The sequence below is a fragment of the Pseudophryne corroboree genome, chromosome 2, assembly GCF_028390025.1.
Source record: "Pseudophryne corroboree isolate aPseCor3 chromosome 2, aPseCor3.hap2, whole genome shotgun sequence".
NCBI lineage: Eukaryota > Metazoa > Chordata > Amphibia > Anura > Myobatrachidae > Pseudophryne > Pseudophryne corroboree.
Genome location: NC_086445.1, coordinates 547540080 through 547612168, shown reverse-complemented (window position 1 = coordinate 547612168; position 72089 = coordinate 547540080). Strand labels below are relative to the sequence as shown.

The window sequence follows — 72089 nt, the reverse complement described above, 5'->3', positions numbered from 1 at the left end:
GAAACCAGAACACCCGTAGGAAGCCCACACAAGCACGGGGAGTATATACAAACTCCGCACAGTGAGGGCCATGGTGGGAATCGAACCCATGACCTCAGTGCTGAGGCAGCAATGCTAACCATTACACTATTATCTCTCTCCACTTTATCTATCTCTAAGCTTTGATAAATCTCCCCTTCTGTGTCACTGGTGGAGTTTTGACTCTCAGCCAAATTACGTTTTACTTCCCATATTTCCAAAATTGAAAAACTGAAAATATAAAATTCAAACTGAATTGTTCTAATGCAAGGGGTTCACCAGACAATTCTTATCTTTCAAGCCTCTTTGCCAATCTTTAGAGAAACAGAACTGACATCTTCAAAAAACAAACCAATTTTCAATATCTCATTGCTTTTCTTCCAGATCCTTCAGTTTCCAATGGTAATTCTCAAGTCTCCATCTGTCTGCTCTAATAATATGTAAATAATAGGTCACCGGCTCTTGAAAATGAGACGGCCTCTAATGACCTGACTAGAAGATAAATGAGAGGCAAATAAGATAGGTGCTTTGTGATCTAATTCCGCCACTGTTATTACAATTATGAAGAAACTGCTTTGGGCCTCAAAGTCAAATCATATGGTGGTGGGAAAGTTATTGTTTTAGGATCCACTGAAGGAAAATAAGACGCTATCATCATCCGCAAGATATTTTAATAAGTCCGGCAGGATTTGAGGGGACAATAGGTCTGTCAATTTAAACACACTTAATATCCATGCATACTGCAAAGATACAGTCATGAAAATAGGAAAATGTGAGCACTCTTATACAAATGGAAAGGCAAGAGGCAGCTCACAGAAATATAATATGCTGTATTAAACATAAAAGCGAATGCATGTAAGGCAATTGAAAATAATTACTATGAAGTGATCCGGCTGCACCAAAGAGCTAGCAATTTCATTAATTGTATGTTTGTTCATCAGTAGTGTTACTTCTTTGGTGTAACTGGAGATTTGTGTAAAAGTGCCTTGTTGCCAAGTGAAGAAAAGTAAAGTTATAATCTTATCAAATTCATAATAATACAAGTATTAACAATCATTTTAGAATATACATTTTTTGGAAAGTGCCATTACATTATTATTATTATTATTATTATTATTATTATTATTATTATTATTATTATGTGATTAGGAGTATCCTTCCAAAGTGACATCTGCTTGCACATGCGTCGATGGACATTGGCGCATGCTCATTAGCAGAGCGGGGGGACTGAAGCAGGAAATAAAGGGATTGCATATGCAATCACTTTACTTCTTACTGATTGCCAGGATGGGCTCCTAAAGACCCTGTCCCGGTGACTAGGGAATGATACATTCCAGCAATCAAAGATTCTTAATTGCAGTGATATGGAATCTTTGATTTTAGAGGGCTAGCCACAATTAATAAATATGCACCTAAAAAAGCTCAAAGCACATTATAAAGATTAGTAACAAAAAATGACTTTTGTTAAAGATATTCAATACAATGTATAAAACATTATTATAAAGAAAAAACAATGTAAAATAAGAAAAGTTAAAATGCATTAACTAAAAATCAGCAAATAGCAAATATAAACTCTTGTCAAGACATTATGATAACTAAAAAAAAAACTTAATTCAATGAAGTGATTTCGAATGGAAATCCTAGATGAACTCTGATATTTGAAGTCACTCAAAAACACCAGAAAAAATACATCTGTAATGTGCATACACTTAAAAAACAAGTACAACAAAAAGAATCAGTACTACTTCCTGACATTTGGATGAGAGGGATCAGAACCACCTAAGGCAATTGCATGAAAAAGAGGTAGTGGCCACGTGCCACGATCCACTGCATGTCATTTTGGGAGGAATGGCATAGCATCACGCCACATGTCACATGGGGGCTGCTTCCTGGAGCAAACTGTAGCCTGTAGGTATGATGGCAGGAGAGTGCCCAAAAAGCTGACGGCCAAGGCCCTGCATCATCACTATTCTTCATTATCATTGCCATTGATCATGTGTTTAAAAATTAGATCCCTGATTGTGGGTTAGATACTTTGAGTTTTCTCAATTGGATGAAAGCTTTCAGGCCTTGTCTGAGCACATATTCTCTTCTCAGAAATTTAATAGAGCTCACATTAATTGCGATATTGTCCCTTTACAAAATTGTTCTCGGTGGCAGCTGCTGGATTGTCTGTTTCATCTAATTTTACTAATTCTCCAAAGATCACTGATAAATGACCCACTAAATCCACATCACTGCTGATCCAGCCTGATATAATATATGTGGACCTCAGGGATGTTTCTATTATCGTAACACAAACAAAACTGCATTATCTGTTATTAAGACCCCAACACAAGGCATGCCAATTGTTCATGCTATGCTATTCTATATAGAACCAATGCTTTTTATTTGACAGCATCTTAAACTGGTAATTTGTGAGCAGAAAAGAATGACTTTCCTTATTCTTCTTAACAATAGAGAAACCATAGAAAAACACACTGCCTACCACACATTGTCATTACGTACAATTGTCTATAAATGTGGTGTGAATCATTGTTGTTAAAAGCACAGGAAAAAGGCATTAAGACGCCAAAAACCTACACTGAGTTAAACATATCACGAGAATTCATAGCCGGTTAGAAATAACACCCACTACAGTGTTCCCAGGATCATATTTTAACAAGTACTGATAAATACCACTTTAGCCAACTGTAATGTTACAATGTGTTGTCCCATGGCATACTCTTCTGTTTTCTTCAACACAGGGATTCATTCATGCTTTATTTTATTTATTTGATTTAAGTGAATTGTCAACATTATCTGTGATATAATTGACATAGGGAGATTGAGATACATAGTGAAAACTAAAGGCAGCTGGAAGGACTCTTTAACATTGGCCACAATTTTCACACATCTCAGCAGACTGTGTGAGTCTCTAAGGGGTCTATTTACTAAGCCTTGGATGGAGATAAAGTCGTTGGAGATAAAGTCCCAGCCAATCGGCTCCTAACTGCCATGTCACAGGCTGGGTTTGAACAATGTCAGTTAGGAGCTGATTGGCTGGTGCTTTATCTCCATCCAAGTCTTAGTAAATAGACCCTTGAGTCTGTTAGTCACCAGTGTACAGCATCATGGGAATATGTCAGCATACAGTATCTGGTGGGACTCTTGCATGTGTCTGTATTTAGTAGATGGCACTAATGGCCTCAGCCTTGTCTATGCTGTGAATCTGGGGCAATGTTCCTTAGCAGTCACAATCTCTGTGTCAATGGGTGTCATTCCGAGTTGATCGTAGCTGTGCAAAATTTTGCACAGCTACGATCAACTTTCCTGACATGCGGGGGGGACGCCCAGCACGGGGCTAGCCCGCTCCGCATGTCAGTCCGACCCCCCTCGCAGAAGTGCAAAGGTATCGCACAGCGGCGATGCCATTGCACTTCAGGAGTAACTTTAGCGAGCTGGCCGGGAGCTACTCCTCGCTCCCTGGCCCGCATCGGCTGCGTATGACATCATGCTGCCGATGTGGCCCGCCCCCCGTTCGGTCCGGCCACGCCTGCATTGGCTGCACCGCGCCTACGACACGACGGCCAAACGCCGCGTTTTGCCCCTCCCGCCCATCGATCGCCTCTGCATGTCAATCAGACAGAGGTGATCGCTGTCCTGCCACGGTCGTCGGCCATCCCGCATGCGCTGGCGCACAAAGGAGCCGGCGCATGCGCAGCAGGGACCCGTTCGCTCTGCTGCGTGAAAACGCAGCGAGCGAACGGGTCAGAATGATCCCCTATGTTCCCTCACTTGTTATTATATACTGTATGCCACTTTAGAGAACTGTTGATCCCCTACCTTTATGCAATTTAGTTATTTAGTGAACATGGGACCCCATTTAAAAATAATATATAGAATGAGAATTTAGCATTTGTTTGTTTTATTTTGGTGCTTTTTTCTTGTTTATTATATAAGTTTTGATAATGTTTTGATGATGGTAGTTGTTGTGAAAAGTAAGTTACAGTAGGAACATCTTTTTAGCCTTACATTTTTTAGGAACTTATGGCTCTAATCCTCATCATGGGGGACATAAAACAGAAGAGAATGGCTTTCCTCCTGAAATATGTTGGACTGAGTTGTTTTTTCAGTCTGGAAGACTTAAGGGCCCCATACACTAGAACGATAATGCCCGATTTCATCCAATTTCGGTCATTCGGGCCGATATATCGGGTGAAATCGGACATTTTGGATGTGTTTCTGATCCAATGCACATTCCCGTGAGGGTTGGATCGGCTCCCCTAGAATGCTAGTGCTGCACTCGTGATATGCCGGTTCCCGCAGGCATGGCTGGGATCGCATAAGATATATCGCATACAAAATGTACCAAATCATATGGAATCATATGGAACCACTCCCGGGAAGCTCCCAGGAGAGTTCAAGGGAAATTGCCTCCGACTTCAGCTTCAGACATATCGTTGTAGTGTATGGAGCCCTTTAGAAGGGATTAACTGAAGTGTCATTTTGCAAACTGCAGGTTTTCTTGCTATATGCTGTACAGCTATTATTGGTTGTAAAAATGACTTGTCTGGCTGAATGGCATTCTGTCTGACCTACCATCTTACTACACATAACAAAACCATTGTTAATGCCTTCTAACATCATAGGTCTCAACAGCGGGACAGGGGGCGTGGATGTCGCAAAAAGGAGTCATGGCAACGCACATAGTAGGATTTTGGCCATTTTTTTTTTAAATCCAATTTTAATGCCTCTACATCTACAGTAAGTAGCAGTGCAACACCTCCTGATTGCACCACATATTGTAACAAATGTCCTGATCTCGGGGCAGTCTTCAGGAATCAGGACTGTCCAGACAAGAGCGATGGTAGGAAGATATGCAATATCTGGTTTTACCATGGCCATAAGCTTGGCCTAAAACTGAATACAAGTGCGGCAGTTGGCAGGCGTGGCAGAGTTTTGTGTGCTTGAGATTTTTTTTTATTACAGTTCGTGTTTACTACTCCCTTTAATGTCAAATAAACCCCTTTTTGCGGGAAGAAAAAATCCCTAACCATCCCTTTCCAGCCTTTAACTCTCATTTCAATAATCTCTTCCCACAATACAAATTCTGTGTTGCATGTTGGTGTCATATGCATATACATTCGCTTCATCCTACCCAGCTCATCCTATCATATAACGTAAAATATCCCAGTATGTCACCATCATTTTATCGCCCAAGTCCATTATAATAAATGGTTTTATTCCCCAAAGCTGTGTGTGTTTGTGTGTGTCTGTGCATTCCACAAAAATGTATGGTATATTCAGTATACATTATACACCTAGTTTGAAAAAAAAAAAAAAATCACTTGCTGTACCAGTTTCAAATCCTGATATTATAAGATAATTATAAAATATAATAATATAATTTATCTTTAGTTTTTATGTGCAGAGACTGTTTATTTCTATGCTCTTGTATGACTTCACATGTGATTCATCTCTCTAAATGTAATACCACTTTCCAAGAAAAAAATATGCTTATGACAAATGAATCAGCTTAAGGCTACAAAAGAAATCTTCTACATATTATAAGCATTGGACAGAGATGTATGCATGTATGTATATTTAGATGGAAATTATTTCCTTATGAATCAAGAGATTGTATAGCTATATAAATGCCCAATGTCACAATGTCTTGAAGTAGGTTGACATTATCCAACTATGAGAAGACACAAGGCCAGTAGTTCACATACATTAAGCATTAATACAGCCATAATTAACAAAACAAGAGATTCAAGGAAGATGGTGGCTACATGCAGTGTCAGACTGAGGCATGTAGGGCCCACTGGGGGAATTCAGTGGTAAGGGCCCATGTTTAGGGGTGTGGCCAGTCTCTAGAGGGGGTGTGCCCAGCCACCACATTTGTTTGCCTAACCATTTTGCAAGTGTGGGTCCCTAGATAAATATACCGTATATACTCGAGTATAAGCCGACTTTTTCAGCACTTTTTTTTGTGCTGAAAAAGCCCCTTCGGCTTATACTCGAGTCAGTATTTAGGAGGGACACTGAGGGCACAGCGTGCGGCTCTCCTGTGTCCCTCCTGGGTCTCCGGCGGCAGCGGCGTGTGTGTGTTAAAGGAAGTGCACGAACTGGCACTTCCTTTAACACACACACGCCGCTGCCGCCGGAGACGCAGGAGGGACAAAGGAGAGCTGCGCGCTGTGGCCTCCGTGTCCCTCCTTCAGAAGACAGCACGGGAGCGACGGAGGGTAAGTATCTAGCACTGTGGGGCATATCTGGCAGCATGAGGGCATATCTGGCACATCTGGCACTGTGGGACATATCTGGCAGCATGGGGGCATATCTGGCACTGTGGGGCATATATGGCAGCATGAGGGCACATCTGGCACTGTGAGGCATATCTGGCAGCATGAGGGCATATCTGGCACATCTGGCACTGTGGGGCATATCTGGCAGCATGAGGGCATATCTGGCACATCTGGCACTGTGGGGCATATCTGGCAGCATGGGGGCATATCTGGCACTGTGGGGCATATCTGGCAGCATGAGGGCATATCTGGCACTGTGGGGCATATCTGGAAGCATGAGGGCATATCTGGCATATCTGGAGGCATGAGGGCGTATCTGGCATTGTGAGGCATATCTGGCAGCATGAGGGCATATCTGGCATTGTGGGACATATCTGGCAGCATGAGGGCCTATCTGGCACATCTGGCACTGTGGGGCATATCTGGCAGCATGAGGGCCTATCTGGCACATCTGGCACTGTGGGGCATATCTGGCACTATGAGGGCTGTGTACGGCTAGAGCTGCATTTCCCACCCTAGGCTTATACTCAAGTCAATAAGTTTTCCCAGGTTTTTGTGGTAAAATTAGGTGCCTCGGCTTATATTCGGGTCAACTTATACTCGAGTATATATACGGTATATATATACAGTAAATACTGTAGTGCATGCAAGATAATGTACTAGATTAGTAACAGCACAGTCTGGAACCTGATCCCTAGAGGAGGGGGTGGGGGTGGGGTCCAGGCAGTAGGGCCCACGTGATTTCCCCTGTACCCCTGTGGTCCAGTCCAACCCTGGCTACATGGCACGGAATCCCATCCAATAAATACATAAAGATAGCCTGTACCCATTGCACTCCTGGAGCCTATTTTTCCTTTGTGCTTTTACTCTAAAAGTAATGCTCTGGAAAGTGTTAAAACAGCAAGAGCTTAAAGAAAAATACATTTTAAAATAGGCACTGTATGCTTACGTCATACAAAATCCACGTAGTGCTTCTAAATAAATAAGTGAAAGTGATATAGGGGCATATTTATGATCAGGTTCTAGATCAGATAATTAAAATGTCATATTGCTACTTATTGCAGCAATATGAAATCATAGATCACAGAAATGTGTTAAATATCACCTGCGGGGTTAGAAGCTCCAAAAGGCGTCCGTTCCAGCGGTGTGTAAGAAGGAATGTAATTGCTGATGCAGTCGCATAGCTTATTCTTCGAGGCCCTTTTGGCATGACTGCGTATACGTGGTCTGCCGACTACGCATGTACAGATGGTCACTGCCAAGGGCGGGATCCTGCGGATCCCTTTCTTGGTAATTTCTGCGATATACAGACTACAATGGGCTACAATGGCTAACCCCATGATGGCGTTATATACCAGGAGCGAGCTTGATAAATTCTGCAATAAAGCAGCCCCCATAGAAACCTAAAATTGTGATCTGAGTTCTCTTAGGAGCACATTTATTATTAATTGCAGCCAGGCACCAAAATCAAAGATTCCTTATTGCTGTAATTCGTGGCAATAAGGAATTTTGATTGCTGGAATGTATTTTTCCTGAGTCACCGTGACAGGTGCTCCGATTGGAGCATGTTCCTGTGGTCAGTAAGAAGTGAAGTGATCACATGTGCAATCGCTTTATCTCCTGCTTTGCTCCCTCGCTGTGCTATTGCACCTGCACCGACATCTGTAGATGCATGTGCAAGCCGATGTCACCGGGGAAGGATCCTACTGATCCCGCTCCCCAAGAATAGGCTACAATAGGTAACTGCATCTGAAGATGGTATCAGCTACTGGGGCTAAACTCTAGAATGCAAAGTAGCTTAGTAAATTCAGCAATTCAGCAGCATCCACAGAAACCTGTGGGGTGTACTTTTGTGAAGAAAAATGGGATTGCAGTAGATATCTCCGATATCTCCGATATCTACTGTGGTTCCCCCTAGACACATTCAGGGGATACTTAATATATGCTGATACACCAGTTTTGGGGGGATATCTCGTATATATTAATTGATAAATTGGTAAATGGGTCGCATAGAAACACACAAGTGTGCAGAGGGAGCAAAATAAGCTACATTAATAAAAAGTTAACATGCCTAATTCTTTTAACCAGGGCTGGAATTACTGCAAGGCAGCCTAGGGCCTAGCGGATCCCAGGGGGCCCATGGCCGTCCCCAAGTAATCAGGCCGTCCATGACAAAGTCTGGACACCAAGGTAAGGTTTCAGTAAACATAATAATAATGGGCTCAGCTACGTACCTTTAGTGAATTGTTAAATTTTGCTGGATATGCTCCTTATTATAAGTAGAGAAATATTGTAGGATGAACTATGACCAGTACTGTTAACTTGTTTTTCTAATACAAAAATTAGAAAAACAAGTTAATAGCTGGGTACACATTAGAGGATGTGTACCTAGCATGACATCGGAGTCGATAGGACTTGGCAGGGGTGCCAGCATCGGCAAGTGCATACATGCTTGCACTGGCCAATGCCGTCAGTGATGGAGCGACAGCACGGGGGGAACAGGGAACAGGGACCGTGCTGCATGCAGGTCTGACGTAGGCTGTCACTGACGATGCACAGGAGCTCGCATTGTCAGCGCGTATCATCAGCGACATAGTGCGTACAGACTGGACGATTTTAATGATGTGCCTTTCAAATCCGTCGGAATCAGTCACATCGTAAAAAAAATTTGTCTAATGTGTACCCAGAGTTACTTTTGTGTGTCCACACTAATGGCAGTTGAGGGGCTGACTTATTAGAGCAGGGGCCCATGTGCAGTCCCAATGTGGGTCCACCACTCTGATCAATGCAGATGGCGAGTATACTCTGGCACTGTGTTTTTCTTAAATGGCTATGGGACCTTACATGAAAGGCAATGTGGCACATCAGTAAACTAAAAAATATATATTTTCACAAGGATACGTCTCTTTTAAATTTAGAAGCAGTGTGCTCTGTATTACAAAATGAAGGAATTGCTTTTCCCTATGTTTATATAGGCACTGTGTGGGCAGACCATGGTATCTTTACAAAAATGTTCCACAACAGTCATTTTTATATGGCAATATCTTCCTCTCCTCTATCTTTGCTGCCTTGGCTACTGGTGCAATATTTATTTACTGAAAAATAAAAATAAAGTAAGCTCTATTTGAATCTTGCATACAGTATACAGTATATGTGTCACAATTTGGATGACATTGTAGCTTTTATTATATTACAGAAGCTTTATATACTATTTTGGAAGAACAAAGTACAACAGTACTTTGAAAAGTAATTGAGCTACATAGTCCACTGAGACTGATTTATTTGGGATCAGTCATCTCTCTGCGACCTTATGCCTCCTTTTTGCATATGAAAAAGTAGAATTCTTTCTCCTTTTTGCTACAGAGTTTAATTTCATAAGACTTGGCCAAAAGACAGAGAATTTTTGGTTGAAATATGTATCTATCAAGAGGTAGCTGGAAAAGGACATGGGGTAATTCAGAGTTGATCACAGCAGCATATTTGTTAGCAGTTGGGCAAAACCATGGGGGTCATTCCAAATTGATCGCTCGCTAGCTGCTTTTAGCAGCAGTGCAAACGCTAAGCCGCCGCCCTCTGGGAGTGTATCTTAGCTTAGTAGAAGTGCGACCGAAAGGATCGCAGAACGGCGGCAAAATATTTTCAAGCAGTTTCAGAGTAGCTGCAGACTTACTCCTACCTTGCGATCACTTCAGACTATTTAGTTCCTGTTTTGACGTCACAAACATGCCCTGCGTTCGGCCAGCCACCCCTGCGTTTTTATCTGGCACGCCTGCGTTTTTACACACACTCCCCGAAAATGGTCAGTTACCGCCCAGAAACACCCACTTCCTGTCAATCACTCAATGATCAGCAGTGCGACTGATAAGCGCCGCTAGACCTTGTGTGAAACTGCATCAGCTTTTGTGAAAGTACGTCGCGCGTGTGCAGTGCGCACCATACGCATGCGCAGAAGTGCCGATTTTTAGCCTGATCGCTGCGCTGCGAACAACGGCAGCTAGCGATCAACTCGGAATGACCCCCCATGTGCACTGCAGGTGTGGCAGATATAACATGTGCAGAGAGTTAGATTTGGGTGGGATATATGGGATATATTGTTTCTGTGCAGGGTAAATACTGGCTGCTTTTTTTTTTACACTGCAATTTAGATTTCAGTTTGAACACACCCCACCCAAATCTAACTGTCTCTGCTCATGTTATATCTGCTCCCCCCCACACACACCACCCCCAGCAATCCACACGGTTTTGCCCAACTGCTATCAAATTTGCTGCTGCGATCAACTCTGAATTAGGGTGGTCATTCCGAGTTGTTTGCTCGGTAATTTTCTTCGCATCGCAGCGATTTTCCGCTAAATGCGCATGCGCAATGTTCGCACTGCGACTGCGCCAAGTAAATTTGCTATGCAGTTAGGTATTTTACTCACGGCATTACGAGGTTTTTTCTTCGTTCTGGTGTTCGTAATGTGATTGACAGGAAGTGGGTGTTTCTGGGCGGAAACTGGCCGTTTTATGGGAGTGTTTGAAAAAACGCTACCGTTTCTGGGAAAAACGCGGGAGTGGCTGGAGAAACGGAGGAGTGTCTGGGCGAACGCTGGGTGTGTTTGTGACGTCAAACTAGGAACGACAAGCACTGAACTGATCGCACTGGAAGAGTAAGTCTCGAGCTACTCAGAAACTGCACAGAGAAGTCTTTTCGCAATATTGCGAATCTTTCGTTCGCAATTTTGATAAGCTAAGATTCACTCCCAGTAGGCGGAGGCTTAGCGTGTGCAAATCTGCTAAAAGCAGCTTGCGAGCGAACAACTCGGAATGAGGGCCTAGGCCCATTGTGCTATTCTGGTTGTCATCTAGGGTTTCCAATAGCAAAAACATTTTGTAGTTTCTAGATTACCATGGTTCTATTTTGGTATCCTGGGATTCATTTTAGGATTGGACAAAACCTGTCATTCAGACAAATGTATCACACTTATTTAAATCATGGAATTAACCAATTTGTATGAACACTTTTTGTCTGTTTTCCAGTGTTTGAGAGCAAATGGTCAATTGTCATTTGCGTTCATCCATTACCAGTTTTTCATTCCAACCAGCCAGATCTGGCAGGTCATCTGCCAGATAATTGTATAATGTATGCCCAGCTTTAGTCACACACGGCACAATGGCCCTCATTCCGAGTTGATCGCTCAGTAGCTGCTTTTAGCAGCAGTGCAAACGCTAAGCCGCCACCCTCTGGGAGTGTATCTTAGCTTAGCAGAAGTGCAAACGAAAGGTTAGCAGAATAGTGTTGAAATTTTTTCAAGCAGTTTCAGAGTAGCTGCAGACCTACTCCTTCCTTGCGATCACTTCAAACTATTTAGTTCCTGTATTGACGTCACAAACACGCCCTGCGTTCGTCCAGCCACTCCCCCGTTTCCCCAGGCACGCCTGTGTTTTTACCTGACAAGCCTGCGTTTTTTAGCACACTCCCGGAAAATGGTCAGTTACCTCCCAGAAACGCCCCATTCCTGTCAATCGCTCACCGATCAGCAGAACGACTGAAAAGCGTCGCTCGACCTTGTGTGAAACTGCATAGCCAGGTACACAGAGGGGGTGTGTGGCTTGGGTGGGTTCTTTTACACTTTTCCAGTGGCTGCTATTGTCAGCAGCCGCTAGGGGGGAGTTTCCTGCCGTGCTGACTGATCAGCAATGATCGGCAGCATAGCAACACTGTGGGGAGGTTGCAGGGAGGCAGAGCAACCTTCCGGTCTCTCTGACAGCAGCAGCGGAGGGAAGTTTCCCTGTTTATCTGACTGGTCGCATACTGTGCTACAAGGTGAGATAAAACACTGCCTGGCGTGGTCGCATCTGATGCGACCATGCCAGGCAAGTGGTTAAATACCTAATCAGCTCTTTTGGATTCTAGTATCATCTACAGTATATGCATATGATATCCAAGTTTACCATTCCTCTCCAGATCATTCACCATATGGGTTGACCTACATTACTGAATGTCTGTCTGCCGTTTCATTTTGAATGTTATCTCACCACCTCAAACTAAATCCTTCAAAAACAGAGTTAATAATTGCCACGAGTAGTTGTAATTACTGTCCCAACAACTCTAGCTCGGTTGACAACACAACCATAAACCCTACCCCTCAAGCTCAATACCTAAACCCTGTGAACCATCAGCAGACACGATACAGGCCTGACAGAGGCAGACTGCAGAGCGATTCAGCATGTTATGCGGCTGTAAGTGGAAGTGTGTGGATGGAACCAATGGTGCCACATCGTAAGTGAGATAAGAGTCCAGCTAAGGAGTATGTGTAGCCTTTCTTCCAGAGATAAACCAACATCCAGTTCCTGGGTGAGATCAAGCCATTTATTTACTCAAAGCACCTACCTTTTGAGTGAGAGTCATTGTTACAATAAGGTTTTATTCATATTACAGCACTGCAACATACATTTTAAGGGTCCCAACTGTACACACAAACACCCCAAATAGACCATGAGTTTGCCAACATTCAAGCCAAGAGAACTGAATTATTACACAGTGTCCCAGACATTCCTAGTTAGGTACAGGAGCCTTCATTTACTTAGTTAAGAAAATATCCCCAGTCAGTTACTGGATATTGTGATAGCACTGTTGTCATAATACTGTTTATTAGGTCTGTAGTAGTATAGCAACTGTTCATTAGGTTTATACGTAGAGTTGCATTATTCTTCAGGTCTATAGGAACAACCAAATCATATCCTCATTAGTATTGAGTGAATTATGCTATCCATAACCTTGACAAAGCTGACTATTGAAGATGTATTTGCAATTGTAAATATTTGCTATTGAAATCTGTATTACCTGCTATACATGTCCCTTTGCCATTCTGCCCTTTAAGTAAAATGCCTCACCTTCACACTCCTGCTGGAGTCCTCAGTAATGAATACAAAATCTCTGCTGTACCTGCCTGGTCCGATCTAGAGTCTGTATCTATGGGACATATCCTTGCCTCTCTGCTGTGGTGGAACAGGAGAGAAAAGCATAGTCCTGCTACAAAGGAGAGTCAGAGCAAGAGCCAATCCCTGCTGACACGCTGCAATCCGGTAACATCAGCCTGCTATAATCCATCCAATTATAACAGGACACATTTCTTTTTGGTACCACATATATATGTGCTGAACTATGTAACCACTTTTATGCTCATTTACATTTGGACATACTGTAAGTCAATATTGTGACACACCTCACAGACATAGCAGTGCACGCCCTATTCAGCGTCACATGCATAGGCGTTGCTTTCACAATTTCCCTGAAATGTTTTTTAAAAAGTAGGCAAATATGCTTATCTCAAATTATCTTCTAACTCCACCACTTTGATCTGCACAAGAACTGTGTCCTCACGCATTACTTGCTCCCATTCATGGTTACAGGACTTTTTTCAGACTGCAGCCACTCTGTTATATGCGTTCCTTCACATAAGACTTACGTCTAGTCTCTAAACCTTAAAGCATTCCATGAAAATTTACATCTTCAGCTATGCATATCAAAATCCTGAACCACTTACATAATCTCAATTGGCTACTCTATCCATATATTTCACCTCAACGCAGTTATCATGAACTTTACATATATTCTTTTTTTACACTTACTCAAATTTTTGACACCAGGCCAACATTTCTGGTCAAATAGCGCACCAAGAACCTTTTACCATTGTAATCTAGCTGGACCAGTTTACAACATGTGTGTATATATATATATATATATATATATATATATATATATATCAGATATAAAAGGCGGCACTCAGAGACTTGACTTGTGCAAAACAAACTTTTAGTGCAAAAACTGCTGGTTACCGCATCAACGTTTCGGGGCACGTAGCCCCTTCATCAGGATAACCCCCAAAGTGAACAGTTACCAACATATATAGGTGCACTCAGTAAAAGATTCAAAATTACATCAGTAAAAGATTCAAAATCTTTTACTGATGTAATTTTGAATCTTTTACTGTTTGAATTTTTGCTGTTTTCCATCTGTGTAGAGTTTTGATGTGCTCTATATGGATTATTGTTTTAAAATGTTATTGTTTTATGTTATTGTATACTGTGCAACTATTTGTTTTTGATTAGGGGGTAAATTATATGTTAGCACGTGGGATGTTAACTATGTGATATGTGGGAGGTTTTCCTGCTTAGGAGCGGGCTGCAACAGGGACAACAGGTGTAGCTTTTGGAGATGAGCACTTATAGTAGTAATAACACTTTGGAGGTGGTTGTTTATATATGGATAAACGGGATATTGGTTGGGATAATGTCACGAATGTAGAGATTAATTTTACAGTTGTGTGCAGTATTAACACACGAGGTGTGGTGTATTTTTTAACATATATTTTTTATGTGTGCAGTGTTTTTAGGGTCACAGACCATTTTTACAGCAATGTAGCATTTTGAGATTTTTTTATATTTTAATTGACTGTTTTATAACAACACTGTGGTGTGGAGAGATATAAGCACATTTATACTTTATTTTATTTTATTTATCCACCAGGTAATGTGTAAATATGTACTAGGCACTTTTGTGAGTAATCAAAATATTGAAATGAGTAAAACTTTATTGGCTCTCATTCAAGCACACTGATGTGATACCAGGCAGTCCAGCTCCATGACAGGTTTTGTCTGTTGCACAGGGTTACCGTGGCAACACAGCCGGGACCCGGGACGTCACTTCCAGGGGAAGTAGACAGCCCAGGGGGATGGAGCCGGGCCCGGGACATGTGAGCAGCGGTGACCAGCATGGGGGAGAGTACAGGGGTGAGTGCACCTATATATGTTGGTAACTGTTCACTTTGGGGGTTATCCTGATGAAGGTGCTATGTGCCCCGAAACGTTGATGCTGTAACCTGCAGTTTTTGCACTAAAAGTTAGTTTTGCACAAGTCAACTCTCCGAGTGCCGCCTTTTATATCTGCTATATACATGTAGGTGCAAACATCATTGGAGGGCACCAGAGCCAGTTAACCCTTGGAGGTTTTTCGAGTGCCAGCCACAAAAGGGTATTTATATATATATATACACACACACACATACACACACACACACACATACACACACACACACACACACACACACACACACACACACACTTTCTACTACCCTATAGATTGTAAGCTTTAAAGCAGGGCCTTCACCTTATTGTTTGTCTGTTATTACCCAGTCTCCTTTTATTGCTGTTTAATTCCCAATTGTAAAATATAATGGAATATGCTGATTATATATCTTAAAATATGTTACTAAATCTATATATATAAATGCGAAAGCCCTCACTCAGTGACTGACTGACTCATCACTAATTCTCTTACTTCCTGATATGTTAGGAAACTGAAATGTAACACAGGTATTCTGCAGGTGAGAAATAGGAAAACTAGGTAATTAGGATTTTAATAAACCTCCCCTAAGGGGATGAAAAGTGGGATGACATAATGGCATCATTACCGATGTGTGGCTTGTGTTGCGTGAACAAAAACACCCAAATGGACAATCGGATCAAAATTTGGATTGCACCTCTAGTAATTATGACGTTGATAAATTTAGGTAGGGCCCCGATGATGCCTCCTGGTCTACTGCTTTGCTCTCAAATGAAAGAATTTAGGTCTGAGTGCATACATAGTCCAGCACATGTGTAGAATAGAAACAGCATATTATTAGCATATATTTATTAACATTTATTTATATAGCACCAGCATATTCCATTGCACTGTACAATTGGGAAGGCACAGAAGAGACCTCTGCATTGCTATTTTGAGAGTGAAGGTCTCAGAAACAGTGGGGGCCTTAGAGGTGGGAGTAACCTGGCCGTGGGGCTGCGGCTAGTGAACTTAGTAAACTAGTTCCATCTGTACTTCACATGTCCCACCAGTCTGCTACCCAGCAGATTCATACTGTTTATTGTTGTTGAATATCCTCCTTCTTTACCTTAAATATAACTTGTAATTTGTAACGTTTCTTAAAATGATGAAACTTTGTATCTCATTTTCCTTGGATTTGCTTCCTCCATACTATACATATTAAAGTCCTTTGGTCTCCCCTGATAAGTTTTATGATGTATCTAAACTCCCTTTACTGTAGAAACAAGGTCATAACATTGAAATGAAACATGGCTTCTTTGCTCTGCGCATCTCCATCAACATAATCACACTGCTGGTAACTGCAGCTCGATCCACCGTGTTGTTTTATGTCCAAGCCCTGGGATATTGCTCAATCGTAAGTACCTAATTAGCACAGGAGTGAAAACTGAACAAGCAGCACGGTTTCTCCTTTGAAAAGGGGACGCACCTTGCAAAGAGCGATCAAAAACACGTTTGAGTGCTGTCGTACGCCAAGGTGACATAAATAAGACAGCCATTGTACCTTGTTAATCAGGCCTTGCTAATCTAAACAATGTACTTTTCCGGGCTTCTAATGAGGCAATTTGCTTGTGCATTGAAGAGGCCAAGAATGAAATGCTAAACCTTTGATGTGGTTGTTTGCAAGCTGCATCTTAGAATGCAGGTGTTCAGCTCTACAGATACAGTGTCTTTCATCCTATTGTGAACACGGAAGCATGGATCTTTCCCACCTAAAAAGACTTAATATTGCCTCAGAAAGAGAGGGCTTATTGCATCCACTTGTATGGATCAAATCTGTAATCCCCCTGCTTCAATCTGAGCCTGCAATACACATCTTCATTTACACATATTCATTTAAGGGTATTGTCCCTAAAATTAATATGAGTTCAAAGAGAAACAGAGAATTTAACCCCCTGCCTAACAATCTGACCTACGGTATATAAAGCAGGCTCTCCTGCTAATAGTGCTTTTGTATATACCTTATTTTACTGCCACAAATCTTTATTTCCTCACATTAGCTTAAATATCGACCATATCATGGTCCTCTCATATACACTGGCCCTCTGAAGCTTGTTTACACCTGGATATTGATTTTTTTTCTCACTTTGATCCCGCTGTAACAGGATTTACAGTGTTGCGCTTTATCCTTACACCTTAATCCCACTCTAGTATAGTACAGACTAGCACCATCCCCCCATGCTGGTCTATGTCCATCCAACTTTTCAGACTAGACCCGATCAAGTGCTCAAGTTATCAGTTATTGTTCAGAGGTTCCCTTCCTCCCTTCTCACACTTCAAGAGAATCTCAAAAATACTGACCTCTGTTTTCCACCAGTATCTAAAAATACGGCATTTTTTTCCAACCCACTAGGACTGGAGTCTCTGTGAGACCTCTAACCCCTTGTTGCATCTCTGTCTCCATTATTTCATGTCTGTGGGCCTCATTTCTCTCTTTATCATCAAACCAAAATACCTACTCATGAGAGGATTTGGGATAATATGTATGAGGAGCCTGAAGTAAACAACTGGAGTGGTATATGATTGGCAGTTGCTATATGTCCTCTCTATGTTTGCACCATAGAGAATGCTTATAAAGTATCTGGTCCCAACTATATTACACAAACTGTATCCCTCCTCTTCTTCTCTTTACCACTCACTCTCCCAGATATTTGTTAGCCTGCCAGTAAACTCGTTTGACACATAATGAGCACTGCCTCCTGCCTCCTTGCTGGAATCCCTCCTTCCATGAATGCACATACAAATAAAATCTGGTTTATCTATGAAATGGAGTTTATGACTAGTATACTGTACTCCGGGACAGGTAATTTTCATTCCATAAAACCTGAGAACCCTAGCCTCTCCACCACAGTGTACATTCTCCACTTCTCCACTTCTAGTTTCATATTGTCTTTCCTGTGGATTTCTTCGACCCTACAGTATATAGCGTTCTTGCTGTCAGGCATTCTCAGAGCCGTCTTAACAGCAGTGTAGACCCTGGGCAAAGCAATGCACTGGATCCCCTACGCACCTATTCATGGGAACCAATTAAAAGTCTCTCCACGTGCTCCCATACACCGAATGGCTGTCAGCATACTTATTGGTGGATAGCTCCAGCGATCAATGAATCAGCATGCTGACAGTCATTTACTGTCTGGCTGCATTCTGGGAAGCAGGTAGAGAATGCGGCCTGGCCTCTTTGATTGTGTGACCACCGGTATCTGGTCTATAGATCTACACTAAAAAGGTCTACATTCAGTAGGTTAACCACAAATGGTAGACATGCATTCGGTCAACAGGGTCAAAATGTCGACATATAAAAGGTAGGCAGTTCAAAAGGTTGATAGGGTCAAAAGGTTGACATAACAATGGTCGACACACATATGGTTGAGGTCGACACAAGTCTTTTTATTTATTTTTTCAACTTTTTCATACTTTAGTGATCCACGTGGACTACGATTGGGAATAGTAACTTTGCCCAAAGCATGGGGTTTGTTTGTGGCAAAAAAAGTGACAAAACACCACCCAAAAAAAAATTGGTCTACCTTTTTTGTGTCGACCATTTCCATGTTGGACTTTTGACCTTGTCAACCTTTTCTACTGTCTACCTATTCTATATCAACCTTTTGACCCTGTCGACCTTTTGACCCTGCTGACCTAATGCATGTCTACCATGTGTAGACCTATTGACTGTAGATGTGACCACCACCCCTGCTCAGAGGCCCCTAGGATTGTGGGGCCCTGGGCAGCTGCCCTGTGTACCTATATGTTAAGCTGACCCTGGGTATTCTCCCCTTCTCTTTTTTTCTCCTTCTTTTTTCTCCCCACCTCAATTTTTTCACTTTTTTCCACCCAGTTCTCCATCTGTAATTAATAATCCCCACTGGAGAAATTGTCACCAAAACTTGGGACCCCTCGACTCATCTTATCCCTTCTCCACTACTCTAGGTTCATGCTCTCCAATATACCAGGTACCGCTAGTGAGTGTTGCATGAGTGGTATTCCACCCCTTCCTCTTCATGCCTTTTCTCTTCCCTTTTCACCCTATATAATGAAAAATGTTTAGGCATCCCCTATTGGTGGTTGCTGAGATTCCGCACTGATTTGAAGGTAACAACCTTTTTAAGATCTGCATTATCGCCCCTTTTGTTCAGCAAGCAATATTTTTCAAGTGATTGCTACATTGCTAAAGTTATTCCTGTCTTGTGGTCAGCATTAGCTTTATTGTGTACTTATGTGACATGCCATTCTATACATTATCAAGAAATACAGTGTTTAAAATGGAGGACAATTCATTTTAATATGCATATTTATTGTATGTTAGTTTCTGGTTTCTATAATAAATAATTTTTATTATAATGAGAAGTTGCCTTGACAGTTCATGACTCAAGGAAACAACAATATATTGAATATTATATAACTAATCTCCCTTTCTAACTCCACTGCTCCCTACATTTTCAACCTCGTCTCCCTACATACTCCCTACAGCCTACTCCAGTCGCCAATGACTATCACCTGGCCTCTACCCTGGTCACTGCATCTTATGCACGAATCCAAGATTTTACCCGTGCTGCCCCCCTTCACTGTAACGAGCTCCCTCACTCTATTAGACTCTCCCATCTTGCAAAGCTTTAAATGGGCACTGAAAACTCACCTGTTCATCAAAGCATACCTTTCCGCATAACCTAGTTTCAAGGCCACACTCCCAACCCACTAACTCATGCCTTGGCCATCTATGCCTCGCTTACTTCACCTGTCTGTCTCCCCCCCCCCCCCCTTCCCCCGCCCCTCCAGCCCAGTCCTTTTCCCTCCTGTTCTTACAACCCTCTTCTCTCACACTTGAGTTACAGCTCTCTCCTACGTAGCGAATGTCTATACCTGCATCTCCTCTCGCTCATTACTGTTTCTCTAATGTCCTAGTGGATGCTGGGGACTCCGTCAGGACCATGGGGAATAGCGGGCTCCGCAGGAGACAGGGCACATCTAAAAAGCCTTTTAGGTCACATGGTGTGTACTGGCTCCTCCCCCTATGACCCTCCTCCAAGCCTCAGTTAGGTTTTTGTGCCCGTCCGAGAGGGTGCAATCTAGGTGGCTCTCTTAAAGAGCTAGTTAGAAAAGTTTTTTTTTAGGTTTCTAATCAGTGTCTCCTGCTGGCGACAGGAGCACTGCAACGAGGGACTTAGGGGAGAGACTTGCAACTCACCTGCCTGCAGGAGGATTGAAGTCTTAGGCTACTGGACACTGAGCTCCAGAGGGAGTCGGAACACAGGTCAGCCTGGGGTTCGTCCCGGAGCCGCGCCGCCGATCCCCCTTACAGACGCTGAAGAACGGCAGAACGGAGGTCCGGAAACAGGCGGCAGAAGACTTCAGTCTTCATAGAGGTAGCGCACAGCACTGCAGCTGTGCGCCATTGTTGCTACACGGCTCACGGATCTCGGTCACGGAGGGTGCAGGGCGCTGCTGGGGGCGCCCTGGGCAGCAATATAGAGTACCTTAGAGGCAAATAAATACATCACATATAGCCATTAAGGCTATATGTATGTATTTAACCCAGGCCAGTTTATTAAAAAAACCGGGAGAAAAGCCGCCGAAAAAGGGGCGGAGCTTATTCTCCTCAGCACTCGGCGCCATTTTCCTGCACGGCTCCGCTGGTGAGGAAGGCTCCCACGACTCTCCCCTGCACTGCACTACAGAAACAGGGTAACAAAGAGAGGGGGGGCATAAATTGGCGATATAATTATATATTGAGAGCGCATATATAGAAACAACACCTTCTAGGGTTGTTATATACAGTATAGCGCTTTTGGTGTGTGCTGGCAAACTCTCCCTCTGTCTCCCCAAAGGGCTAGGAGGGTCCTGTCTTCAATAGAGCATTCACTGTGTGGCTGCTGTGTGTGTCGGTACGTGTGTGTCGACATGTATGAGGACGAAGTTGGTGTGGAGGCAGAGCAATTGCCGATGATGGTAATGTCACCCCCTAGGGAGTCGACACCGGAATGGATGGCTTTGGTTATGGAATTACGTGATAATGTCAGCACATTACAAAAGTCAGTTGACGAAATGAGACGCCCGGCAAACCAGTTAGTACCGGTTCAGGCATCTCAGACACCGTCAGGGGCTGTAAAACGTCCCTTACCTCAGTCAGTCGACACGGGTACCGACACAGATGAATCTAGTGTCGACGGTGAGGAAGTAAACGTATTTTCCAATAGGGCCACACGTTATATGATCACGGCAATGAAGGAGGCTTTGCAGCTCTCTGATACTACTGGTACCTCAAAAAGGGGTATTATGTGGGGGGTTAAAAAACTGCCTGTATTTTTCCCAGAATCAGAGGAATTGAATGATGTGTGTGATGAAGCGTGGGTTACCCCCGATAGAAAATTGCCAATTTCAAAGAAGTTATTGGCATTATACCCTTTCCCACCAGAGGTTAGGGCGCGCTGGGAAACACCCCCTAGGGTGGATAAGGCGCTCACACGTTTATCAAAGCAAGTGGCGTTGCCGTCTCCTGATACGGCCGCCCTCAAGGATCCAGCAGATAGGAGGCTGGAAACTACACTGAAGAGTATATACACGCATACTGGTGTTATACTGCGACCGGCAATAGCCTCAGCCTGGATGTGCAGTGCTGGGGTAGTGTGGTTGGATTCTCTGACTGAAAATATTGATACCCTGGATAGGGACAGTATTTTATTGACTCTAGAGCAATTAAAGGATGCTTTTCTTTATATGCGAGATGCTCAGAGAGATGTTTGTACTCTAGCATCAAGAGTAAGCGCAATGTCCATATCTGCCAGAAGAAGTTTATGGACGCGACAGTGGTCAGGTGATGCGGATTCCAAGAGGCATATGGAAGTATTGCCATACAAGGGAGAGGAATTGTTTGGGGTCGGTCTTTCGGACTTGGTGGCCACGGCAACTGCCGGCAAATCCACTTTTTTACCTCAGACTCCTTCCCAACAGAAAAAGACACCGTCTTTTCAGCCGCAGTCCTTTCGCTCCTATAAAAAGCGACCAAAAGGACAGTCTTATCTGCCGCGAGGCAGAGGAAAGGGTAAGAAAGGGCAGCAAGCAGCCCCTACCCAGGAACAGAAGCCCGCCCCGGTTTCTACAAAGCCATCAGCATGACGCTGGGGCTGTACAAGTGGACTTAGGAACGGTGGGGGGTCGGCTCAAAAATTTCAGCAATCAATGGGATCACTCACAAGTAGACCCGTGGGTCCTGCAGATAATATCTCAGGGGTACATGCTGGAGTTCGAAAGGTCTCCTCCTCGCCGGTTCCTAAAGTCTGCTTTACCAACGTCTCCCTCAGAAAGGACGTTGGTTTTGGAAGCCATTCACAAGCTGTATTCTCAGCAGGTGATAGTCAAGGTACCCCTCCTACAACAGGGAAAGGGGTATTATTCCACACTATTTGTGGTACCGAAACCGGACGGTTCGGTAAGACCTATTCTAAATCTGAAATCCTTGAACCTGTATATACAGAAATTCAAGTTCAAGATGGAGTCACTCAGAGCAGTGATAGCAAACCTGGAAGAGGGGGACTTCATGGTGTCCTTGGACATAAAAGATGCTTATCTACATGTCCCAATTTACCCTTCACACCAAGGGTATCTCAGGTTCGTGATACAAGACTGTCATTATCAGTTTCAAACGCTGCCGTTTGGTTTGTCCACGGCTCCTCGGGTCTTTACCAAGGTAATGACCGAAATGATGGTTCTTCTACGAAGAAAAGGCGTATTAATTATCCCGTACTTGGACGATCTCCTAATAAGGGCAAAGTCCAGAGAACAGCTGGAAGCCAGTGTGGCACTATCACAAGTAGTGCTTCGGCAACATGGGTGGATTCTAAATCTTCCAAAATCTCAATTGACTCCGACAACACATCTGTTGTTTTTGGGCATGATTCTGGACACGGTTCAGAAAAAGGTATTTCTCCCAGAGGAGAAGGCAAAGGAGCTATCCGAACTTGTCAGGAACCTCCTAAAACCAGGAACTGTGTCAGTACATCAATGCACGAGAGTCCTGGGAAAAATGGTGGCTTCGTACGAAGCGATTCCTTTCGGCAGATTCCATACAGGACTGGGTCCTGGTGACTACGGATGCCAGCCTACGAGGTTGGGGAGCAGTCACAAAGGGAAGAAACTTCCAGGGTGTGTGGTCAAACCTGGAAAAGTCTCTTCACATAAATATACTGGAGCTAAGAGCGATATACAATGCCCTAAGCCAAGCAAGACCTCTGCTTCAGGATCAGCCGGTGCTGATCCAGTCCGACAACATCACGGCAGTCGCCCACGTCAACCGACAAGGCGGCACGAGAAGCAGAAGTGCAATGACGGAAACTGCACGGATTCTGCGCTGGGCGGAGAATCATGTCGTAGCACTGTCAGCAGTGTTCATCCCGGGAGTGGACAACTGGGAAGCAGACTTCCTCAGCAGACACGACCTTCACCCGGGAGAGTGGGGACTTCATCCAGAAGTTTTCAACATGATGGTGAACCGTTGGGAAAAACCAAAGGTGGACATGATGGCGTCTCGCCTCAACAAAAAGTTGGACAGGTATTGCGCCAGGTCAAGAGACCCACAGGCAATACCTGTGGACGCTCTGGTAACACCATGGGTGTACCAGTCAGTATATGTGTTCCCTCCTCTGCCTCTCATACCAAAGGTACTGAGAATTATACGGAAAAGAGGAGTAAGAACAATACTGGTAGCTCCGGACTGGCCAAGAAGAACTTGGTATCCAGAACTTCAAGAGATGCTCACGGAGGATCCGTGGCCTCTACCTCTAAGAAGGGACCTGCTTCAACAGGGACCTTGTATGTTCCAAGACTTACCGCGACTGCGTTTGACGGCATGGCGGTTGAACGCCGGATTCTAAAAGAAAAGGGCATTCCTGAGGAAGTTATTCCGACTTTAATTAAAGCCAGGAAAGATGTGACCGCACAACATTATCACCGTATTTGGAGAAAATATGTTGCGTGGTGTGAGGCCAAGAAGGCTCCAACGGAAGAATTTCAATTGGGTCGATTCTTACATTTCCTGCAAGCAGGATTGTCTATGGGCCTAAAATTGGGGTCCATTAAAGTTCAAATTTCGGCCTTATCAATTTTCTTCCAGAAAGAATTGGCGTCAGTGCCTGAAGTACAGACTTTTGTAAAAGGTGTACTACATATACAACCCCCAATAGTGCCTCCAGTGGCACCGTGGGATTTGAACGTGGTTCTAAATTTTCTCAAATCTCATTGGTTTGAGCCTTTAAAATCGGTAGATTTAAAATACCTTACATGGAAGGTAACCATGCTATTGGCCCTGGCTTCAGCCAGGAGAGTTTCAGAATTGGCGGCTTTGTCGTACAAAAGCCCATATCTGATTTTCCCTTCGGACAGGACAGAATTGCGGACACGTCCTCAATTTCTCCCTAAGGTGGTTTCGGCTTTTCACTTGAACCAGCCTATTGTGGTGCCTGCGGCGACTAGCGACTTGGAGGACTCCAAGTTACTGGACGTTGTCAGAGCATTGAAAATATATATTTCAAGGACAGCTGGAGTCAGAAAATCTGACTCGTTGTTTATATTGTATGCACCCAACAAGATGGGTGCTCCTGCGTCTAAACAGACGATTGCACGTTGGATATGTAGCACAATCCAACTTGCACATTCTGTGGCAGGCCTGCCACAGCCTAAATCTGTAAAGGCCCACTCCACAAGGAAAGTGGGCTCATCCTGGGCGGCTGCCCGAGGGGTCTCGGCATTACAACTTTGCCGAGCAGCTACGTGGTCAGGGGAGAACACGTTTGTAAAATTTTACAAATTTGATACTCTGGCTAAGGAGGACCGGGAGTTCTCTCATTCGGTGCTGCAGAGTCATCCGCACTCTCCCGCCCGTTTGGGAGCTTTGGTATAATCCCCATGGTCCTGACGGAGTCCCCAGCATCCACTAGGACGTTAGAGAAAATAAGATTTTACTTACCGATAAATCTATTTCTCGTAGTCCGTAGTGGATGCTGGGCGCCCATCCCAAGTGCGGATTGTCTGCAATGTTTGTACATAGTTATTGTTACAAAAATCGGGTTATTACTATTGTTGTGAGCCATCTTTTTAGAGGCTACTTCGTTTTGTTATCATACTGTTAACTGGGTTCAGATCACAAGTTGTACGGTGTGATTGGTGTGGCTGGTATGAGTCTTACCCGGGATTCAAGATCCTTCCTTATTGTGTACGCTCGTCCGGGCACAGTACCTAACTGAGGCTTGGAGGAGGGTCATAGGGGGAGGAGCCAGTACACACCATGTGACCTAAAAGGCTTTTTAGATGTGCCCTGTCTCCTGCGGAGCCCGCTATTCCCCATGGTCCTGACGGAGTCCCCAGCATCCACTACGGACTACGAGAAATAGATTTATCGGTAAGTAAAATCTTATTTTCTCTGCCAGTGTCTGTCCGCCCCTAGTAGTGTGATGACTACTCTTTTCCTTCCTTTCATCTCGGCTGCAGTGTGTACTGAGAATTGTGTTGCTAATTGTTACCTGTGCTGTTTTAGCTTTTCTGTTACTGTAATGTTAGGTTTTGTATACCCTGTATTGTTCTAATGTCTGCCAATGCGCTGCAAAACACTTGTGGTGCCCTATAAATAAAGTGTAATAATAATAACTAATACGCCAGTATAGGGTTTACCTATTAGACTAATGTAGTTTGGGGAAGGGATGGACCAAGGACCTAATTCAGATCTTATCGCAGCAAATTTGTTAACTAATGGGCAAAACCATGTGCACTGCAGGGGGGGGGGGGGGGTGCAGATATAACATGTGCAGAGAGAGGTAGATTTGGGTTCAAACTGAAATCTAAATTGCAGTGTAAAAATAAAGCAGACAGTATTTACCCTGCACAGAAATAATATAACCCACCAAATCTAACTCTCTCTGCACATGTTATATCTGCCCCCCTGCAGTGCACATGGTTTTGCCCATTAGCTAACAAAATTGCTGCTGCAATCAGATCTGAATTACCCTCAAGTTGCCACATGTTTGGGGTACATTTTGCCAAAATGTACCTGCAGAACATGTATTTTATACATTGGATTTTTGCAAGCCCCTCATGTAGCTATATTCAGGTTGATGCATCTATGCAATTACACTGACTCATCTCTCCATTTGTTATCATCAGCATTTACAACAGCCCTAGTCTTGGTGCAAGAGATCCAACCAAATCTGATGGATCCTTGCATTTACTTAGTTTAGAACAAGATAATATTTTAATTCTAGACATTCACAACTCCTGCTGCACAGTGAGGTATAAACTGGTGGCCCTCACTTCAGCTGATATATTTACTGGTAACATCACTTTTCCAACTCTTCTGACTGATGTATATGACACTACTCTCAAAAAAGTTCTGTCATACTGGAGTGCAGGGCGGGATTAAGGCTGGTGGGGGCCCAGGGCAATGGAGGTTGTAGGGCTTCCCAACATTAAAGTTGAGGGCAAAGCTTCCCCTCCCTTGAGCGCAGCCCCCATGCCACACACACACACACACACACACACACACACACACACACACACACACACACACACACACACACACACCCAGGCCAGTAGAGAGCCAGATGCATAAGCAAAGCTTAAATATTAATAGAAATAATGTGTAAGTATTACCTGCCAGCAGGGGCATAGCCAGAAATTTGTGGGCCACATAGTAACATTTTTAAGGGGCCCCCATCCCAATGCTTCTAGAGAGACACTTCTCTGTAGCAGTTGTTAATTTTTTTTGCCCTATATTAGTGCCCAAGTTCCTTTTCTGAACAATAGTAGAGCCTTATTTAATGTTATGCCCCATTGTAGTGCCCTAGTTTCTTTTATGAAGCGTAGTAGTGCTAAAGTTGACCCTATGTCACATTTCAGAGCTGCCAGTACACATTTTGCCGCACAGTACCCCCAATTCACATTATGATATACAGTATAGTGCTCCCTGTTCATATTGTGCCTCATTACAGTGCCCCGGTTCATACTATATAACATTAAAATGCCCTCCAGTTCATTTTATGCACACTACAATGAGCAGGTCCAGGGGCATACCTAGATATATTGCAGGCCCCAAGGAAAAAGTTTGAAAGGACCCCTATGTACCATCCAATGGTGAAAAATATGTATAACACATGTAACTTTGATGGGGAAGGTGGCCCCTCTCAGCTCTGGGCCCCATAGCAGCTGCACTGCCTGCACCTATGGTAGCTATGCCCTTGTCTGCCAGAAACATGAAATGTACAGCATTCATAAAGCAACATAGGGTCTTCTTCACAAGTAAAGCTTTTAAATAATGTATAGTGGAAAATCGTAAAAAAACAAACATTGTTATATACAGTAACTCAGTTCAACATATAAAAAAGTCCAGCAAATGCGATCTACAAAGTTGCAGCCATTTCCCCATCTCCTTTCTTATTATGCATTATTTTCTATAAGCCTAGAATTAAGAAACATAAACCAATGGCATATTTGTTTTATGCTGATTTACAAAAATAAAAACAAGATTTATATTTGACTATGAAACCTGTGGGAAGCAAAGAGGGAGACCAGGCAACATACTGTAGTATGTTAGCAAGCTATAGCTCAACAGCATGCTGGGACTTGTAGTTCAACATCAACAATATTGCTAAATATGTTTAGGCAACTCTATACCGGTTGTGGAACTAAAACTCCTAGCATACTCTGCATTTATTTTTATTTTAAGTGATATTTTCTCATATAAACAAAAACAACAACAATGAAACAAGCAAATGTTTCCCTTGGATTTGATGTCTGGCATTATCCAATGCAGTCAAGATCTATGCTGCTAATATTCTTCACTGTGAGATTTATAATAATTGTTAACAATAAATTTGCAATCTGTGGCACATAATTCGGAGAGGGACTGCTTAACATTTTCTCCAGCAAATGCAAACTCCAATATTGTGATTTTCTCAATTTTGCATGGCTGGTAATTACTGACAGCTCTCACACGCATATATAAGTATTTGCACTTATTTCACACACAGGCAAGTACTGCGTGATGTGACCACACGTGTACCTTATGCAGCCACTTAATTCACCATCACAATACTAGCCCTGGGCTACGGGATACCCATAGCACCAAATTTGAAATAAGCATATGAAGTGGGGAACACATGCACCTGTCTCAGCCTTGCACATGCACAGTATCTATATAGGTCTCATTCAACCACCCCTTCATTAAAAGACTGTTGCCTTAGAACACGGGTGGCCAACCAGTCAGAGACTAATAGCCCAAAAATCGCATTTGCTACGTCAAAGAGCCGACATCGAGCCGAAGACGCGCATACAAAAATGGGGTGTGGCCTTGTGCCTGTTATGCCATGCCCATGGTATAAAATACATTGAAAAAGCCACATCCACATAAAATTAGAGATGAGCGGGTTCGGTTCCCTGAGAACCGAAACCTACCGGACTTCAGTATCCGAGCCCGGCTCGGGTTTTCCCGCCTGACTCAGAAACCAGAACGAGGCAAAATGTCATCATCCCGCTGTCGGATTCTCGAGGGGTTTGGATTCACCAACAAGAGTGACCCCAATTAACTTTGCGGTTAAACGTAGACCGCAAAAGTTCCCATCATTGAGTAGAATGGAGGAGCGCTCGCCTCCATTCTAGCCAGTGTGCTCCTGCTGATTGACAGACTAGGAGCGCACAGCTAATCAGGAGAGCGCCATTACGTGGCATTCCTTGATTGGCTGACAGAAGTCATGGGGGTCCCGGCATTTGAGGAAAGGGGTTCCATGCGTAAACATGGAACCCCTTTTAGTGCGTGGCTCAGGTTTTCGGTTTGTTTTTTAATCAAGTCCCTGGATTACGTCGGAAAAGAAGAGGACAGATCTACACTGGATTGGTTGTAAGTATCATTTTTATTTGACAGGTACCCCGTGGATTCTACTGGACAAGAGGACCGAAGGGCACCGTGGGACAATAGGTAAGTATGGGATTGTGTAAGTGTGCATGTATGTAAAATAAAGCTTTACTGTCATGTGTGCGTGTTGTGGTTTTTTTGGGAGTATTTTTGTTGTTGTAGAACTACAGGTACCAGTGGGCCTGTTATTTCCCCACATGCTGGTACTTGTGGTTCTCCAAGTACCAGCTTGCGTGGGAGGCTTGCTGGGACTTGTAGTTCTTCAACAAAAAACCAATATTCTTATTTTTACACAAAGGCTATCAGCCTCCCATCCACCGCCCAGGGATGGGGGGGACAGCCTCAGGCTTCATCCCTGGCCCTTGGGTGGCTGGAGGGGGGGACCCACCATTTATTTTAGGGGTCCCCACTCCTCCAGGGTACCCCGGCCAGGGGTGACTAGTTGGGGGGGTAATGCCATGGCCGCAGGGACCTATGTAAAAGTGTCCCCCGGCTGTGGCATTATCGCTCTGGCCAGTGGAAACCCAGTGCTGGTTTAAAAAATATGGGGGACCCCTGCATCTTTTGTCCCCCGTATTTTTTGAACCAGGACCAGACGCAGAGCCCAGTGCTGGTTGTATAAATATGGTGGGACCATACGCAATTTTTCCCCTGTATTTTTACAACCAGGACCGGCTCAAAGAGCACGAGGCTGGTTATGCTTAGGAGTGGGGACCCCAGGCAATTTTTTCCTTTGATTTTTCACACTTTCATACTACTCATACTGTACACAATGAAGCCCTGCACAGATCTCAATGATCCGGCCGGGCTTCATTGTGTTATGTCTGGCAGTATTTTACTAATCACTCCCGTAAAACACTGCCCGGCAATACGAATCACATCGACATCGGAAAAAACGGAAATAGAAAACTCGGCAGCTTAGTAAATTACCATAGATGGATTCAAAAAGTTGCAGTAAAATACCACCGATAAAATTTGAGATCAAACTCCCTAAAAATCGGCACAAACACGATTATTAGTAAATATACCCGCTTGTGCTACATTTAATTGATTGGAAAACAAGCAGTTTTTTAGCTTTCCAACAAGCTATATAAGCCATGCTGACTCCAGATGATCCATGAAGAGGATGGCTCAGGTGGTCGGGATGGGGAAGGAGTGCAATACACTACATCATCACAGCACCTCCTCCTTGGATGTTTTGACGGGATTCCCAGCTCTGGGAAACAATTCCTAGCAATTTGCATTATCCCTGCTCCTTGTCACTTCCACTTCACTGAGCATCTGTGTGCTGTTACGATCAATTCAGACAGTATCAGAAAGGCAGAAAAGTGATGGACATTACTGTGCATGACTGGTTGGTGGCTAGTAGTGTACACACAAATAAACTGTTCAGTGGCCATATTATGGGAGTTTCAATGCAAGTGGCTGCATTTACAGATGCACAACCGCAAGCATAAGTGGTAGTAGTAGTAGTAGTAGTAGTAGTAGTAGTAGTAGTAGTAATTATTAAAATTACTATTATTATTACGAACGCATTTCCGGGCTCACTCATGCTCAGAACGGTGACCTGCACGTGTGCACTGTCAAGGAATACCGGAAAATGCATTCACAAACTAAACTTTAAAAAGTTGGGAAGAGGGATCACAGACTGTCTGAAAAGAGGGCGTGACCTCGTGGGAAGGGGGCGTAGCCTGCCCTCTGTCCCTCTCTCCAGGCGAATAGACACCGCTGCTCTGCTAATCAGAGCAGCGGGTGAAAGATGGCTTCCCAACAGCCCCCCCCCCCCCCCCTCCGACCTGCGGGACACTGCGACCCGCGGGTAGGACAGCGTGACAGTCCCGGAAAGACCGAACTCTCCCGTCAAAATTTGGATAGTTGGGAGGTATGCCTATAGGAGCCTTCACTCCATCCAAACTCTCTCCATCAGCTAATAGAAACTCTGTCCTGCAAAAGCCTCCAACTTGCACCAGAGATCTAAGGGTGTTATTCAGTATGCATTGCATCTGAGATGGCATTGCATACTCTCGAATATCAGCCCAGGTTTCACGCACAAGTCCTGCACTGTGCATGTGTGGGAAGCGAGATGTGATCGCATCTCAGTAATGCGAACGCCTCTGCCTGATTGACAGGTAGAGGCATTCACGGGGTGGCAACGCGGCATTGCGAGGGCGTGCCACCGGAAACCTGGGCTTTTTGGGGGCCTCCGCGTGACGTCACACGCCGTACTGTGATAGGGAAAATGGCAGCGGCCCGACCAACTTCATAGCCAGGCTGCGCAGTCAGGGGGGCTTCACTTATTCAGCAATGCAATCTCAATTAAATTGCAATTGCATTGCTTGCTGCCATTAGCATGCTGGGCGGCCTTGCCCTGTGCTGCGAGTGTGAGCAGTTGCAGTTTTGCTAAATTATCAAAACTAGTGGTAAGTATTGTTTTTTTATTTTTGTGTGTGTTTGTAAGCGGCTACTAAGGGGCACAGCGACAGGGGGCACAGCAGCAGAGGGCACAACTACTGGGGGCACAGCGACAGGGGACACAACTTCTGGGGGCAAAGCAACAGGGGGCACAACTACTGGAGCAAATCTACTGGGGGCAAAGCAACAGGGGGCACAGCAATAGAGGGCACAACTACTGGGGACAAAGCAACAGGGGACACAGCGACGGGGCACAACTACTGGGGGCAATCTACTGGGGGCACGGCTACAGGGGGGCACAGCTACAGGGGGCAAATCAACTGGGGGCACAACTACTTGGGGCAAATCTGGGGGCATAACTGTGGCCATGCCCCTCCCCTATGAAGCCACGCCCCTATTTTTGGCACGTGACTAACTGTTTTGCCGCGCGCGCGGGGGGGGGCGCCAGTGGAAACTTTCACACCGGCCCTGACTTTAACATCAAACTAAATACAACTTTTGCAATATTAATACTGTTTTTAATTAACACATGCAATGCTGCAACATTGATTTTATTGCACAATGGCCCTCATTCCGAGTTGTTCGCTCGCTAGCTGCTTTTAGCAACCGTGCAAACGCTAAGCCGCCGTCCTCTGGGAGTGTAGCTTAACTTAGCAGAAGTGCGAACGAAAGGATCGCAGCGCGGCTACCAAAAAAGATTGTGTAGTTTCTGATCAGCTCCAGACCTACTCCTACCTTGCAATCACTTCAGACTATTTAGTTCCTGTTTTGACGTCACGAACACGCCCTGCATTTGGCCCGCCACGCCTGCATTTCCCCAGGCACGCCTGCGTTTGTATCTGGCACGCCTGCGTTTTTACACACACTCCCCGAAAATGGACAGTTACCTCCCAGAAACGCCCACTTCATGTCAATCACTCTGCGGTCAGCAGTGCGACTGAAAAGCGTCGCTAGACCTTGTGTGAAACTACATCAGCTGTTGTGAAAGTACGTCGCACGTGCGCATTGCGCCGCATACGCATGCGCAGAAGTGCCGCTTTTTTTACCTAATCGCTGCGCTGCGAACGAAAACAGCTAGCGAACAACTCGGAATGACCCCCAATATCTTTTATTGTAGCTTTACGATGCATTTTGAAAGAAAACATTTTTGTGGCATTATACTGTATAAACTTGATAGTGCTGGGGTGTATACTGTTGCACACAAATTATTTATATGTCAACTGTACATATATAGTACATTATGCACAACAAAATATTTATCATGTGCTTTCAGGGCATTCCACCCCCTGTATACCACCCGGGGCTATATTCACTTCTTTTTATTTCATATAGCAAAATGTGTCTTGTAACTTACAGTAGCAAAATGTAATCTGCAGTTCTGGGGACAAATTGTTCAGCTTTTCAAAATAAAAAACCAAACCTATATTTACATGTCTGTGAAGAGATCTAGTTTAGTTCTCCACAGACACCACCGATGAGAACTGCAGACTATTAGAACTACTTCTCTAAAATGTTTACAGTTTTGTACCTTTGAATTATGCATCTCTCGTACGGTTGCATTTTTAATGACCTGGATACATATGTGGATAATTTTGAATACTTTCTTTTATTTATATATTTATTTATTTATTTTAAGCAAAGCATTGTCAGCCCATACCTTAATATAATGAAATAAAATCACAACCATATCTTATTATTATACAATTTATTGAGGTAGAACACACAGTATTTAGGGCCCAACTCAGACCTGATCGTTGCTGTGCGTTTTCACACAGTGGGCGATTATCAAACTACTGCGCAAGCATATGTACCACAATGTGCACGCGCGTCGACCAAACAGCTACAGGATGGTGCGAAAATTTCTATCACACCGCTGTTTGCAGGGTGATTGACAGGAAGAGGACATTTGTGGGTGGTAACTGCCCGTTTTCTGGGAGTGTCTGGATAAACGCAGGCGTTCCCAAGTGTTTTCATGGAGGGTGTGTGACGTCCGCTCCGGCCCCGATCAGCCTGATTGCTTCGCACTGGAGGAGTAAGTATTGAGCTACGTACAGACTGCACACACTGCACAGAATGGGAAAAACATTAGATGGTGAGTGTGATGGTTTTGCAGCTGTTCGCTGACTGAGGGGAATATTCACACGGTGTACACATGCAATCGCACACTTGCACGGGGCAAATTTTCACTCTGCCTGGGTGGCAACTGTCTGATCGCAGGACAATGTAATTTTCACCACATCGGTCAGATCTGAATAAGGCCCCTAGACCTAAGTTCCTATCCTACCATATCTTTACATATAGAAGGTAATGGGCATGATTCTGTGCAGATGCAGACTCTGCTCCGTATTTTGCTGCAGTCGTGTCTTATCCTAATGCTGCAGCTGCTAGTGCCAACTTATGGTAGTGCTGACTAGTGCTGTGGCTGCTAGTGCTGCCTTATGCTAGGGCCGCAGTTGCTAGTGCCAATTTATGCTAGTGACGCTGTTGCTAGTGCCGATTCATGCTAGTGCCGACTTATGCTAGTGTCGTGGCTGCTAGTGCTGACTTATGCTAGCGCTTCGTCTTCTAGTGCCAACTTATGCTAGTGCCGCGGCTGCTAGTGCCGATTTATGCTAGTACTGCAGCTGCTAGTGTTGACTTATGCTAGTGCCACAGCTGTTAGTGCTAATTTATGCTAGTGCCATGGCTGCTAGTGCTGACTTATGCTAATGTCGCGGCTGCTAGTGCCAATACATGCTAGTGTCGTGGTGGGCAGTGCTGACTTATGCATGGGCTGTGGCTGCTAGTGCTGACTTTTGCTAGTACTGACTAATGCTAGTGCCGTGGCTGATATTACTAAAGTCTGAGACACCCACTTGCAGCATCTTCTTGAGATGGTGCATTTCCGCCTCGGAGCAGTTTTAGATGCGCCAATGGCTGAACCATCGAATGGCTGAACTGTACCTCCATATGGGAGGTACAGTTTATCTGCCTGAGTATGGCCTCCTGTGTGTGTGGTTCAGCATCTATTGATGCAGCTGCTTCCAGATACACTCCAGCAGCATGCCTGTGTCAGATTAGTCACCCACCGTTACCTCCCAGGTACACCCACTTAATTCCACAAACTCTGCATCCAATTCTGTACTGTGTCTCTACAGTAAGCAATAACAATCAGGATGCATGTGCTATGTGACTTACAAATTTAGACACACAAACAGTGGTTTCATTCCTGAATTCATCTGTATGCATATTTGTCACACTTAGGGGGGTATACAATTAGCCACGATAATGAGGTTTCACAATAAATGATCGCAAATGCGGAACGGGACTCGAGTAACAGTTGCAAACCGCATGGTTACGCTGGGTGGTGAGAGCGGCACTGCAGGGTAGAAGCAGCAGGGTGATACTGGGAAGCAGAGAACTGGGTACGCAAATGTGAGACGTAGCAGCTGGAGACCGGACACCGCCAGGTCTAGTGAAAGGTACGGATGCTGCAGTTGTCTAGTACAGGGACGAACTGCTGAAACAGGTCAGGATCGTGAACACCTCTACCGCAGAGTCCTGAGTAAGTACATTGAGACTGATATTGACACGAACCATGGCCAAATCAGACGTCCAGCCCTAGAATCCAGTTTGTCACACGCTGTGCAGTATACAGATCATAGACAGCAAGGCGCTACATCTTACAAGTCAGACCGTGTTGGAAAATAGCAAAGGATATCTTTAACATATGGATGGCTGTACAGCACAAAGCAAGGCCGCCCCACATGCTGGCTCCTGCCCCCCGCTATCATGCAAGTGCATTCCTATACAGCTATACAAAATGCTGAGTCAATGCCCCGTTCCTGCTCCCTCTAGGTCTTAGACTGCGATCGCAGTTTAGGACCTTGCACATGCGTGCACCAGCGTGTGCGCAAGCGCAGAAGTGCTGAATTTGCCAAATAGCAATTTCAGCACTTTTGCTTCTGAACCTAAATCGGGCCCTGAGTTATTTATGCAAGTGGAAGTGATTTACTTTATCAGAAAAAGACTGAGATTTATCTGGAGACAGAGACTGAGTCTAATTACCCAAGAAATCCTTATTACCAAGTAAGCTACATTTGTCCAGAGACACTGCCATCCTTTTCTAGTTACATCTTCTTTTGAAATAAGACTGAGACACAGTGACATTATTAAAAACCAGGATTACTTGTGTACTGTATCTAAGTACCATTTCCCCCATTGCTATGATGTGGCAACACAAGATTCTAAAGAGCTCCAATGCTATTTACCAGTCAAGATTATCATTCCTTGGTTAGTGAAAGCTAGAAATTTAGTAATTGTTATTTAAAAAGTGTGTTTTTCATTATTCTTCTCATCACCACATTATAGATTGTGACTATAATATGCCAATATCTGTAATTCAATTGATTGTCTTTTGCATTTTTTAATGATCCAGTGTGATGTGAACTGTAGTCAATTGTCCTCTCCTTATCTTCTTTTTATGCCCTATTCTTGTGATTATTTAATATTTTGTACAAAGTAACCAATCAACATCCTCAATCCAGAGTTCATTGTGGCTCAATAAAAAGATATCCTGTTGGGATTGCTGACTCACTCCAGTTTCATATCAATCTCTCCTACCTCTCTGAGCAAGGTACTACAGAACAAGGTACAGCGGAGAAAGATTTCAGGGTAGAGGTCTGTCACAGCCACCCAACACCTGTCATACTATTCTTAACCACTTTGACCTGCTAACCCGGGGGTGTTACATCTTTACCTTAGATTCAGTCATGTCCAAAGATCTGAAACAATTGTGTGCAAGAAGAGAAGATGTTGGGAAGGGGCAAACAGTTTTTCACACCACTGTACATCCTATGGTGAAGCATTTCCATCCTGACAGTAATGGCATATTCCAGTATTTCCCAAATTGACACACACTCATATGGCAGGCAAGGAGCATGTCCTGTTTACTTCATTATGTTATATTCTAGCTGGAAAAGTGCACTTCATAAAATGTCCACATGATGTATCAATAATATACACTTTATACCTCTCATTTTATCTACCTGCATATAAACGTTCAAAGCTGGTTTTCTGTACTTTGTAGAACATATCAGTTGTTTGTTTGAATCAGAATATTTATGACTCATAGCAAGCAGACACCTGCAACAAAATCAGCATCTACTTATTGGATTTCACTTAATTTGCTGATTAAGTAAAATCCAAATTTCCAAGCTACATTTCAGCAGGGTATGTGCACATAAATATATGTTCCCTCCTTTTGACAGATGGGTAATTCTGGCAGGATTACAGACTGCGCACTGTAGAATAAACTGTTGTATTTATTTTTGCTTAAAAATTTAACCCTTAAAAGTAATATTTCCATTCATACAGAGAAGGTACACATTCACAGCAATCCTTTCTGCATTGCCAAATCATCCTGCTCCTCAGGTCTTACCTAGTGTCACACTTTGGCTTCATAAAACGGCAAAAGGAAGAGGTCAGATATACTACTGTATAAACAAAACATACTGGAGATTAAGATGTAAAAGACTCACAGTTTGAATGTTATTATTGAAATTTTCTAGACAGGCAGCATTTGATTACAGAAAATGTATGGAGCCATCCAGGAGCTGGCTGGTAACTTTCTAGGATGGTGCTGAAGACCAAATAAATGGCACAGTGTGACGATGAATGGTCAACTGATGAAAGACCAAGAGTCCTCCAGTCTTTGACATTTCCATTCACACACAAGAAAATATACTATGGGCGGCTCGCAAACTAGGCAGCATCCCAATAATGCACCCTCTCTACCGGCTAAATATCCTTTTAATATCTATTCTGAGAAAACAATGGGGTCTATTCATGAAGCAGTGAAAAGCGTAGAGAAGTGAGCCAGTGGAGAAGTTGCCCATGGCAACCAATCAGCATTGAAGTAACATTTATAATTTGCATACTATACAATTGTATGGAGAAGTTGATTGGGTGCCATGGGCAACTTCCCCTCAGGCTCACTTCTCCAACCTTTTCACTGCTTCATGAATAGACCCCAATGTCTTTTTTGCATGTGGATGTAACATGAGGAACCAGGGCCGGCCCGACGCATACGCGGGTTACGCGGCTGCGTTGAGGGCCAGGCAGTAGAGGGCGCTGCTGCAGACAGTAATTCAATGTGACTCTCTCTCTACTGTGCCACGGCGCCCGCCCTGAACGCCGCTTCTATGCTTCACTGGGAGGGTGACTGGCCTGTACCAAGCAGTGTGAGGATGCTCTGTGACCCACCCCACTCATCTGCCCTGATCGCAGACAGCCGCACCGGAACGGCCTGACCCTAGCACCTCAGTAACACCCTATCACCAATACTTTCTTAAGCTGATCTCTTATCCTCTACCATGGCAGCAGCAGCATGCCTCCTGGACAGTGGAATTTGTTGCTCTAGCCTCCACCCTCCCTGTGCTAGAGACCGGCCAAACTGTCACATGTGCGAAGTGGCTGATGAGTTCCGGAAGAAGCGGCTGTCACGAGCACCCGACATGGCCTCTCAGATACTGGCTATCACACCCCTGTCCTCACCGCGCTTCAGCGTCCTCACCTGGCTGCAGCTCCACCGCCTGGATACCATTCTTGGGGAGAGTGTGACCATACACAGCCGCCTCCATCACCTGGTAAGATAAGATGTGTCTGTGTTAATCAGTGTTTGGTTAGTGGATGGGGTAACTGGCGGCGGCGCTTATACAGGGTGCTCTCGTATGCATCTGTGCCAGAATGGTGCCCCTTCCCCACTGCCAGCCACACACATGGTGTAGAGATCGTGTCTCCTGTGCCCTCAGTAGTGGCAGCACTGTCATTGTGCACCGTCACCTGCAGCTCTGCGCTGGTATAATTGGGATTCTCTTCTTCCATTACATGACACATTGCCATGATCACAATATATATATCTAGACTGCAGAGCTATGTAAAAATGTTTAAAAAAAAGTTTTATTTATATATATTTGAAGGGGCAGGTTCTAAAGTGGAACTAGGTCTGAAGTGTTTCTCTTTCCAACATGTTCATTTTCAGGTTCACACAAACCGAAGCACAGACTGATTTTCTAGGTGCAGATCCAAGGGCCAGACAGCAGGTGCATTTGTTCAAGTACAGGACTCTTTGTAATTTATAAATGAGCCTTATTGAGTCTATAACATCTCCCTTTCACCCCTGTCTCAGTCACCCACTGTCTCCCTGTCACCCCTGCCTCAGTCACCCACTATCTCCCTGTCACCCCTGCCTCAGTCACCCACTATCTCTGTCACCCCTGCTTTAGTCACCCACTCTCTCCCTGTCACCCCTGCCTCAGTCACCCACTCCCTCCCTGTCACCCCTGCCTCAGTCACCCACTATCTCCCTGTCACCCCTGCTTCAGTCACCCACCATCTCCCTGTCACCCCTGCTTCAGTCACCCACTCTCTCCCTGTCACCCCTGTCTCAGTCACCCACTGTCTCCCTGTCACCCCTGCCTCAGTCACCCACTCCCTCCCTGTCACCCCTGCCTCAGTCACCCACTATCTCCCTGTCACCCCTGCCTCAGTCACCCACTATCTCCCTGTCACCCCTGCTTCAGTCACCCACTATCTCCCTGTCACCCCTGCTTCAGTCACCCACTCTCTCCCTGTCACCCCTGCCTCAGTCACCCACTGTCTACCTGTCAGCCCTGCCTCAGTCACCCACTGTCTCCCTGTCACCCCTGCCTCAGTCACCCACTATCTCCCTGTCATCCCTGCCTCAGTCACCCACTATCACCCTGTCACTCCTGCCTCAGTCACCCACTATCTGCCTGTCACCCCTGCCTAAGTCACCCACTATCTCCCTGTCACCCCTGCCTGTCACCCACTATCTCCCTGTCACCCCTGCCTCAGTCACCCAATTTCTCCCTGTCACCCCTGCAGCAGTCGCCCACTATTTCCCTGTCAGCCCTGCCTCATCAGTTACCTACTATCTCCCTGTCACCCATTATCACCCTGTACCATGGGTAGTACAATTGTGCAGCCACACCCCTTTCTTGTAAGATGACACCCCTTTTTGTGGCACGCTTTTAGAAAATGTATCCCATCAAGGGGCGCCAAAATTGATTTTTGCTTACTAAAAAAAATAAGCTTGGGCCGGCCCTGTGAGGAGCACAAGTGTGCCCAATACACAGTTTTCTTTGCAGCTAATCCCATCAGAACATGCTAGATGCTTAGTGGCAAACGCAGGATTTGCATGGGGGGGTTTCCAGAACTGGGTGGAGCCAATCACAGGGGTGGGGACTGAGGTGACCCAGTATATGCTGGGTCCGTAAAACTAGTGTGTGTGTGTGTGTGTGTGTGTGTGTGTGTGTGTGTGTGTGTGTGTGTGTGTGTGTATATATATATATATATATATATATATATATATATATATACATATCTACACATATATATACCGTATATTTACACACACATATATATATATATATATATATATATATATATATAGTGTGTGTGTGTGTGTATATATATATATATATATATATATATATAGCATATTAAACATGCATATATATATATACATATATATACAGTACACGTATATATTAGAGTTGAGCGGGTTCGGTTTCTCTGAATCCGAACCCGCCAGAACTTCAGCTTTTTTTACACGGACTCGAGCGACTCGGATCTTCCCACCTTGCTCGGTTAACCCGAGCGCGCCCGAACGTCATCATGACGCTGTCGGATTCTCGCGAGGCTCGGATTCTATCGCGAGACTCGGATTCTATATAAGGAGCCGCGCGTCGCCGCCATTTTCACACGTGCATTGAGATTGATAGGGAGAGGACGTGGCTGGCGTCCTCTCCGTTTAGAATAGATTAGAGAGACACTTGATTTACTAATTTTGGGGAGCATTAGGAGTACTCAGTACAGTGCAGAGTTTTGCTGATAGTGACCACCAGTTTTATTTATAATCCGTTCTCTGCCTGAAAAAAGCGATACACAGCACACAGTGACTCAGTCACATACCATATCTGTGTGCACTGCTCAGGCTCAGGCCAGTGTGCTGCATCATCTATTATCTATATATAATATTATATATATCTGTCTGACTGCTCAGCTCACACAGCTTATAATTGTGGGGGAGACTGGGGAGCACTACTGCAGTGCCAGTTATAGGTTATAGCAGGAGCCAGGAGTACATAATATATTATATAGTGAGTGACCACCAGACACACAGTGCAGTTTATTTAATATATCCGTTCTCTGCCTGAAAAAAGCGATACACACAGTGACTCAGTCAGTCACATACCATATCTGTGTGCACTGCTCAGGCTCAGGCCAGTGTGCTGCATCATCTATATATATTATATATCTGTCTGACTGCTCAGCTCACACAGCTTATAATTGTGGGGGAGACTGGGGAGCACTACTGCAGTGCCAGTTATAGGTTATAGCAGGAGCCAGGAGTACATAATATTATATTAAAATTAAACAGTGCACACTTTTGCTGCAGGAGTGCCACTGCCAGTGTGACTAGTGACCAGTGACCTGACCACCAGTGTATATATAATATTAGTAGTATACTATCTCTTTATCAACCAGTCTATATTAGCAGCAGACACAGTACAGTGCGGTAGTTCACGGCTGTGGCTACCTCTGTGTCGGCACTCGGCAGCCCGTCCATAATTGTATATACCACCTAACCGTGGTTTTTTTTTCTTTCTTTATACATACATACTAGTTACGAGTATACTATCTCTTTATCAACCAGTCTATATTAGCAGCAGACACAGTACAGTGCGGTAGTTCACGGCTGTGGCTACCTCTGTGTCGGCACTCGGCAGCCCGTCCATAATTGTATATACCACCTAACCGTGGTTTTTTTTTCTTTCTTTATACATACATACTAGTTACGAGTATACTATCTCTTTATCAACCAGTCTATATTAGCAGCAGACACAGTACAGTGCGGTAGTTCACGGCTGTGGCTACCTCTGTGTCGGCACTCGGCAGCCCGTCCATAATTGTATATACCACCTAACCGTGGTTTTTTTTTCTTTCTTTATACATACATACTAGTTACGAGTATACTCTCTCTTTATCAACCAGTCTATATATTAGCAGCAGACACAGTACAGTGCGGTAGTTCACGGCTGTGGCTACCTCTGTGTCGGCACTCGGCAGCCCGTCCATAATTGTATATACCACCTAACCGTGGTTTTTTTTTCTTTCTTTATACATACATACTAGTTACGAGTATACTATCTCTTTATCAACCAGTCTATATATTAGCAGCAGACACAGTACAGTGCGGTAGTTCACGGCTGTGGCTACCTCTGTGTCGGCACTCGGCAGCCCGTCCATAATTGTATATACCACCTAACCGTGGTTTTTTTTTCTTTCTTTATACATACATACTAGTTACGAGTATACTATCTCTTTATCAACCAGTCTATATATTAGCAGCAGACACAGTACAGTGCGGTAGTTCACGGCTGTGGCTACCTCTGTGTCGGCACTCGGCAGCCCGTCCATAATTGTATATACCACCTAACCGTGGTTTTTTTTTCTTTCTTTATACATACATACTAGTTACGAGTATACTATCTCTTTATCAACCAGTCTATATTAGCAGCAGACACAGTACAGTGCGGTAGTTCACGGCTGTGGCTACCTCTGTGTCGGCACTCGGCAGCCCGTCCATAATTGTATATACCACCTAACCGTGGTTTTTTTTTTCTTTCTTTATACATACATACTAGTTACGAGTATACTATCTCTTTATCAACCAGTCTATATATTAGCAGCAGACACAGTACAGTGCGGTAGTTCACGGCTGTGGCTACCTCTGTGTCGGCACTCGGCAGCCCGTCCATAATTGTATATACCACCTAACCGTGGTTTTTTTTTCTTTCTTTATACATACATACTAGTTACGAGTATACTATCTCTTTATCAACCAGTCTATATATTAGCAGCAGACACAGTACAGTGCGGTAGTTCACGGCTGTGGCTACCTCTGTGTCGGCACTCGGCAGCCCGTCCATAATTGTATATACCACCTAACCGTGGTTTTTTTTTCTTTCTTTATACATACATACTAGTTACGAGTATACTATCTCTTTATCAACCAGTCTATATATTAGCAGCAGACACAGTACAGTGCGGTAGTTCACGGCTGTGGCTACCTCTGTGTCGGCACTCGGCAGCCCGTCCATAATTGTATATACCACCTAACCGTGGTTTTTTTTTCTTTCTTTATACATACATACTAGTTACGAGTATACTATCTCTTTATCAACCAGTCTATATATTAGCAGCAGACACAGTACAGTGCGGTAGTTCACGGCTGTGGCTACCTCTGTGTCGGCACTCGGCAGCCCGTCCATAATTGTATATACCACCTAACCGTGGTTTTTTTTTCTTTCTTTATACATACATACTAGTTACGAGTATACTATCTCTTTATCAACCAGTCTATATATTAGCAGCAGACACAGTACAGTGCGGTAGTTCACGGCTGTGGCTACCTCTGTGTCGGCACTCGGCAGCCCGTCCATAATTGTATATACCACCTAACCGTGGTTTTTTTTTTCTTTCTTTATACATACATACTAGTTACGAGTATACTATCTCTTTATCAACCAGTCTATATATTAGCAGCAGACACAGTACAGTACGGTAGTTCACGGCTGTGGCTACCTCTGTGTCGGCACTCGGCAGCCCGTCCATAATTGTATACTAGTATCCAATCCATCCATCTCCATTGTTTACCTGAGGTGCGTTTTAGTTGTGCCTATTAAAATATGGAGAACAAAAATGTTGAGGTTCCAAAATTAGGGAAAGATCAAGATCCACTTCCACCTCGTGCTGAAGCTGCTGCCACTAGTCATGGCCAAGACGATGAAATGCCAGCAACGTCGTCTGCCAAGGCCGATGCCCAATGTCATAGTACAGAGCATGTCAAATCCAAAACACCAAATATCAGTAAAAAAAGGACTCCAAAACCTAAAATAAAATTGTCGGAGGAGAAGCGTAAACTTGCCAATATGCCATTTACCACACGGAGTGGCAAGGAACGGCTGAGGCCCTGGCCTATGTTCATGGCTAGTGGTTCAGCTTCACATGAGGATGGAAGCACTCAGCCTCTCGCTAGAAAAATGAAAAGACTCAAGCTGGCAAAAGCAGCACAGCAAAGAACTGTGCATTCTTCGAAATCCCAAATCCACAAGGAGAGTCCAATTGTGTCGGTTGCGATGCCTGACCTTCCCAACACTGGACGTGAAGAGCATGCGCCTTCCACCATTTGCACGCCCCCTGCAAGTGCTGGAAGGAGCACCCGCAGTCCAGTTCCTGATAGTCAGATTGAAGATGTCAGTGTTGAAGTACACCAGGATGAGGAGGATATGGGTGTTGCTGGCGCTGGGGAGGAAATTGACCAGGAGGATTCTGATGGTGAGGTGGTTTGTTTAAGTCAGGCACCCGGGGAGACACCTGTTGTCCGTGGGAGGAATATGGCCGTTGACATGCCAGGTGAAAATACCAAAAAAATCAGCTCTTCGGTGTGGAGGTATTTTACCAGAAATGCGGACAACAGGTGTCAAGCCGTGTGTTCCCTTTGTCAAGCTGTAATAAGTAGGGGTAAGGACGTTAACCACCTCGGAACATCCTCCCTTATACGTCACCTGCAGCGCATTCATAATAAGTCAGTGACAAGTTCAAAAACTTTGGGTGACAGCGGAAGCAGTCCACTGACCAGTAAATCCCTTCCTCTTGTAACCAAGCTCACGCAAACCACCCCACCAACTCCCTCAGTGTCAATTTCCTCCTTCCCCAGGAATGCCAATAGTCCTGCAGGCCATGTCACTGGCAATTCTGACGAGTCCTCTCCTGCCTGGGATTCCTCCGATGCATCCTTGCGTGTAACGCCTACTGCTGCTGGCGCTGCTGTTGTTTCCGCTGGGAGTCGATGGTCATCCCAGAGGGGAAGTCGTAAGCCCACTTGTACTACTTCCAGTAAGCAATTGACTGTTCAACAGTCCTTTGCGAGGAAGATGAAATATCACAGCAGTCATCCTACTGCAAAGCGGATAACTGAGTCCTTGACAACTATGTTGGTGTTAGACGTGCGTCCGGTATCCGCCGTTAGTTCACAGGGAACTAGACAATTTATTGAGGCAGTGTGCCCCCGTTACCAAATACCATCTAGGTTCCACTTCTCTAGGCAGGCGATACCGAGAATGTACACGGACGTCAGAAAAAGACTCACCAGTGTCCTAAAAAATGCAGTTGTACCCAATGTCCACTTAACCACGGACATGTGGACAAGTGGAGCAGGGCAGGGTCAGGACTATATGACTGTGACAGCCCACTGGGTAGATGTATGGACTCCCGCCGCAAGAACAGCAGCGGCGGCACCAGTAGCAGCATCTCGCAAACGCCAACTCTTTCCTAGGCAGGCTACGCTTTGTATCACCGCTTTCCAGAATACGCACACAGCTGAAAACCTCTTACGGCAACTGAGGAAGATCATCGCGGAATGGCTTACCCCAATTGGACTCTCCTGTGGATTTGTGGCATCGGACAACGCCAGCAATATTGTGTGTGCATTAAATATGGGCAAATTCCAGCACGTCCCATGTTTTGCACATACCTTGAATTTGGTGGTGCAGAATTTTTTAAAAAACGACAGGGGCGTGCAAGAGATGCTGTCGGTGGCCAGAAAAATTGCGGGACACTTTCGGCGTACAGGCACCACGTACAGAAGACTGGAGCACCACCAAAAACTACTGAACCTGCCCTGCCATCATCTGAAGCAAGAAGTGGTAACGAGGTGGAATTCAACCCTCTATATGCTTCAGAGGTTGGAGGAGCAGCAAAAGGCCATTCAAGCCTATACAATTGAGCACGATATAGTAGGTGGAATGCACCTGTCTCAAGTGCAGTGGAGAATGATTTCAACGTTGTGCAAGGTTCTGATGCCCTTTGAACTTGCCACACGTGAAGTCAGTTCAGACACTGCCAGCCTGAGTCAGGTCATTCCCCTCATCAGGCTTTTGCAGAAGAAGCTGGAGGCATTGAAGAAGGAGCTAAAAGGGAGCGATTCCGCTAGGCATGTGGGACTTGTGGATGCAGCCCTTAATTCGCTTAACAAGGATTCACGGGTGGTCAATCTGTTGAAATCAGAGCACTACATTTTGGCCACCGTGCTCGATCCTAGATTTAAAGCCTACCTTGGATCTCTCTTTCCGGCAGACACAGGTCTGCTGGGGTTGAAAGACCTGCTGGTGACAAAATTGTCAAGTCAAGCGGAACGCGACCTGTCAACATCTCCTCCTTCACATTCTCCCGCAACTGGGGGTGCGAGGAAAAGGCTCAGAATTCCGAGCCCACCCGCTGGCGGTGATGCAGGGCAGTCTGGAGCGACTGCTGATGCTGACATCTGGTCCGGACTGAAGGACCTGACAATGATTACGGACATGTCGTCTACTGTCACTGCATATGATTCTCTCAACATTGATAGAATGGTGGAGGATTATATGAGTGACCGCATCCAAGTAGGCACGTCACACAGTCCGTACTTATACTGGCAGGAAAAAGAGGCAATTTGGAGGCCCTTGCACAAACTGGCTTTATTCTACCTAAGTTGCCCTCCCACAAGTGTGTACTCCGAAAGAGTGTTTAGTGCCGCCGCTCACCTTGTCAGCAATCGGCGTACGAGGTTACATCCAGAAAATGTGGAGAAGATGATGTTCATTAAAATGAATTATAATCAATTCCTCCGCGGAGACATTGACCAGCAGCAATTGCCTCCACAAAGTACACAGGGAGCTGAGATGGTGGATTCCAGTGGGGACGAATTGATAATCTGTGAGGAGGGGGATGTACACGGTGATATATCGGAGGGTGAAGATGAGGTGGACATCTTGCCTCTGTAGAGCCAGTTTGTGCAAGGAGAGATTAATTGCTTCTTTTTTGGGGGGGGTCCAAACCAACCCGTCATATCAGTCACAGTCGTGTGGCAGACCCTGTCACTGAAATGATGGGTTGGTTAAAGTGTGCATGTCCTGTTTTGTTTATACAACATAAGGGTGGGTGGGAGGGCCCAAGGACAATTCCATCTTGCACCTCTTTTTTCTTTTCTTTTTCTTTGCATCATGTGCTGATTGGGGAGGGTTTTTTGGAAGGGACATCCTGCGTGACACTGCAGTGCCACTCCTAGATGGGCCCGGTGTTTGTGTCGGCCACTAGGGTCGCTAATCTTACTCACACAGTCAGCTACCTCATTGCGCCTCTTTTTTTCTTTGCGTCATGTGCTGTTTGGGGAGGGTTTTTTGGAAGGGACATCCTGCGTGACACTGCAGTGCCACTCCTAGATGGGCCCGGTGTTTGTGTCGGCCACTAGGGTCGCTAATCTTACTCACACAGCTACCTCATTGCGCCTCTTTTTTTCTTTGCGTCATGTGCTGTTTGGGGAGGGGTTTTTGGAAGGGACATCCTGCGTGACACTGCAGTGCCACTCCTAGATGGGCCCGGTGTTTGTGTCGGCCACTAGGGTCGCTTATCTTACTCACACAGCGACCTCGGTGCAAATTTTAGGACTAAAAATAATATTGTGAGGTGTGAGGTATTCAGAATAGACTGAAAATGAGTGTAAATTATGGTTTTTGAGGTTAATAATACTTTGGGATCAAAATGACCCCCAAATTCTATGATTTAAGCTGTTTTTTAGTGTTTTTTGAAAAAAACACCCGAATCCAAAACACACCCGAATCCGACAAAAAAAATTCGGTGAGGTTTTGCCAAAACGCGTTCGAACCCAAAACACGGCCGCGGAACCGAACCCAAAACCAAAACACAAAACCCGAAAAATTTCAGGCGCTCATCTCTAGTATATATACACACATGTATGTATGTATGTATATATATATATATCACGTGTGTGTGTGTGTGTGTGTGTGTGTGTGTGTGTGTGTGTGTGTGTGTGTGTGTTTATATGTATGTATATACATGTGTATATATGTATGCACATGGATATGTATGTACTATAATTAAAAGAAAGTAAACTTTTATTAAGCACTTACAAGTGCCACCAGGAAGACAGCAGGCTGCAGAGGACGCTAGACAGCCATTAATAATACTCATGCAGCAAAAAAAAATAAAAAATTAGTGGAGGGGGGTTTCTGGGTGCTCAGAAACCCCCTTGGGTGCGCCACTGATGCTGCACCCCTAGAGATGCATTTGTGTAGAAAGGGGCATATGAGAGCACAAAATGCCAATTTCACTGCTGCCCGGTAATTTTGTGCTGTCCTGATGATTCTTACTACAGACAGGTCAGTGCATGAGGTTAAGTGAGGCGTGAGGGTGTTATATACTTGGCATATCTAGGTCCAGATCTATGACTGGCCATATTATACTAGTTGTGTAGTGAAGGGGAAGGAAATAATTTAATCTTGCAATTGCAAATTTAGCAGACAGGCTTCTACAGGAATGAAGGGAAGGCAAGGATACTGATTACACTTAATTCAGTTTATCTGATTGTCTAGCATATATGCTGCCAATGCGGAGACAAACACATCACTGAGAGGTTAATCCTATTCCAGTAGGTGCCAGTTTGTGAAAGTGAGTTTGAATCATGAAATTCACATACATACATTGCGTGAATGAGAGTACCCGAGAAATGTGACATCCAATTAGAAATGAAGACTTTTCTACAATAAAGATACCAGTGAGAATGGTTGAGAATGGTTTTAAAAAGTGGGGAAACCATCCTGGATCTCAAGAAAGTTGCAATTGAGACAGAAAGACTTTGGGCCTAATTCTGAGTTGATCGCAGCAGCAAATTTGTTAGCAGTTGGGCAAAACCATGTGCACTGCAGGTGGGGCAGATTTAACATGTGCAGAGAGAGTTAAATTTTGGTGGGGTGTATTCAAACTGAAATCTAAATTGCAGTGTAAAAATAAAGCAGCCAGTATTTACCCTGCACAGAAACAAAATAACCCACCCAAACCTAACTCTCTCTGCAAATGTTATATCTGCTCCCCCTGCAGTGCACATGGCTTTGCGCAGTTGCTAACAAACTTGCTGCTGCGATCAACTCAGAATTACCCCCTATGTGCCTAATTCAGACCTGATCACTGGGTAGATGTCCTGCGATCAGATAGTCACCGCCTACAGGGGGAGGGTATTTGAGCTGTGAAAGTATGACAATGCATGTGTAGCAGAGCTGCATAAACTGATTTTGTGCAGTCTCTGCGCAGCCCAGGACTTACTCAGCTTCTGCGATCACTTCAGCCTGTGCGGGACTGGATTTGACACCCTTCCTGAAAATGCTTGGACACGCCTGCATTTTTCCAGACACTGCCTGAAAATGGTCAGTTGCTACCCACAAACGCCATCTTCCTGTCAATCTCCTTGTGAACGCCCGTGCGAATGCTTTTTTTGCACCATCCCGTCGCTATGCACCAATGCCCAGTGCAGTCGTCCAACGCGCCTGTGCATTGCGGTGCTTAGGCATACGCAGTTCGGACCTGATCGCAGGCTGTGAGAAAACGCATCCTAGCCAGGGACGTGCAGTCAGGGGAGGCAGGGGAGGCAGTGCCTCCCCTGTCATAATGATTAAAATAATAGAAAGAAGATACTTATGACACATATTCTGTGTCATAAGTATCTGCTTTAGCCATAATATTGTTTTAATCATTATTATCTTTATTAAAAACTGTTTTTAAAGTGTTTTGGAGGCACCTTTCTTGGTGCCTCCCGATGTCAGTGTGACAGGGCCGGAAGCGGGGGGCGGGGCCAGGCGATGGACAGCAAAATCCCATTCAAAAAAGCCCTGTAAGCGGCACCTAGTACAAGTGCCGCTTTGACAGGGGCGTGCTTTCAGCCCATATGAAAGCACGCCCCCGTCACTTTAGTCAGAATCGATTGGGCAAAGGTTGATTCTGGAGGGGGGCACCAAGGAACATGCCCCGCCATCCCCGGCCGCCCGTCCCCCAGCCTATCCCGCAGCCTGCCCCCCTGTATAGTGTCAGACCTGGTAGAGGGGGGTGCGCGATGCCGTCAGTGTTAGCCGGAGCCTACACGCTCACAGTACAAGCACCGCGGCTGGCCACAAAGCACCCGGCAGCAGTTCCCCGCACTGGACACGTGGGACAGGAGCCGGAACTTCTCCCTCGCCACCCACTTCAAGCAGCACGGCCCGTGGGAGCATGAGGTGAGTGCGGGCTCTGCTGCCCCTGTGCCTCCACCCTCCTCAGTCCCCACAGCTTACATGGCCACATACCCCAGCTTCCTGCCCTCACGCCCTCCATTCACAGACATGCTGCCGATCAGGGGGTTCTGGCTGCAGACTCTCGCCTCCCCCAAATATGTTATGTGTAAATGGGGGCTCTACCTGCCGTACTGTGTAAAAAGGGACAATGCCAGCCGTACTGTGTAAAAGGGGGACAATAGCTGCCGTACTGTGTAAAAAGGGACAATAGCTGCCAAACTGTGTAAAAAGGGACAATAGCTGCCGTACTGTGTAAAAGAGGACAATAGCTGCCGTACTGTGTAAAAAGGGACAATAGCTGCCGTACTGTGTAAAAAGGGACAATAGCTGCCGTACTGTGTAAAAGAGGACAATAGCTGCCGTACTGTGTAAAAAGGGACAATGCCTGCCGTACTAAGTAAAAAGGGACAATGCCTGCCGTACTGTGTAAAAAGGGACAATAGCTGCCGTACTGTGTAAAAAGGGACAATGCCTGCCGTACTGTGTAAAAAGGGACAATAGCTGCCGTACTGTGTAAAAAGGGACAATAGCTGCCGTACTGTGTAAAAAGGCTCAATAGCTGCCGTACTGTGTAAAAGCACAATAGCTGCCGTACTGTGTAAAAAGGGACAATAGCTGCCGTACTGTGTAAAAAGGGACAATAGCTGCCGTACTGTGTAAAAGGGGACAATAGCTGCCGTACTGTGTAAAAAGGGACAATAGCTGCCGTACTGTGTAAAAGAGGACAATAGCTGCCGTACTGTGTAAAAAGGGACAATAGCTGCCGTACTGTGTAAAAAGGGATAATAGCTGCCGTACTGTGTAAAAAGGGACAATAGCTGCCGTACTGTGTAAAAAGGGACAATAGCTGCCGTACTGTGTAAAAAGGGACAATGCCTGCCGTACTGTGTAAAAAGGGACAATAGCTGCAGTACTGTGTAAAAAGGGACAATAGCTGCCGTACTGTGTAAAAGGACAATAGCTGCCGTACTGTGTAAAAGAGGACAATAGCTGCCGTACTGTGTAAAAAGGGACAATAGCTGCCGTACTGTGTAAAAAGGGACAATAGCTGCCGTACTGTGTAAAAGGGACAATAGCTGCCGTACTGTGTAAAAAGGGACAATAGCTGCCGTACTGTGTAAAAGGGGACAATAGCTGCCGTACTGTGTAAAAAGGGACAATAGCTGCCGTACTGTGTAAAAAGGGACAATAGCTGCCGTACTGTGTAAAAAGGGACAATGCCTGCCGTACTGTGTAAAAAGGGACAATAGCTGCCGTACTGTGTAAAAAGGGACAATGCCTGCCGTACTGTGTAAAAAGGGACAATAGCTGCCGTACTGTGTAAAAAGGCTCAATAGCTGCCGTACTGTGTAAAAGGACAATAGCTGCCGTACTGTGTAAAAAGGGACAATAGCTGCCGTACTGTGTAAAAAGGGACAATAGCTGCCGTACTGTGTAAAAGGGGACAATAGCTGCCGTACTGTGTAAAAAGGGACAATAGCTGCCGTACTGTGTAAAAGAGGACAATAGCTGCCGTACTGTGTAAAAAGGGACAATAGCTGCCGTACTGTGTAAAAAGGGACAATGCCTGCCGTACTGTGTAAAAAGGGACAATAGCTGCCGTACTGTGTAAAAAGGCTCAATAGCTGCCGTACTGTGTAAAAGGACAATAGCTGCCGTCAGTGGCGGATTTAGGGGGGGGGGGGCACCAAGGCACGTGCCCCCCTGTCATTTTTAGTAGATTTTTGCATTTTATTTTTTTTAAGTGCGCACGGCGGGCGCGGCGCGCACTTCCGTTATGATGAGGCTGCTGCAGCTGCTAATGGTCCAGGATTGGCTCCCTTGAGAAACGTGACATGCAGTCAGTCAGTGCATGTCACGTTTCTGTGCAGAGGAGCCGAGCAGGAGGAGGTCCCAGCTTCAGCCCGCCGCCGCCGCCGCCACTGAGGGACAACACCGTCCGTGACCCAGCCGCCAGTCACACAGCGCTGTGCAGCCGGCCCTGATCACCCCCTTCCTCCTCCCCCACATGGAGAGCCGTGGCACAGGCAACAGTGCCCGATCCGACCACCCGCCCTTTTCAGTTGAGCCTGACAGGGGATGTGGCTGCTATGGGGCATGGACTTTTTACAGGTCCCGCCGCTCCCCTGCAACCAGACACCTGTATTGTCTTCCAATGCTGGTACTTTAGCCCCACCAGCTCTCCCCAGAGCTCAGCTCCATGCTGCAGAGTGCACGCTGCACGGAATCTAGGATTTCCACCCCTGTGCCTGCCCTGCCACCTGCTCAGGACCTAGGTGAGTGCCTTGCCGTAATGTGTAAAAAGGGGACTGGGGGACTCTGTCTGCCGTAATGTGTAAAAAGAGGACTGGGGGACTCTGTCTGCCGTAATGTGTAAAAAGGGGGCGCTGTCTGCCGTAATGTGTAAAAAGGGGGCGCTGTCTGCCGTAATGTGTAAAAAGGGGACGCGGTCTGCCGTAATGTGTAAAAAGGGGATGCTGTCTGCCGTAATGTGCAAAAAGGGGACGCGGTCTGCCGTAATGTGTAAAAAGGGGATGCTATCTGCCATAATGTGCAAAAAGGGGATGCTGTCTGCCGTAATGTGTAAAAAGGGGATGCTGTCTGCCGTAATGTGCAAAAAGGGGACGCGGTCTGCCGTAATGTGTAAAAAGGGGATGCTATCTGCCATAATGTGCAAAAAGGGGATGCTGTCTGCCGTAATGTGTAAAAAGGGGATGCTGTCTGCCGTAATGTGCAAAAAGGGGACGCGGTCTGCCGTAATGTGTAAAAAGGGGACGCTGTCTGCCGTAATGTGTAAAAAGGGGATGCTGTCTGCCGTAATGTGTAAAAAGGGGATGCTGTCTGCTGTAATGTGCAAAAAGGGGACGCGGTCTGCCGTAATGTGTAAAAAGGGGACGCTGTCTGCCGTAATGTGTAAAAAGGGGACGCTGTCTGCCGCAATGTGTTAATAGGGGGACGGTCTGCCGTAATGTGTAAAAGGGCTCTACCTGGTGTAGTGGCGCTACTGTGCGGGCGTAATTTGAATAATGGAGACTACTGTGCACCGTAGTATGAATTGGTATTATTTTGTGGCCACACCCCTGAAGCCATGCCCCTATATATTTTTGGCGCGCCTACGGCGCGCACTGCCCCTGTCTTGCATAGGGAGGAGGGAGGCGCCAATGCCATTTCTTTCACATAGCGCCAAAATGCCTAGTTATGGCACTGGTGGGTACCTATCAGGAGCAGTGGGTACTCGACTGGACTGTACTCCTGGGCACCTGGCTACACAGCAGAAGTGGGTCTGATGTCAGAGGGCTTCCAGTTCAGATGGAGATGCTTAATTCAATGTGTATGTATGTATGTAACTGTATTAATGTGTGTATATATAGCCAGTTGGTGCTTCCCTCCCCTCTGTAGAATAACATATCCCCCCCCCCCCCACTATTGGCCTTCCATATGGAGGAGACACCCTCACTGCTGCCCTACCCTCCATATCCCCCCTTCCCTCCTCCTACTGCCCTTGTTGTGAGGCCACGCGCACGTTCATGGGACCGCACGCTGAAGGCGTGCCCCCCCTGTCATTTTTTCCTGGATCCGCCCCTGGCTGCCGTACTGTGTACAAAGGGACAATAGCTGCCGTACTGTGTAAAAAGGGTCAATAGCTGCCGTACTGTGTAAAAAGGGACAATAGCTGCCGTACTGTGTAAAAAGGGACAATAGCTGCCAAACTGTGTAAAAAGGGACAATAGCTGCCGTACTGTGTAAAAAGGGACAATAGCTGCCGTAATGTGTAAAAAGGGACAATAGCTGCCGTACTGTGTAAAAAGGGACAATAGCTGCCGTACTGTGTAAAAGAGGACAATAGCTGCCGTACTGTGTAAAAAGGGACAATTGCTGCCGTACTGTGTAAAAGGGGACAATAGCTGCCGTACTGTGTAAAAAGGGACAATAGCTGCCGTACTGTGTAAAAAGGGACAATAGCTGCCGTACTGTGTAAAAAGGGACAATAGCTGCCGTACTGTGTAAAAAGGGACAATAGCTGCCGTACTGTGTAAAAAGGGACAATAGCTGCCGTACTGTGTAAAAAGGGACAATAGCTGCCGTACTGTGTAAAAAGGCTCAATAGCTGCCGTACTGTGTAAAAGGACAATAGCTGCCGTACCGTGTAAAAAGGGACAATAGCTGCCGTACTGTGTAAAAAGGGACAATGCCTGCCGTACTGTGTAAAAAGGGAGAATGCCTCACGTACTGTGTAAAAAGGGACAATAGCTGCCGTACTGTGTAAAAAGGGACAATAGCTGCCGTACTGTGTAAAAAGGCTCAATAGCTGCCGTACTGTGTAAAAAGGCTCAATAGCTGCCGTACTGTGTAAAAGGACAATAGCTGCCGTACCGTGTAAAAAGGGACAATAGCTGCCGTACTGTGTAAAAGAGGACAATAGCTGCCGTACTGTGTAAAAGAGGACAATAGCTGCCGTACTGTGTAAAAAGGGACAATAGCTGCCGTACTGTGTAAAAAGGGACAATAGCTGCCGTACTGTGTAAAAAGGGACAATAGCTGCCGTACTGTGTAAAAAGGCTCAATAGCTGCCGTACTGTGTAAAAAGGGACAATAGCTGCCGTACTGTGTAAAAGAGGACAATAGGTGCCGTATTGTGTAAAAGGGGACAATAGCTGCCGTACTGTGTAAAAAGGGACTATAGCTGCCGTACTGTGTAAAAAGGGACAATAGCTGCCGTACTGTGTAAAAAGGGACAATAGCTACCGTACTGTGTAAAAAGGCTCAATAGCTGCCGTACTGTGTAAAAGGACAATAGCTGCCATACCGTGTAAAAAGGGACAATAGCTGCCGTACTGTGTAAAAAGGGACAATAGCTGCCGTACTGTGTAAAAGAGGACAATAGCTGCCGTACTGTGTAAAAAGGACAATAGCTGCCGTACTGTGTAAAAAGGGACAATAGCTGCCGTACTGTGTAAAAAGGGACAATAGCTGCTGTACTGTGTAAAAGGGGACAATAGCTGCCGTACTGTGTAAAAAGGGACAATAGCTGCCGTACTGTGTAAAAGAGGCTCAATAGCTGCCGTACTGTGTAAAAGGACAATAGCTGCCGTACTGTGTAAAAAGGGACAATAGCTGCCGTACTGTGTAAAAGGGGACAATAGCTGCCGTACTGTGTAAAAAGGGACAATAGCTGCCGTACTGTGTAAAAGAGGACAATGCCTGCCGTACTGTGTAAAAAGGGACAATAGCTGCCGTACTGTGTAAAAAGGGACAATAGCTGCCGTACTGTGTAAAAAGGTACAATAGCTGCCGTACTGTGTATAAAGGGACAATAGCTGCCGTACTGTGTAAAAAGGGACAATAGCTGCCGTACTGTGTAAAAGGGGACAATGCCTGCCGTACTGTGTAAAAAGGGACAATGCCTGCCGTACTGTGTAAAAAGGGACAATAGCTGCCGTACTGTGTAAAAGGGGACAATAGCTGCCGTACTGTGTAAAAAGGAACAATAGCTGCCGTACTGTGTAAAAAGACAATAGCTGCCGTACTGTGTAAAAAGACAATAGCTGCCGTACTGTGTAAAAAGGGACAATAGCTGCCGTACTGCGTAAAAGGGGACAATAGCTGCCGTACTGCGTAAAAGGGGACAATAGCTGCCGTACTGTGTAAAAAGGGACAATAGCTGCCGTACTGTGTAAAAGGGGACAATAGCTGCCGTACTGTGTAAAAGGGGACAATAGCTGCCGTACTGTGTAAAAAGGGACAATAGCTGCCGTACTGTGTAAAAGGGGACAATAGCTGCCGTACTGTGTAAAAGGGGACAATAGCTGCCGTACTGTGTAAAAAGGGACAATAGCTGCCGTACTGTGTAAAAAGGGACAATAGCTGCCGTACTGTGTAAAAGGGGACAATGCCTGCCGTACTGTGTAAAAGGGGACAACGCCTGCCGTACTGTGTAAAAGGGGACAATGCCTGCCGTACTGTGTAAAAGGCGACAACGCTTGCCGTACTGTGTAAAAAGGGACAATGCCTGCCGTACTGTGTAAAATTGAGCTCTACCAGGCGTAATGTGTGACAAGGATTCTACCTGGTGTAATGTGTGTGAGTGGCGCTACTGTGCGGCATAATTTGAATAATGGGGACTATTGTACAGCTTAAAATGCATTGGTATTATTTTGTGGCCACACCCCTATCCCCATGAAGTCATGCCCCTATATTTTTGTTGCGCGCACTGGCCCTATTTTAAATATGAGGAGGGGGGGGGGCAATGCTGTTTCTTATACACTTATACAACATGACGGTCTGTCATGTCATATAAGATTTCCTCCAACCTCCCTGCATCCTCCCCGTTGGTAGGATAGTATTAGATATATCTACTATCGTATGCGGGTTTTTTTTGTATACGATGTATCTTTTACTTTCCCATCCATTAACTGCGGGATCCGACATATAACGAGTTCAGCACTCGTGATATGTCGGATCTAGGGGGATCCGATCCAATGCACACGGGAACATGCATCGGATCGGGGGGAAAGCACACAAAAAATGCCCGATTTCACCCAATATATCGGGCCGAATGCCCGAATTGGGCTGAAATCGGTCATTATCGGTCTAGTGTATGGGGCCCTTAAGCGTCACACTGCAGTTCTAGGCCCAGGACCAGGTAAGTAAATAGCCCTATAAGTCGTTCACTGCCTATCCCCATTACCCTTTATTTCTCTCTGTCATACTCTCGTCCACTGCTATTGCTGTTACCCTTTACCTGGCGTCACTCCCTGTCTCCCGCTACTGTCACCCTGTCCCTGGCGTCACTCCCTGTCACCCGCTGCTGTCACCTTTTCCCTAGCTTCACTCTCTGTCACCCGCTGCTGTCACCGTCTCCCTGGCATCACACTCTCCCTGTCACTTTCTCGCTGGTGTCACCCTCTCCTTGTCATCCACTGCTGTCACCGTCTCCCTGGCATCAAACTCTCCTTGTCACCTTCTCGCTGGTGTCACCCTCTCCTTGTCAGTGACTGCTGTCACCCTCTCTGTCGTCACCATCTCCCTGTCACCCTCTCACCCACTGCTGTCAACTACCTGGCGTCACTGTCTCCCTGTCACCCTCTCCCTCTCACCCACTGCTGTCAACTACCTGGTGTCACCGTCTCCCTGTCACCCACTGCTGGCTATTTTGTTGTCCAGTACTTCCATTAAATGAATAGCACTGCACCCACGGCGCTATTAAGTTAATGGAAGCCCTGGACAACAAAATTGCATTCATGTCCTCCTCCCACTCCCTCCCTAGTCCTAAATACTAATATTTATTTTATAAAAATGTACAATGTATTAGCCGCCTGCTCATCACAAGTTTTCTGAGCAGGCAGGCTGCGGGCATTGGCAGCCACGGTATTGGACTGAGATGCAAATTAGTGGCGGGGGGCCTGGGCCATTAGTGGTGGGGGTAGCGGGCATCAGGGATGGAGACGGTAGCGGGCATTGGTTCCACGGTGGTAGGTTTCGTTGGCAGGACTCGGCGGACATTATGGCTGCATTGCCTCACCAGCCACTGACCTCACCGCACGCCACTGATCCTAGCGATCAGGTCTGAATTACCCCCTATATCATAGACCAGTGGTTCCCAAACACAGTCCTCAAGGCATCCTAGCAGTCCAGGTTTCAAGAATATCCATGGCTGGGAACTCTATCTTAGGCTGTTAGTGGCCATACGGAAAATACCGGAGTTTTGTAAAAGATGTCAAATGGCTGCTTTCACCCCCCCCCCCCCCCCCCCCCCCCCCCCAAAGTTAGTGGAAAAATGATAGCTACAGAGCAAGTACTTTTCAACAATTTGCAGTCTTTCCAGTATTTGTGGGTACAAAAAAAAGTGTCTGTAAAGGGCAGGGCCGTAACTTGATGTGTGCGGTTTGTGCCCCTGTGTCCTACACCCACCCCTTTTGTCGTTTATACCTATACAGCATTCGTGGACTTGACTTGAAAGCTCTTTGTTGTTCAGTCACACTGTCCTTTATTACATTTTGGGATACTGATGTGCCCAGGATTCTAACCCGTTGCCTATGACATTGCAGTCAGACACTCTATTCATTGAGCTCTCTGCCCTTGCATAGAAAGCTAGAGAATTCCAAGCTGGAGAGTTTTAACTATATGAAGCTTACCTTTTACTTTGTAAAGGGGTGGTCAGTGTTGCGACTGGGCAGATCTATGTAGTGTGTGTCTGCAATGGATTGGATGTGTGGCTGCACACTGCATGGATCTGCTCAATTATGGTGCGTGGGAAGGGGCATCATAGTATGGTCTCTCTCTGGGATTAATTTTGTCATGCCCCTTCCCCACGAGGCATGTCCCTATTGGAAAAATGAGGGGGGGGGGCGCCAATTTTCTCTCTGCCACAGAGCACCAAAAAGTGTAGTTTCGGCTCTGGTAAAGGGACTTTATGCAATTGTCTGTAGAGTGTTCTTATACAGGTTTGTAAAAAGTTGGAAAAAACACTACTTAGCTTCTCTACAGATTCAAAACCCATCTCCCACCAATACAACACCACACCATACCTGTCTCATATCATTTACTGCATTATTGAAATTTTTAGAGAAAATCACCTGAAAACTGACATGTCTTTAGTGGCTAAATTATGCTATTTAAACCCTTTCAAGTTACTGAGTATTCATTGGTAAGGGTGTACAAAAAGTTCTGCACTGTATCCCGACATTTGTACCTTTGAGATTTTCCCTACCTTTTTACCTATATTTTCATGGGGCTGTGCATTAAAAACAAATGCTAATTTCCTCAGAAAATGCAATACAAGTTTGGAATTGGATTGCAAATGTGATTTGCAGTTCTAGTTCACCGTGAGAACAGCTTGCAGGACTAAACTCACATCTAATGGGATTGACCCTTTAGTTTCAACCAAACCCATGCACCTTCCTCAAATGTATTTTCTGGATTCCTTCTGAAATTACTGACTTTTAATAAACTATTGATTAAAAATGATCTAAATACACTTGGAAGGGCATAAGCGTAGTGCCTGTTTGTGCTGCAGCTCTACCGAAAACTTGCTATGAATCCTTCTAGACTTGTCCTAGTCCCCCCACAATTTTGCTGTCTCAAAGAAATGGTAAGTGTAGCTCAGCAGAATTCGAAATACTAAAATATTAATGCATTATTTATAGCATCCCACATAACTATGCAAAATAAGCAGAAAAATACCATTGCATAAGAAACATTAATGCATATTTGATCATCAAGATTTTACCATCATTTTATTTAGCTTTCCTGTGCTACTGTTACACTAGTTAGAGAATGTTGCTTCTCAGGGGTAAATAAACATCCTCAAACCATGCTACTGAATATCTAAAATCTATTAAAATTGAAGATTACAAGAGAGCGTGTGACCACAGCGGACTCATATTCAACAAATGTAATTGGTAAGGCAGACTTTCTGACGAGATGGGCAAAAGTAAGTCAGAAAGGAGAAATAAAAAAAGCAAGCAAAAAGCACTTCAGTTTTACCAACTGTAGATCTATACAAAAGTGTTAGTACTCATATTAATATGATGGCCTAAGTATGAATCTAGACTAACTATATAAACTGGGAGGGTTCAATATGGGAGAGCGACACACATTATATCCACAGTGATTGTCAACATGAGAATGCCGACACGGGTGTAATGCTACTTTGAGCATTTTAGCCATGCGAGTGTCATAACTTTAAACATAGCGTTTTGCTTTTTTCCCCATTTACACTTTTCACATACCAACATCAATATCAATGATCACAGGTGATCACCAGACGATAGCTGTTAAGGGGGCTACTTAATTTTAAAAAGGGGACTCCCCTCTTTAATATGTAGTTACCCCACATTTACAGTAGATATCTCATTTTTAGCTAGTGTCTGATGATCTCCTGTGATCACCAAACAATACAGTAGCTACTAGTAGCCAAAGAAGTTGAAGGTGGGGGCTCCCCATTTTCAAATATGGGTGCCCGTTGGGTTGCAGCTGTAATTATGAGGGGTGATATATGGAAAAGGTATGTTTTCCATAACATAAGATAACATTGCCCAGTGATCACAAGTGGTCACCAGGCAACACATACTAAGCGGCCCCACCATTTGACAGAGGTGCTAATTTGCTGTAGTGTGGTTAATTTCTGGTGAGCAATGTATTCATCAGACATTATCTTTTATTTGAGAGAGGGGACTCTCTTTTTTCAAACGAGATTACCCCCATCTATCTAGGTGGTGGGGTTGGGCAGTTAGAGGGTCTTAAAGTACCTCCCCTCACCGGTTTCATTATTGTTTTATAAGTGATAATGGTGCATACAGTATATGCGCACCAAGGTCACAACCCAGCTCAATCTGGCAGCGGTCATTAAGACCAGTGGTGCAAATGTAGGATAAACTTGGTGGGTTTTTTCCCTTCGTTGCCCAGGACAAATGAGGCTCATCCTCTGAGGTCTTGCTATATAACTAGAATATGAGCACTTGTCCTCAACAGGGATTGTGTTAAACATGCTGGGGAGCAGTCACTTTTACAAGCTGTCGCTCAGTAAATAAACCCATGTAAAGTGACAGGGAAGTGTATGATGGTATACCAGTGTTGGGGAACTTTGGCACTCCAGCTGTTGTTGAACTACACACCCCAGCATGCCCTGCTACAGTTTTGCTATTTGGCCATGCTAAACCTGTAGCAGGGCATGCTGGGATGTATAGTTCAACAACAACTGGAGTGCCAAGGTTCCCCATTACTGGTTATAGGCTCTTTTGCTGAATCTCGAGTCTGCAACTTGCACAAAGTGATTGGCAACCTGAATCAGAAAGGCTACTACAGAATTTTACATCACCCTTCCCTTTGGTCTACACTAAATTGGTGAAGGGTTCATCCTACAGCAAGATAATAATTTTAAACATACCTCCAGGCTATGTCAGAAGTACCCTTAAGAAAAAGAACAAGATGGTAAGCTTGAAAATATGAAATGGTCAGCCCTGTCTCCAGGCTTAACCCCCAACAAGCTGGTTTGGGACGAACTGGACAATAGTGTGATATCAAAGAAACCTACATGTGCAACACATTTCCCAAAAGTGATGGAAAGATCTTTCCACACAATATTTGATTTTCACTGTAGAAAGAGTGTCACAAGTGTGGGGAAGATGTATCAAGTTTCAGAGAGAGAGATCAAGTGGAGAGAGATCAAGTACCCAGTAATCTGATTCTGTAATTTTATAGACTGCTAGAAAAATGACAGAAGCTTAGATAAATTGTTGGAACATTATCTCTCTCCAAGACTTGATACATCTCCCCCTATATCTGCAAAAAGTGGCTTCTGATGAGTCAAAAATTCTATTTATTACAACATGATATGATTTATTTTGTGTCTCTGATTGCTTATTCTTACCTTTTCATTTAAAGTACACTGACAGGTTAAACTGTGCAAATTTCAATAAATACTGGAAAATGGGGGTATTGTACAACTTTAGTGTATTGCATAAATGTTACAAATACCACTGTGCACACACCGGAAATTAACAAATAAGGAATAATAATGGCACTCAACGGACTTGGAATAATAAATACAAACTCAGCGCTCATCTATATTATATTTATTGTAGTCGCAACCAATGCAACAAAGTGGCCATTTTCATACCAAAAATAATAATTCTTGGCAGTTCCCTTGGCCTGACGTCCTTAATGCACTGCTGCTTTGTCAGTATGAGTGGGGTTAAGATGTCTTACAACTAATGCAATGCGTAGGGATGTTCTTCATTAAGTAAATGCTGTAAAACCAGCTATTCCCTAAAAGATCAGTTATATGGAGATAAATCTTTACTCTGCCTCATTAGCATGAAAACTTTACACACCCTGCAGGAAAAAAAAAATGTTCTGTAAAGATACAATTAAATATTAGGAGTTCCAAAGCTTAATTGGTGCTGGCTTGTTTAATCTTCTGTAAAATCTATGCACTCTGCTGACCACTTATTTTTATTCTGATGGGCATTTTACAGTCTGGAAACTCTACTCAAGCTTAAGTGTTTTACATTATGAGATTCTCTAGCACTTTAAAGGTTAAGTTTGTGTTGCTAAGCCAATATATTATGTAAAGGAAGTATTATTAAAAGTACAAACAACTGTTAAATCAGTTATTGGGATTATTATATGATAAATCTGTGGTTACTTATCAAATTAAAACTTCAAATTTCCGCAAATCACCTAATTTTATTTTGTTTAGTGGAGCTTGCTGCTATGTAACTGGTCCTTATTGTTGCATGGATGGTTATTACCATGCCATAAACAAATGCCATTAAGGAAAGATGCCCTTTTGGGGTGGCATAAGGTTTTCTACTACTGAGTATATACCCATTGTCATACAGGTGAAATGAGGTGTAGTGTCATGGCACTGTGATATACCTTTGCCAATAAGTGATATGCTAGTTCTTGCTTTTCTTTTCACTTAGGGGGTCATTCCAAATTGATCGCTAGCTGCCGTTGTTCGCTGCATAGCGATCATTGAAAAAACGGCTAATCTGCGCATGCGTATGCACTGCAATGCGCACACGCGTCGTACGGGTACAAAGTGCTTTGTGGTTTTGCACTGGTTTTAGCGACGATTCCAATCGCACAGCCGAACGCAAGGAGATTGACAGGAAGAGGGAGTTTATGGCTGTCAACTGACCGCTTTCTGGGAGTGTTTGGAAAAACGCAGGCGTTTGCCGGGCGTTTGCTGGGCGGGTATCTGACGTCATTACCGTGTCACTTATCGCAGCAATCATCGCACAGGATAAGTAACTACAGGGCTGGTCTTGTTTAGCACAAAATGTATTTGCAGGCACTCTGCTGCACAGGCGTTCGCACTCCTGCAAAGCGAAAATACACTTCCCAATGGGCGGCGACTATGCGTTTACACGGCTGCTAAAAACTGCTAGCAAGCGATCAACTCGGAATGACCCCCTTAGTTCTTATTACCTTTGTGACCCAACTAAGCCTTATTCCTTTTCTGTCTCATGATGTTCTCCAATGTGCAATAAAAAATTACCCTGTGATTTTCCTGTATTGTAACTGGGTCAAACTATTTCAAACCTGAAATACTGTTTGATTTGCTAAGATGTGTAATTATTATTTGATGTCCAAGCTGTTTATCTCTACTGAGAAGGTGAGATGCCCTGTTACTTGTCCTTGTCTTAAAGATGAGACAACCCATTGCTAGTCTAGCCATTGTCATAAGGGTGAGACCTGTCATTGCTTACAGTTCTCCAGGAACCCCAATTGTTCATCAGCATTGTTGCAGATATAATAGGAAACAGGATGCAAGTAATATTTGTATATGACATAAATGTTTATTGTGCCACATGTGCTTATAGTGTATATTACAGCACACATTTATAGTATAAATATGTGTGCAATACAATTTGTATACTATAGTTTATGTGTGTATTATACAGGTGTGTGAGGTGGATAATGCTGCCCTCGCATGATGTCCTGGCAGTAGATTTTCTTTCCCATCAGGAGATCCTCCGTAATAATCTTTCCCTGATCATTAGCAGCCTGCTGTGTGAGCCTGCTCTACACTAAATGACCATTGATTCACTAATGGATGTTGTCTGAGTGACACACTTTTTTTCCCCTAAAATCACTTTTGTTCTCTTTGCTTGCAAAGTGCATCCAGCTATTACTTTCGGGCTCTGAAAAAGCCCAACTTTTTCTAGATGGCAAACTCGTGAATTAAAATATGCATTTTGGTAAAAAAAGTAAAGTTACTAATAATATCTAAGCGAAATAAACAGCAGTCAATGAATACGTATTTTGACAGAAACGCTGTACTACATAAACCATCTTTTAACTGCATTAAACAATCTATCCACTTTGGTCGTCCGGCAATTTCTTAACTGTGGGCCCAATTCAGTAAGGATTGCAAGGCTGCCCAGCATGCCGACCTTGATCAAGTAGAAATTAGGGTTGCCTCCTGCTGGCGCAACTTGGCTGCACCCGCAGGAGGCCCGCCGCCATCTTTCTGATCGCGGCAGCTGCATGTGACATCACGCAGCCACTGCGATCACGCCCATGCCACACCCCCATTTTAATAACACCACCCCCGTTTCCTTGAATCCGCCCCCACAACGCTCCGTTTCTGCCTGGGAAACAGAGCATTCCCGTCCATCCGCCTCGCAAACGCCTCTGCCTGATTGACTGATATAGGGCGATCCAACCTGAATCAGGCCCCATACGCATTCTTTAAACCCTATGTAAAGTAACGCTGAGAAACTGAATTTATGTGATATTACAGAAGCTTATGTGATATTACAGAGATTTCAAATTCATGAGAGTATTTAAGGTTACTCTCATAGTGTAAAGCATACAAGCATACATATGTGCTATTATGCATACTTAAACAGGTTCACTCATATGCATGTTTGGGTTCATATTTTAGGCCATATTATTCCATGGCTGAATACCTTGGCCATAACACCAAATCAGGAACTGTATTTCCATAACTTCTCCCACTAAAAAAGATCATGGGGGGGAATGTAATAGGATGTGAGAATCAGGAAGTGAGAGATTTTGTGAGAGTTCTCCTGTTTTTTTAAGTGACAATCATTTACATGGCAAAATCTACCTGCTTTTGCCATATAAATGGTTGCCACTTTAAAGACGTGTTGCGTCGTGTGTGAATAGAGACTATTGTGTAGTAGGCGTTTCTAACCAGCACCTGGATGTCAGTTATCAAAAGGCAGGGGATGGCTGTTTCTGATGGGAGTATCGTGGCCATGCACTGTGACTTCTGCGCTTCAGTTAGGTGTTCATATGCAGTTGTGACACCTGTTACAGAGGGATCTGTTGCAAAGCAACAGTGGGCAGTGTGATGGGAACGCAGGAAATTACACTAATACGCACATAGGGTGGTGTTCAATTGGGTGCGAGGTTAGGGAGGTAAAAAACCTTGGCAATTATGGATTACCATGGGTATGTAAGCTCCCGATAAACGCAGTATCCAATAAAAAAATGGTTGCAGGGTTTTTAGGGCTGAAAACCCCATAGCACGTAAAATAATAATAATGATTAAAAACAAGATACCTGTCCAGGGGTCTCCCCTCCATCTTCCAACAGGGGAGGAGGCTGCTGGGGAGCTCCGAGGATGCTGGGTGGTGTAAGGGCTGTGGGAAATGCAGTTCTCCCAGTGGCCGGCTTTGGTCGGGAATACACTGACATGGTGGGGGGGAGGGGGGGTCACACACACTCATGCATAACTGACTAATTAAGCTTATGAGAAACTTACATTTACTTAATAAGTCCTCAGAGAGGGTGCCGCTAGGGTGACAGATCAAGTCCCAGTGATTTTTCCTAAATCTATAGAAATCACAGCATCCCATTTTCTGTCCCACAATTGACACACCAGATGAAAATTCAGATGTGATTGTGCCCAAATCAAAATCAGGCCCTCTATGGGTATACTTAGGTTGATTCTGAGTCGCATGCAGTACCATATATGGACACATCTTGTGAAGTTTAGCAAACTTTGCATGCACTGTAGCAGACATATGCATCTTTGCATATCTCTCTGCAATTCTAAACCAAATGGACCTCAGGCATTTCTCTCCATATATGGAATGGGTGTTTCTGGGTGTCACCTGGGCAGCACTTGGGCATTTGCACAGAAGAGACTTGACTCAAGGGACTGATGTAAAAGCTTCTTGGTTGTGTAGTTAGATTTGCGTACTATTCTGATTCATGCATATGCTGAGGGGGCACCTATTTTAGGTGGACCTCTTGCTCCCATCATAGAGTATAATTCCTGATACCAGTAATGACAGCTGCATATGTCATGTAAGCTCCTTGAATCAAGGCCCTCTTCCCTCCTGTTCTCACAGCCATCTTCTCTTGCACTTCAATTACAACTCTTTCCTACTCAGTGACTGTCTATAACTGCATTTCCTCTTGCTTGTGACCGTTCATCCAGGGGCATAAGCTCATGCTAGGCACCCGGAAGCTAAATAGGTTGTGTCCCCCAGTGGTAACGGTTTGCACATGTGCTGATGTCCCAGTGACTTGCCAATGGTATATCTGGGAGAATATAGATTCCTTATTGCAGCTGTGTCAATAAGCAATATTTTTTTTCAGGTGTTGGATGCAAATGATAACAAATAGAGCCCTGACGAGGGGTTTTATCAAAGCTCAGAGAGAGATAAAATTGTTAGAGATAAAGTACCAGGTGTTTGAAAAATAACAGGAGCAGATTTTATCTCTCTCTGAGCTCAGAGAAATACCCCCCTTAAAAGATTTTTTTATAATTATTAGTGCATTTTCTTAAAAAAAAACAAGTTCTGATTTCCTTTCTTTCCTCTTATAAGACACAGCAGCAGAGCTGTAGATCATGTACATACTTTGATCTGTTATCAGACACATTCCAGACTCTTCAGCTGAAGGGGTCTTCGAAGGAGGTTTCTGAGCTTGGACAGCAGTCAGCAGTGACTGCAGCAAGTCACTGTGAAATGAGTGAAGAGAGATCTTTTCTAGTTCTTGCTCAGAAGCCCACTCGGTCTTTCTTTCTTAGGACCCCTCTGACAGCTGGAGCCCGCTGGCAAATGTCTCCGTTGTCTCTGGGAGTTACACCACCGCGTTCATCTCTTATAATAGCTTCCCGCCCCTAGTAGAATGCCAGTTACTCCTTTGCTTCCTTACATCTCATCTGTATTGTGTACTGAGAACTGTGGTGCTAATTGTGACCTGTGCTCTGTTTTACTTTTTCTGTTTCTGTAATGTTAAGTTCTATGTTCCCTGTATTTTTCTGTGAAACATTTGCGGTGCCTTATAAATAAAATGTAATAATAATAACATTAGCTTCCCATTAGCAAAATATTCTCATATCAAATGCAGCTGCATATGGAGCTGGGTGCATTAGAATCAGGCCTGTAATGTCACTATCCAGGGTCCTGAAACAGAGTTTAGTTTACCAGTTCAACAGTCAGGTAACAGTCTAATTAACAGCCTACAGCTGTGCCTGTTCTTGTGCAGAGATAAAGGAGAGGTGCAGCCTTCTAGCTGTCTGTCACTGTCTGAATCAGGGAATGTATAATTCTAAAAAGAAAGACTACTACAGTAATCTCCAGGTTTCAGAAACGTTCTGTTTTGTGTGGGTTGTGTGCCAGGTCCCCCATAGTAGAAAAGTAATTTTTAGTTAGAGTCAGACAGGTATTTTTATTGCTGCTCTAAATTTCTTGTTACAATACAGCCTGCACCATAAGACAGCTTTCTTTACATAAGTGTATCACAGTATTCATATGAGACGTGCTGTGTGTATATATATATATATATACATACACAGTATATTCACATAGCCTATTAGGTTTTTCTAATAAAATATATACATATACTGTAAAATGTATATTATTATTATTATTATTATTATTATTATTATTATTATTACAGATAGATGACTAAAGTTATTTCAACAATAATTTATGTATAACTGGTGTTTTTACCTTGCACTCACTATTTTGGGTATATGTTTTGGGCAGCGAGATTGCAAGTGAAGTTAAGCCCAAAGCCTCAGTAACAATCACCAATGGTTTTTGCAACTGTGCCTGATTAATCTGATACTTAATGCAATGTAATACAACATTACAGTGTTTATTTGATCTCACTAAGTGGACATGTATGACCTATCCACTAATCATAGTAGAAATGGGTGTTTGTCATACATACACAAAAAAAAAAAAATTTGCAAAAACAATACAAAACAAAAGAATAAGAATTATCCTCTGATTGAGGATCAGTCAATTGAGAGAGCGGGGAGGGGGTGGCGGGGGGTTTGTACAGCCTGATGTACTATTCCTTGTATGGGAGAAAAACTTAGTCTGTGTGTCAATAAAAGAGGATGGCGTCCCACTTCTCTAAGGGCCTAATTCAGATCTGATCGCAGCAGCACATTTGTTAGCTAATGGGCAATTTAGATTTCAGTTTGAACACACCCCACCCAAATCTAACTCTCTCTGCACATGTTATATCTGCCCCCCCCCCCCACTGCAGTGCACATGGGTCTGCCCATTAGCTAACAAATTTGCTGCTGCGATCAATGTCTAAATTAGGCCCTAAATACACATTGGAATGTCTAATGCAAATGGTATTGTGTTAAGCTCGTTGATCCAACAGTAAACAGATATCCAGAAGGTCAAAAAGAGAGGGAGAGTGCACTAGAACGGCGTGTGGGGTACCCCTACATCTGTAGGCGGGGGGACTCCCCCTCCCTAGACTGTGATCGCATCCCGGCATTCCTGGGAAGGGAAGAGCGCTTGCAACAAGGTGAGCTCTGCTTTATACAGGCGCCGGTGGAGAGCAGTAAGTCCAGAGGCCCCACACCCGTCTTCTCTGCATTACTCCCCCCGCCTATAGACCGTAGGGGTACCCCACATGCCGTTCTAGTGCACTCTCCCCCTCTTTTTGACCTCCCGGACATCTGTTTACTGTTGGATCAATGAACTCAACACAATACCATTTGCATTAGACATTCCAATGTGTATTTAGAGAGGTGGGACTCCAGAGACACAAAGTTTTTCTCCCATACAAGGACTAGTACAGATAGATCCACGGTTATCTTGGCTTCTTTGCTGCGACTAGGCACACCATAGTTTATTTACATAAACCCTTTATCTATTGTTCTCAGCTGCAAAACAATACAGAGAACAATACAGCAGGGGATTAAGTCATTACAGCACGGGATTAAGTCCGACTGCCCAGTCTCAATTAATCCTATTAAAGGCCAAGATAAACATGGACCCATCTGTACATCAGGCTCTACAACCCCCCCCCCCCCCCCCCCACACACACACACACACACCACCAACACTAATCTCCCCCATTTTCTTAATTAACTGGTCCTCAATCAGAGGATAATTCCTATTGTGTTGTTTCATATTGTTTTTGCAATTTGTTTGTTTTTTGTGTATGTATGACAAACACCCATTTCTACTATGATTAGTGGATAGATCATACATGTCCACTTAGTGAGATCAAATAAACACTATCATTTTGTATTACATTGCATTAAGTATCAGATTAACCAAGCACAGTTGCAAAAGCCATTAATTATAATAATTTATGTATGTTTATGTTTCAATATTAAATTTGTGGGGAAAGGTGTTTTTTAACAGACAACATATGGAATACAGTGCTATATCCTATATGAAAAAGGGATCAATTTAAGTTTTTTTGTCTGTAAGAGTTACATACATTTGTATATAACATTCTTAGAGGTCAACTTATTTAATTATTCTGTATAGCGCCATCAAGAGGACTCATTAGTTTCATATTTTGCTCATGGAAAGTGCGATGTTTTGTGATGATTATACTGTGTACTCAGTGTGAATTATATTATTTGCAGGTTCATCCACAGCATCAAGAGAATAAGGAGTTGTCACTCTAAATCTGGAGAATATAGGATGAACACACAGAGCTGCGTTCAGCTTTTCAATGCCTTTAAGAATATCCTGTTTGCCGTATAGCTGTTATCACACACAAGTGTCTTCCAGGCATGCTGCTTCTTGTACATGTTATAGCTGAAAAGACAGGACGATTCCTCTCGTGCTGTGTTAAGATGTGGGAGCTGTGAACAAGACTTGACTTCTACGCCTGTCGGGCACAACCCACGAACTTTGCTCCCAAAAAACCTCATTTGGCTCATTCAAGAGGCCCAAGCCACTCACTGCTACAGCTTATTTTGATAACCTATCTGGAACACCCTGCCTGAGCCCTGTGTCTGCTCGGACTACAAGATGCTAAGCTAGGGAAGGCAAAGAGAGTGTAAGGAACACATCTCTTGATTAATCAGATCAGACAGAAATTTGTCCGCTAGCTGGAAAATAGCCCTTTGTTTGGATAAATAGAAAGAAAAGTAGTGAAAATCTGAATCCTGGCTAAACACTGAATTTTACAGGGTTGTGTCATTTTGATAGCTTCAAGCTGTTAAGATAAATTCTGTAGGTCTAAGTGCAGATGAAATAATATTACGGTGTTCACAGGGGTGGAAGTATATCCGTATGAGAAAATACAACATTGTCTCTTCTTACACAGAAATTACAATTTGTCTTCTTAATTGTGCAATTATATCCTGTAGAGCTCCTCCACTTTATAACATACAGTAAACACACATTCCATAAGTGATTTCCATTGTTCTGCTGCTATCATATTGTATAATAGGTTAAATATTGTGTATTCAGACCATGGAAACCATCCTATGTTCAGTGCTACACTACAATCGATGGAATGCATGAATTCATTACAATATTACAGAATGTTACCACTGCCTGACAGCAAAAAGTAGAAAAAATTCACACAGGACCATAGACAAAATGTATGCTATTTCTGTGTTTTAATTAATACTCAGATTGCACAGTGATACAGTGGTCAGTACTGCTGACTCACAGCCCTGGTGCAATGGGTTCCTTTCTAACTAGGGCTTGGGCAGAGTTTGTATGTTCTCCTTATGCTTGAATGGGTTTCCTCCAAGTGCTGTGGTTTCCTCTCAAAATCCAAAAACATACTGGGGGTAATTCCAAGTTGATCGCAGCAGGATTTTTTTTAGCAATTGGGCAAAACCATGTGCACTGCAGGTGAGGCAGATATAACATGTGCAGAGAGAGTTAGATTTGGGTAGGTTATATTGTTTCTGTGCAGGGTAAATACTGGCTGCTTTATTTTTACACTGCAATTTAGATTGCAGATTGAACTCACCACACCCAAATCTATCTCTCTCTGCACATGTTATATCTGCTCCCCCCCCCCCCCCCCTGCAGTGCACATGGTTTTGCCCGACTGCTAAAAAATTTCCTGCTGCGATCAACTTGGAATTACCCCCACTGGTAGGTTAATTAGTTGGTAGGTTAATTAGTTACTGACTGAGAATACACCCTACCTCAGTAGTTTCCTTCCTCAGTCTTCAAGGCACGCTAGCAGTCCAGGTTTTAAGTCCAACCATACTTGAGCGCAGGTGAATTAATTATTCTCTCAGTTATTGTTATTTTTTTAAATAACTGTCTTCATGTATGGATATCCTTAAATCCTGGACTGCGATTTTGCCTTGAGGACTGAGGTTGAGAACTACTGCCCTACCTAGTGTGTCTGTGTGGTAGATACATATAGGGGGTCATTCCGAGTTGTTCGCTCGTTGCCGATTTTCGCAACAGAGCGGTTAAGGCAAAAAATGCACATGCGCATGGTACGCAGCGCGCATGCGCTAAGTAATTTAGCACAAAACTTAGTAGATTTACTCACATCCGAAAGAAGAATTTTCATCGTTGAAGTGATCGGAGTGTGATTGACAGGAAGTGGGTGTTTCTGGGCGGAAACTGACCGTTTTGTGGGAGTGTGCAGAAAAACGCAGGCGTGCCAGGATAAAATGCGGGAGTGTCTGGAGAAATGGGGGAGTGGCTGGCCGAACGCAGGGCGTGTTTGTGACGTCAAACCAGGAACGAAACGGGCTGAGCTGATCGCAGTGTAGGAGTAAGTCTGGAGCTACTCAGAAACTGCTAAGAATTATTTATTCGCAATTCTGCTAATCTTTCATTCGCAATTCTGCTAAACTAAGATACACTCCCAGAGGGCGGCGGCCTAGCGTGTGCAAAGCTGCTAAAATCTGCTAGCGAGCGAACAACTCGGAATGAGGGCCCTAGTGTAAGCTCCACTGGGCAGGGACTCCTATATTCTCTGTAAAAAGTGCTGCATAATAAAATTGCTATATATAAATAATTGTTAATAAATAAATAATTTGGTAATCATTAACGGCTTCAAAAATATAGAAGCACCTGACTGGACGATGCTCAGAAAAATGTATTTGCACTACTGTATTTGGTATAGAAAGTCCAATTCCAGGAGTAAGTAGCTTGTTTGGTTAAGTTGCATTGAGCAGTAAGGCTCACCAGCTGCACAATGGGCCTGCTTCAGATGTGGGTACTAATGCCTACACAGCAGTGATTTTTAAAGCCACAGAACTGCTCAGTAATGCAAGTGCAGCAGCCGCCCAGAAAAGAACAGAGACGCCCAATGACGCAATCACAAGATCTCAGCAACTGTGTACTCCACATTGACTTCCTGAGTGTGTCTATGGCAGGCATGTCAAACTCATGGTCATCCAGCTGTTGTGAAACTACAAGTCCCAGCATGCTTTACCAGCTAGTCAGTGGAAGGTATGCTGGCAAAGCATGCTGGGACTTGTAGTTTCACAACAGCTGGAGGGCCACGAGTTTGACATGCCTGGTCTATGGTGTCACATAATGGCTGTGGGAGTTGCATTGCTGGTGCCATAACTTATACATATGAGATTGCAGTCGAGCACCGAGACACTCTCCGAATCACAACATGCCTGCGATTTTGCCGCCACTCCCCAATACCTCCCCAAAATGGCCTCTTCCTGTCAATCACTTTGCGATTAC

General features: G+C 44.5%; 1 long non-coding RNA gene across 1 annotated transcript; it reads left to right on the top strand.

Annotated features, from left to right (window-relative positions):
- The first annotated feature begins 14922 nt into the window (after positions 1 to 14922).
- LOC135050961 (uncharacterized) lies at positions 14923 to 69735 on the top strand. The gene is made up of 2 exons (XR_010241947.1): positions 14923 to 15083; positions 69044 to 69735. It is a non-coding gene; the product is annotated as an uncharacterized LOC135050961 (long non-coding RNA).
- Positions 69736 to 72089: the final 2354 nt, after the last annotated feature.